This window comes from Salmo trutta, chromosome 21, assembly GCF_901001165.1.
Source record: "Salmo trutta chromosome 21, fSalTru1.1, whole genome shotgun sequence".
Taxonomy (NCBI): Eukaryota; Metazoa; Chordata; class Actinopteri; order Salmoniformes; family Salmonidae; genus Salmo; species Salmo trutta.
Window position 1 is genome coordinate 42,504,728 of NC_042977.1, and position 69,122 is coordinate 42,573,849.

Genomic DNA, 69,122 nt, shown 5'->3' on the forward strand with positions numbered 1-69,122 from the left:
TCCAGCCAACTTGACACAACTGTGGGAAACATTGGAGTCAACATGGGCAGCATCCCAGTGGAACGCTTTCTGACACCTTGTAGGGTCCATGCCTCTACGAATTGAGGCTGTTCTGAGGGTAAAAGGGGGTATAACTCAATATTAGGGAGGTTTTCCTAATGTTTTGTCCATTCACTGTAGATGTCTATATGTCTGGTCCGGCCAAGAGCATAAAGCTTCAGTAAAGCCTAGTAAATGGATCTCACACTTCTCTCGTTAAACCACAGTACGACCCCTGGGAATACCTTAACTAGAGAAGCCTGAGGATGGCCATAATGTAATAATCGCTACGAGCCACACACAGCTGGGACTGACTGGGACTGGAGCAGGCAACCTTCCAACATCCTCTCTGTTCTGATCACAGCTTCTTATTACTCACATAAGTCCAATGGGAGCAACACACACACACACACACACACACACACACACACACACACACACACACACACACACACACACACACACACACACACACACACACACACACACACAGAGAGAACACATTTCCAGTCACTCACCCCCTGCCAGCCACAGTGCTGCCTTGCAAACTCTGATGGTTGCTCTATTTGGTTTTTCCTAGTCAGCTGTGTGGACAGCGAGGTCTGGAAATGATTAAAATAAGATCCCTGGAGGGGACATAGCAGTAGAGGGGAGGGAGGGAGGGAGGGAGGGAGGGAGGGAGGGAGGGACGGACAGAGCATCCCATGGCTAGATTTAGACAGGTTTGGTATGTGGGGGTAGGTTCGTTTATTGTTGTCAAACCTTTTGAACTTGACTTAAAGCATAGCAGATGCTGCTCAGTTATGCCTGAGTAGACAACCGAAACAAACCCATTACAGTCCAGAAACAGCTGTAGAGCAGACTGACAGAAGAAGGCTACTGAAAAGACAGGCGAGAGAAGAGGAGAGAGTGAAGGAAAGACAGGAGAGAGTGAAGGAAGGAAAAGGCAGGAGAGAGGAGAGGAGAGAGTGAAGGAAAGACAGGAGAGAGGAGAGGAGAGAGTGAAGGAAGAGACGGGAGAGAGGAGAGGAGAGAGTGAAGGAAAGACAGGAGAGAGGAGAGGAGAGAGTGAAGGAAGGAAAAGATGGGAGAGAGGAGAGGAGAGAGTGAAGGAAGAGACAGGAGAGAGGAGAGGAGAGAGCGAAGGAAAGACAGGAGAGAGGAGAGGAGAGAGTGAAGGAAGAGACGGGAGAGAGGAGAGGAGAGAGTGAAGGAAAGACAGGAGAGAGGAGAGGAGAGAGTGAAGGAAAGACAGGAGAGAGGAGAGGAGAGAGTGAAGGAAGAGACGGGAGAGAGAAGAGGAGAGAGTGAAGGAAGGAAAGACAGGAGAGAGGAGAGGAGAGAGGAAGGAAGGAAAAGACAGGAGAGAGGAGAGGAGAGAGTGAAGGAAAGACAGGAGAGGAGAGGAGAGAGTGAAGGAAAGACAGGAGAGGAGAGGAGAGGAGAGAGTGAAGGAAAGACAGGAGAGAGGAGAGGAGAGAGTGAAGGAAGGAAAAGACAGGAGAGAGGAGAGGAGAGAGTGAAGGAAGGAAGAGACGGGAGAGAGGAGAGGAGAGAGTGAAGGAAAGACAGGAGAGAGGAGAGGAGAGAGTGAAGGAAAGACAGGAGAGAGAAGAGGAGAGAGTGAAGGAAAGACAGGAGAGAGGAGAGAGTGAAGGAAGGAAAAGACCAGGAGAGAGGAGAGGAGAGAGTGAAGGAAGGAAAGACAGGAGAGAGGAGAGGAGAGAGTGAAGGAAAGACAGGAGAGAGGAGAGGAGAGAGTGAAGGAAAGACAGGAGAGAGGAGAGGAGAGAGTGAAGGAAGAGACGGGAGAGAGGAGAGAGTGAAGGAAAGACAGGAGAGAGGAGAGAGTGAAGGAAAGACAGGAGAGAGGAGAGGAGAGAGTGAAGGAAAGACAGGAGAGAGGAGAGGAGAGAGTGAAGGAAGAGACGGGAGAGAGGAGAGGAGAGAGTGAAGGAAAGACAGGAGAGAGGAGAGGAGAGAGTGAAGGAAAGACAGGAGAGGAGAGGAGAGAGTGAAGGAAAGACAGGAGAGAGGAGAGGAGAGAGTGAAGGAAGGAAAGACAGGAGAGAGGAGAGGAGAGAGTGAAGGAAAGACAGGAGAGGAGAGGAGAGAGTGAAGGAAAGACAGGAGAGAGGAGAGAGGAGAGGAGAGAGTGAAGGAAGGAAAAGACAGGAGAGGAGAGGAGAGAGTGAAGGAAAGACAGGAGAGAGGAGAGGAGAGAGTGAAGGAAGGAAAAGACAGGACATACTGATGCCGTTGTTTTCCCCACAACATCATTGTAGATATATTCAGAGGTTGAATAATAATAATGATATGCAACAGTACATTGAGACACGTACTGTTTGTAGAAACACTCAGCATATCAACAGAAATCCTCAGCATTGCATTGTAAACATTAGAATGGGAATGCTCTCTCTCTCTCTGAAGGATAAACATGCATACCATGTGCCCAGAGGCATCGTGACTGGCCCAGAGGCATTGTAACTGGCCAAGAGGCATTGTAACTAAACAAGAGGCATTGTAACTAAACAAGAGGCATTGTAACTGGCACATTGTAAAGACAGAGTGCGCTCTACCTTGTCTTCATTACAGGAGAGGGGGGGGGGGGTACGGATAAGGTTGCTGAGAGTGTCAGGCGTGTGCGTACTGGTAGCGAAGTCAGGTGCAGGAGAGCAGAGATTTGTGAACAGGCACACACTTTATTGAGGCAAAACGCGCAAAACAGTCACAAGAATTATGTTTAACAATAAACATCTTCGTGAAATACCACGGAAAAAACAAACCAGTCTGGCGCGTCAACAAATAACACGTAACACAAACAATCTGTCACAAAGACATGATGGGGAACAGAGGAATAAATACATGTAGATTGATTGTGGAATGAAAACCAGGTGTGCAGGGAACAAGACAAAACAAATGGATACATGAAAAGGAGCTGCGATGGCTAGAAAGCCGGTGACGTCGAACACCGAACGCTGCCCGAACAAGGAGAGGAGCCGACTTCGATGGAAGTGACAGAGAGAGGTAGAGAGAGATAAAGGGAGAGACAGAGAAAGAGAGAATGAGGTTTGGTATGGTTACATAAAACAGAAGGTTACTTAATAAGGCAAAAACAAAAGTAGGGTAGTTGGTAGGGGTTGATTGGTGGGTGCATAACTTGAACGTCAAGCAACCCAAAGGTTGTGAGTCTTGATCTCAACACAGACAACTTTAGCATTTTAGCTAATTTGCAACTTTTCAACTGCTTGGGTACAGATCTAAATGTATTGGGGGAGGGGTGGTCCAAAATAGGGGAGAGTTGGTTAACTTTTTTGGGGTTGCTTTAGGGAGGGTTGTGTAGGGTTTTATTGGGCACAGGGGTGGATAGACTCCCACAGCTGAACTTGAGGTGAGAAAGTCTGTTTCAGATCTGCCAGAGTTACTCCTATAATCTAACAAAAAAAATGCTTATCTTTATACAAAATATTCAGATCGAAAATTGACGAATTACTCTCCTTCTGCACGTCTATATCTGTATAGCAGACGCAGCAGCAATCTAACATAAAGAAATGCATTTCGGTGTAGTAGCATGCCACCGCATATCTCTATCTCTCTGGGGTTAGGCCTAAACTTCTCTTCCTTTATATAGGCTATATATATATATATATATATATATATATATATATATATATATATATATTTGTTAAAATATGAATCATACAGTGGACACCTAAGCCTATAGGCCTTTGCATGCAATGCCCTGATACATTTAGTGCTCAAATCTCTGACAGCTGAACCGTTATGGCGACTGATATTTATGGGAATTTTCTAAAATCTTCATAAAAACAATATGCCATTTCAGGGTTTCCTTTAGGAAAATTTGGTGCCGGACAATGACAGGGAAGATTTAATTTACCAGACATTTGAGAAATTTTATGGACATCCATATGCATTTAGATCCAACCAGGCACAGCCAGCGCCATCAATAAATGAGGGATTTTGGCCAAATTAGCCACATTTACATGTCCTTAAAAACAGCCTATAACAAATTACAAAAACACTATTCATTGTGTTTCGATGTGTAGCATATGCAAAACTTTATAGCCAGTTAATATTTTTGGGGCTACTTTCCTAAAACAATAATTGTCTGCTGGATGGAAACCTATCTATAGACACCCTTAAGACTCCGGCAACTGCGCTAGTCCAGTGTTACTTTGATTATGCCTGCACATCATGGTTCACCAGCAGCCCCAAGCATCTAAAGAATAAGCTACCAGCCAAACAAGCTTTTAAATTCCCCTCATACTCATATGGAGGTTGAGCCTTTTATTGTTTCTGTAATGTGTCTGTATCTATGTAATAGGAAGCACAATGGAAATAAGTCTCCGACTTTATCCTGCCCACTTTGTAAAATCTTTGTGTATATACTGTATGTATTTTTTGAACTGACAAATAGAATCAATCAATCAATCCAAACTGTGCAGAGGTCAATTGACGAATGGAAAGAGACATCTGTTACAAAACACCAAAATGTTTAATGACATTCAGAGATTGTCAAGCTAAGCCTTCGATTCTGGGTAGGCCTACAAGGGAAGGATGTATATTCTCTTTGTCCACACTGACAGTCTTTTTATTGTAATGTTGAAACCGCAAACCATGATATTGAAGTGACCGAAGTTAGTATGCTTTGTTTATTGGTTGTGTGGTGCATTGGCACAGAAACCTGTTGCTGGAAAATTTGTTGCATATATTTTATCTAAATATAAATATGTGATTAAATATGTCATGTTGAAAAACGGATTTCTCCCTTGCTGATGACCGTCTGCAGCCAGCTGATCGTAGTGTAATGAAACAGGCAGGGAGAGTGAGCTCGTCTGTGGTGGTCGGCGAACCCTCAACCTTCTGATCTGTTGCCCTGCGTGGCATCGACTGTGCCACAAAAATCATGCTGAAGTGGCAAACTCAATATCCACGTTTATAAACACAGGGTCGCTACAGTTATTTGTGGTCGTAAACATTATTTTGAGTTCATTCTATGGATGGGGGAGGGTGTTCAATTTATTTTACAGTACAAGGGGAGGGTCATGTGAAACTATTTTAAACTTTGGGAAGGGGGGTGCATTTTTTTTATGACTCCCCCCCAGTAAATGTTGATCTGTCCCTTACTACTTTTTAGCTACTTTGCAACTCCTTGGCATGTTAGCTAAACCTTCCCTTAACCCTAACCTTAACCCTTTTAGCTAACCCTTCTCCTAAACTTAACCTTAACCTTAACACTAACCTCTAACCCCTAGACTAGCTAACATTAGCCAGCTAGCTAACGTTAACCCCTAGATAGAATTTGTAACATATCATACATTTTGCAAATTCATAACATATTGTACGTTTTGAAAATTCATAACATATCATACGAATTGTAATTCGTAACATATCATACAAAATTGGTGATGGACATCCACAAATTAACACTGTACCATACGAAACGTAACATATCATACTAAATGGAGTGTCGCGGATTTACGTACAGAATAATACGAACAGGCAGACAGACAGACAGGCAGGCAAACCAGGAAGTTAGGAGAGCCTGGAAATGTTTAACATCAAGACGGCAGGCAGGCAGTCCCCGGCAGCCCAGGGAATAGAGCAGGGGATGTGTAAAGTAACCCCTTCCTGCCACAGAGAGGGAAAAAAGAAAAACTAAACACTAAGTATTTCCACCTCAGAGTGCAGAGAGATGGGCTACTCCAGGTGTGACATGGACTGACTACCAAATGGCACCCTATCCCTATATATAGTGCACTACTTTTGACCAGAGCCATATAGTGTGCTATAAAGGGAATAGGGTGCCATTTGTGACGTAACCATGCTGAGGAAAGAAAAACAATGGTATAATGTCTTTAATGTGGTCCAGGCATGGGCTGGTGGCTGCTCTGAGACCTTGAACACACAGCCTGTAATGTGGAACATAGCATGGCTCCCACACCGTCCCGGGTCAGGATTCCCCAAAAATGTGTGGTTGTCATCAAAAAATGCTTACCTTTAGGAAACAAAGAGGTAAGATTATTCCAACATGAAGCACATTTAAAATTACCGTAATACCTACAGTATAATAACCCTTACGAAACGAATGTACTTTTTTCTTTTTCTGATCAGATGAAGATAGCCAGAGAGGCTCTGATGTGAAGTGCCATAATTATTGAGTGGAGTCTTAAATAAAATGAATGCATTATCCAGTGCCATTATTTGATGATGGGATTGTATTAACCTAATGCAGCTGGTGAGGAAAAGAAGCCTGAGCAAAGTCCCCACTTCCGTTTTTCAGGGAGAACGGAAGTTAGGTTGAAAATACTGTATCCCTGAAAAAAATAACATCTGCTTACTGTCAACGCCACTAAGGGTGGGATTGTATTAAAGGAAAGAGGAGACAGGCTATGTCTTCTTTTTCCATCTAGGTTTATATTATAAAGAAATAATTCCAGAAATGACAGTCTTCTCTTGATACTTGAGACACTTAAGACTTTTAAGATACCATGAAGATAGTCAGCATGAACAGGTGCTAGATAGATCAGCAGGTAAAGTCAGCACGACACTTCATAACATTCTGTCTCTTCTCAAATTTGATTTGTAAAACAGCTAGCTAGCTGTACAGTGTTCCTATCTCAAGTTTTCTCTGTCACTAAGTCACTTCTTAACCCTAACACATAAAACGACACTTCTTAACCCTACCCCATAAAACTACACTTCTTAACCCTACCCCATAAAACTACACTTCTTAACCCTAACCCATAAAACGACACTTCTTAACCTTAACACATAAAACGACACTTCTTAACCCTAACCCATAAAACGACACTTCTTAACCTTAACCCATAAAACGACACTTCTTAACCTTAACACATAAAACAACACTTCTTAACCCTAACCCATAACACGACACTTCTTAACCCTAACCCATAAAATGACACTTCTTAACCTTAGCACATAAAACAACACTTCTTAACCCTAACCCATAAAACGACACTTCTTAACCTTAACCCTAACTGATAAAGCTACACTTCTTAACCCTGACCCTAACTGATAAAACTACACTTCTTAACCCTAACTCATAAAACGACACTTCTTAACCCTAACTGATAAAACGACACTTCTTAACCTTAACACATAAAACGACACTTCTTAACCCTAACCCATAAAACGACACTTCTTAACCCTAATCCATAAAATGACACTTCTTAACCCTAACCCATAAAACGACACTTCTTAACCTTAACACATAAAACGACACTTCTTAACCGTAACTCATAAAACTACACTTCTTAACCTGAACCCTAACTGATAAAGCTAGACTTCTTAACCCTGACCCTAACTGATAAAACTACACTTCTTAACCCTAACTCATAAAACGGCACTTCTTAACCCTGACCCTAACTGACAAAGCTACACTTCTTAACCCTACCCCATAAAACTACACTTCTTAACCCTAACTGATAAAACTACACTTCTTAACCCTAATCCATAAAGCTACACTTTATCTGTGTGTCCCAAATGGCAACCCTATTCCCTATATAGTGCACTACTTTTAACCAGGACTCATAGGACTCTGGTCTAAAACAGTGTACTATATGCAGGTTAGTGTTTTTCATCATGAATCTTGTTCTGGAGGCAGCTCTGCAGAGTGGTCACTAGCTGGCACAGCCACAAAGTCATAAAAGCAGATTTTAAACCTAACCTTAACCCTAACCCTAACTTTAACCACACTGCTAACCCTAATGCCTGACCTTAAAGACCAAAAAGCACATTTATGTTCTCATAAATCTTTTACAATATAGCCAATTTTGACATTGCAACTGGCCTATCTAAGGGGAAATCCCTCAGTTCTTCTTCCAGGACAAGACTCACGACATTAAGGTCATGCTGCGTACTATCTGGAGAATAGGCTGCCATTTGGGACGGACTCACAGACACAGTGCTTGTAAGTAATTTAGCAGACACTCTTATCCAGAGCAACTTACAGGAGCAATTCGGGTTAAGTGCCTTGCTCAAGGGCACGTTGACAGATTTTTATTACACAGATGGCTCGGTGTTTCAAACCAGCAAGCTTTCGTTTACTGGCCCAACACTTTTAACCGCAAGACTACCTGTCTCAATCATGCTGTTTCATCTAACACCCTTTGCTTCAATGGAGAATATGTGGGATGTGGTAGTGTGGTGTTGTGGCTGTTCTGAGGGAAGATGAGAAGCCAACCAGGGACTGTCTGCTGTAGAGGATGAATCAGACTATCAGATAGAGAGAGCCCTGCTGTAGTCTCCGAATGAAGAGTGCAAATTAACACGAGGAGTCTGTCTGAGGAGAAGAGAGCAGTGTCCTCATTAGTTCTCTCTCCCGCCTTGCTGTTATACTGTAGGAGGAGGAGACTTTGACTGCGTACCAAATAGCACCCTACGCTCTTAGAAAACATTTGCTATCTAGAACCTTAAAGGCCACATTATATGTCCCCCGTTCACAACTCATTCCATTGACACACTTCCAGAATATGTCTGCGTGCCAAATGACGCAGACATAGGGCTCTGGTCAAAAGTAGTGCACTATATACACTCTTAGAAAAAAAGTGTTCCAAAAGGGTCCTTCAGCTGTCACCATAGGAGAACCCTTTTTTGGTTCCAGGTAGAACACTTCTTGGTTGCAGGTATAACTGTTTTTGGTTCCATGTAGAACCTTTTCTAGAGAGGGTTACTGTATACATGGAATCCAAAAGAGTTCTACCTGGAACCCAAAAGGGTTCTACCTGGAAACTAAAAGGGTTCTCCTATGATGACAGTCGAAGAACCCTTTTGGAGCCCTTTTTTCTAAGCATGTAGATAGTCCACTACTTTTGACCAGAGCCCTGCATGTATGTCTACATGTAGTTCAGCTGAACTCTCCTGAATTTGTCTGAGTGCAAAATGATGGGAGGCATCGTGAACGAGGCAAATATAATGTGGCTTAACGCAAAGGAAGAAGTCCACAAAGCACATGACATTAGATGGGGTTGGATGATAAGCCTATTAGAGTGAGCCAACCATTGTTACAAATAAATATGAGTCATTATGTTCCTGTGTACCTCCGAAGAATCTGTCAGAATACTTAGAATGGTGTCATGCACAAATAGCATATGCATCTTCTCTCTTTGCCTGCTTCCCAAGTGCAGAAGTGTATCTCATTTCTTAAACTTTTTTTTCTCACATCTCCCCTCCTTGTCTCCATTTCTAAGGCTCCTCCCCCCAAAAAATCTAAAGCTCCTCCCCTCTGATCTTCTTCTCCAATGCATTTTGAGGAGGCAAGGAGAGAGGACGCAAGGAATCATGAATATGCAGTTGAGATTGTTCCCAGATGTGACGTTCCAGGGACCACAATTTGTCCACCAGAGTGCAGTGTTGGGACTGGTGCTACCCATCCAGACACAACAATGTTCTGTCCAGCCATAACATCATTGTAAAGTGAGGTGAATAAGGGAGTCTGACAACTTAGTGCCAGTGTAACAATGTCAGTTTACGTAGACATTAGCCAGTAGCCATTAGCCATTAGCCTAGCATCCAAAGTACATTGTGCATAGAACATGTCCCACACACACCCCACTTATAGTTCACTTTAGTTCGGGTGTCACCCCTCTACAACCATCAAGATAGAAAACAGCTAACACCGCTTTATCCTTGTCTTCTCTCTCATAACATCGAGGTCAGTGGTGGAGGCAAAGGTCATGTAAGTATCACTGATTGGACACAGACCATTGATTCGTCCCAAATGGCACCGTATTCCCTATATAGTGCACTACATTTGACCCTCATAAAAAGTAGTCCACTATATAGTAAAAAGGGTTCCATTTGGGAAGCAGCTAATACTCCTCTCTCTGTGACTTCATTTTGACTTTCCATCTATCTTACCTCCCACTCCGTTGGATCTCATTCATCATTTACTATTGGCCAGTCAATCTCAGAGGATTCCAGAGGAGTGGACAACATGCTCTACCTCCGTGCTGTGGCCCCCCACCAACCGGCCATCGGGCTCATAGGGATGAAGAGACTTTCCGCTCTGTGCCGAACACTGCACCGTGCTATCGCTGACTGCAAAATGAATAACTGCGCTATACTGCTTTTGCACTATGTACATCTATATATATATATATATATATATATATATACATACACACATCACGGCAGCATCCCTCCCTCTGCATATATAGATACAGTATATCCACACTGTAAATTGTAAATCCACACTGTAAATTGTATATCTACACTGCAAATTGTATATCCACACTGTAAATTGTATTTTGACACTGTAAATTGTATATCCCCACTGTAAATTCTATATCCCCACTGTAAATTGTAAATCCACACTGTAAATGGTATATCCACACTGTAAATTGCCTTTTGACATCTGGTGTTGTGGGTGTCCTGTAGGGCAGGCAGTGTGCAGCCGCGTTCGGCTGCACGTATCACCCTCTGAAGAGCCTTGCGGTCGGCGGCGGTGGAGTAGCCGTGATCCAGCCTGACAGTATGTTCTCGATGGTGCTCTTGTAGAACACTGTGATGGCCCTCGGGGACAGGTCGAATTTCTTCAGCATCCTGAGGTTGAAGATTCGTTGTCGTGCCTTCTTCACTACGGTGTCCGTGTGGTTAGACCATTTCACCTTCTCAGAGATGTGTATGCAGAGGAATTTTAAGTTATTTACCGTCCACAGCGGCCCCGTTGATGAGAATGGGGGTCGTGTCCAACCTGGTTCCTCCTGAAGTCCACAATCAGCTCTTTCATTTGAGGGCCCTAGAGTTATATGTTTCCTGTATATGATTATATGATTTGTATTGTATACTCTGTGTTGACGTCTTTGTGTAAATTCCTCTGTCTGTACATTTGTCTATTGCTGACCACACCAATTCACTAAGTCAAATTCCAGAGGGATCATTCCAGATCCAAAGTAAAGTTCAACGTTTTTGCAGGTCCGCAGGATGTCGGGAGACTCTGTCAAAACCGGCCACTAGGGGCAAATTAACCACATAAAACAGTGCCCCACACTGGGATAGAACTTACAGTCTACAGAGCCAGAGTTTGAACCTACAATCTACAGAGCCAGAGTTTGAACCTACAATCTTCAGAGCCAGAGTTTGAACCTACAATCTACAGAGCCAGAGTTTGAACCTACAGTCTACAGAGCCAGAGTTTGCAGCTTAAACCATTAGTCCTCAATGATTTAGCAAGCCTAGTAGGAATTAATGCTTATCTGCAACCAAAAAAGTTATAGCTCTAACCCAAACTTTCATCCTTAAAACCTCTTAAGGTGTATAAGGTGCATAAGGTGTGTCATGGTGTATAGGGTGTGTAAGGTTTATACGGTTATTCATGATGTATAAGGTGTATAAGGTTTGTCATGATGTATCAAGTGCATAAGGTGCGAAGGTGTATAAGGTGTGTAAGGTGTATAAGGTGCATAAGGTGTGTCATGGTGTATAAGGTGTGTAAGGTTTATACGGTTATTCATGATGTATAAGGTGTGTAAGGTGTATAAGGTGTGTCATGGTGTATAAGGTGTGTAAGGTTTATACGGTTATTCATGATGTATAAGGTTTATAAGGTGTGTAAGGTTTGTCATGGTGTTTCATGGTGTTGCCAGCAGCATACCACCCTGCATCCCACTTCTAGCTTGCCTCTGAAACTAAGCAGGGTTGGGCGCTGGATGGGATACCAGATGCTGCTGGAAGTGGTGGAGGAGGGCCAGTAGGAGGCCTTCTTCTTGTCTAAAAAAAATATCCCAATGCCCCAGGGCAGTGACTGGGGACAATGCCCTGTTTAGAGTGTCGTCTTTTGGATGGGACGTTAAACGGTTGTCCTGATAAGTGACCGATATCGTAAGAGAAGGGGTGTTAACTTACTTATCGTAAGAGTAGGGGTGTTAACCCCGGTGTCCTGGCTAAATTCCCAATCTGGCCCTCATACCATCATGGCCACCTAATCATCCCTAGCTTCCAATTGGCTCTTTCATCCCCCCTCCTCTCCCCTGTAACTATACCCCAGGCTGTTGCTGTAAATGAGAATGTGTTCTCTGTCAACTTACCTGATAAAATAAGGGTTAAAAAAACAAAGTGTCATGGTGTATAAAGAGTATGCTTTTTCAGATAAGGAATGCGGTAACTGACATGACCTCAATTTCTGACGGAGGATATATACACTGCTCAAAAAAATAAAGGGAACACTTAAACAACACATCCTAGATCTGAATGAAAGAAATAATCTTATTAAATACTTTTTTCTTTACATAGTTGAATGTGCTGACAACAAAATCACACAAAAATAATCAATGGAAATCCAATTTATCAACCCATGGCGGTCTGGATTTGAAGTCACACTCAAAATTAAAGTGGAAAACCACACTACAGGTTGATCCAAATTTGATGTAATGTACTTAAAACAAGTCAAAATGAGGCTCAGTAGTGTGTGTGGCCTCCACGTGCCTGTATGACCTCCCTACAACGCCTGGGCATGCTCCTGATGAGGTGGCGGATGGTCTCCTGACGGATCTCCTCCCAGACCTGGACTAAAGCATCCGCCAACTCCTGGACAGTCTGTGGTGCAACGTGGCGTTGGTGGATGGAGCGAGACATGATGTCCCATATGTGCTCAATTGGATTCAGGTCTGGGGAACGAGTGGGCCAGTCCATAGCATCAATGCCTTCCTTTTGCAGGAACTGCTGACACACTCCAGCCACATGAGGTCTAGCATTGTCTTGCATTAGGAGGAACCCAGGGCCAACCGCACCAGCATATGGTCTCACAAGGGGTCTGAGGATCTCATCTCGGTACCTAATGGCAGTCAGGCTACCTCTGGCGAGCACATGGAGGGCTGTGCGGCCCCCTGTGCAGCCCCCCAAAGAAATTACCCACCGCCAAACCGGTCATGCTGGAGGATGTTGCAGGCAGCAGAACGTTCTCCACGGCATCTCCAGACTCTGTCACGTGCTCAGTGTCAACCTGCTTTCATCTGTGAAGAGTACAGGGCGCCAGTGGCGAATTTGCCAATCTTGGTGTTCTCTGGCAAATGCCAAACGCCCTGCACGGTGTTGGGCTGTAAGCACAACCCCCACCTGTGGACGTCGGGCCCTCATACCACCCTCATGGAGTCTGTTTCTGACCGTTTGAGCAGACACATGCACATTTGTAGCCTGCTGGAGGTCATTTTGCAGGGCTCTGGCAGTGCTTCTCCTGCTCCTCCTTGCACAAAGGCGGAGGTAGCGGTCCTGCTGCTGGGTTGTTGCCCTCCTACGGCCTCCTCCACGTCTCCTGATGTACTGGCCTGTCTCCTGGTAGCGCCTCCATGCTCTGGACACTACGCTGACAGACACAGCAAACCTTGTTGCCACAGCTCGCATTGATGTGCCATCCTGGATGAGCTGCACTACCTGAGCCACTTGTGTGGGTTGTAGACTCCGTCTCATGCTACCACTAGAGTGAAAGCATCGCCAGCATTCAAAAGTGACCAAAACATCAGCCAGGAAACATAGGAACTGAGAAGTGGTCTGTGGTCCCCACCTGCAGAACCACTCCTTTATTGGGGGTGTCTAGCTAATTGCCTATAATTTCCACCTGCTGTCTATTCCATTTGCACAACAGCATGTGAAATTTATTGTCAATCAGTGTTGCTTCCTAAGTGGACAGTTTGATTTCACAGAAGTGTAATTGACTTGGAGTTACATTGTGTTGTTGAAGTGTTCCCTTTATTTTTTTGAGCAGTGTAGTTTTCAAAATGCACAGTGAATGTGTCCCAAATGGCACCCTGTTCGCTATGTAGTGCACTACTTTAGACCAGGGCTATATAGGGTATAGGGTGCCGTTTGGATGGCAGGTAGTGTCATCTCTATGGAAATGACCTTTTTCTCCATACTTTTGATATCTTTTGTATACTTTTTGTATGTCTTTTGTGTCATTTGTATACTGCTGTAACTCAATAGTATAGGGTTAGAGATACTCAGAACAAACACAACGTGGTTGAAATTATGTCTTTAATCACAAACACAGTGACACACACACACACACACACACGCACACACACACACACGCACACACGCACACACGCACACACGCACACACGCACACACACACACACACACACACACACACACACACACACGCACACACGCACACACACACACACACACGTAGACGCAGAGACTGCTGCTGTCACCATCTGATGAATCCCCCTAAGGTGCACTGTCACCTTTCTAAATGGAATCTCTGGCTCTCTGTTAACCCAACCTAATAAAACAAAGGAGGATTTGACCTTCAGATTGCATGGCTCGCTGGACTGCAGCGTTACACACACACACACCTTACACACAAACGCACTCAGTCACACACGTAGTCACACACACACGGAAGCTCTGCACTGATCCGTCAGAGACCAGTGACATCATGTAACTCTCCTAACTACCGTTGAGCAGGGCTGTGTCCCAAATGGCACCCTATTCCCTATATAGTACTTCACCTTTGGAATTCCCTATAGGCCTTGGTCAAAAGTAACGTACTATAAAGGTAATAGGGTGTCATTTGGGACGCAGCCTGGAGCCAGCCTTCATAACGGAGACGGATGAGCAGGTCACGGAAACAATGAGTTAGGTTTAAAACAGAAACAACTCTAGGGTTAAGTTGAGGCATTCATTTCAACTGGTTAAAATCAGTGCCCCCCCCCCCCCCCCCACGGGAAGGTTGAGCTAACGTGCGCTAATGTGACGTTGTAAGTAACAAGAACATTTCCCAGGACATAGACATATTTTATATGGGCAGAAAGCGTCAATTCTTGTTAATCTAACTGCACCGTTCAATTTACAGCAGCTATTAAAGTGAAAAAAGACCATGCTATTGTTTGAGGAGAGTGCACAACAACAAAAAACTTTTTATCACGGAAACTGGTTTGATACATTGACCTCTGAAGGTAAATAATGTACTTACATTCAGTAATCTTGCTCTGATTTGTCATCCAGAGGGTCCCAGAGATAAAATGTAGCATAGTTTTGTTTGATAAAATCCATTTTTATATTTAAATGTAGGCAGTTTGAACCCCTGCTCTGTCTACACGGCTGCCATCTAAATTGTGCCTAGACTCATAAGTGATATAATGGCCTTTCTCTTGCATTTCAAAGATGATGAAGAAAAAAAATATATGGAGAAACATGCTTTTTTCTTTTTATGATCTTTTACCAGATCTAATGTGTTATATTCTCCTACATTATTTTCACATTTCCACAAACTTCAAAGTGTTTCCTTTCAAATGGTATCAAGAATATGCATATCCTTGCTTCAGGTCCTGAGCTACAGGGAGTTAGATTTGGGTGTCATTTTAGGAGAACAGTTAAAAAAAAGGGTCCGATCCTAAAGACGTACAGGATCAGTGTCCCTTCCGCGGGACGGTTGAGCTAACATTCGCTAATGTGATTAGCATGACGTTGTAAGAACATGTCTTATATGGGAAGAAATATTAAATTATTGTTAATCTAACTGCACGGTCCAGTTTACAGTAGCTATTACAGTGAAAGAATACCATTCGATTGTTTGAGGATAGTGCACAGTTATGTACTTGAAAATGTATCAATAAACCAAATTAGGCACATTTGGACAGTCTTGATACAACGTTTTGAACAGCAATGCAATGGTTGATTGGACCAGTCTAAAATTTTAAGCATACACTGCTGCCATCTAGTGGCCAAAATGTAAACTGCGCCTAGAGTCCTATGTCCTTGGCCTTTCTCTTACATTTCAAATATGATTGAACAATTTTTGTTGTTGTTGAAAAAGAAGTTTTTTTTCTTTGTATTATCTTTTACCAGATATAATGTGTTATATTCTACTACATTACTTTCACATTTCCACAAACTTCAAAGTGTTTCCTTTCAAATGGTATCAAGAATATGCATATCCTAGCTTCAGGTCCTGAGCTACAGAATTGGGTATGTCATTTTAGGTGAAAAGTGAAATTAAGAGTATGATCCTTAACACATTACCGTACACCTCATACACCTTAAACACCTTAAATACCTTTTACACATCTTACAAATATACATCATGACACACCTGATACACCATGACACACCTTTTACACCTTACACACCTCATACACCTAATACACCTTATATACCTTAAACACCATGACACACCTGAAACACCTTGCACACCTCATACACACCATATACAGCTTATACACCTTATAAACTTTATACACCATGACACACCCGAAACAGCTTATAGACCTCATACACCAGATACACCACATACACCTCATACACCACATACACCTCATACACCTTATACACCATGAAACAACTTATACACCATCACACAACTTATACACCTTACATACCTCATACACCATGACAAACATTGTACACCTTCTACACCTTATACACTTTACATACCATGATAAAACTTATACACCTGATACACCTTAAACAAAATGACACAACTTACACACCTCGTAATCCTTATACATCATGACACACATTATACACCATGACACACATTATACACCATGACACACCTTACACACATTATACACCATGACACACCTTAGACACCATCACACACCTTATACACCTTATCTAATACACCTTATAAACATTATACACCATGACACACCTTATACACATTATACACCATCACACATTTGACCCACCTTATACACCATATAAACCTTATACACCATGGCACACCTTATACACCATGACACACCTTATACACCATCACACAACTTATACACCTTACACACCTTATACACCATCACACACCTCATACACCTTCTACACCCTATACAAAATGACACACTTCATAAACCTTAACACCTTATACACCATGACACACTTCATACACCTTAACACCTTATACACCATGGCACACCTTATACACCATCACAAATTTGACACACCTTTTACACCTCATACACCTTTAAAACCATGACAAAACTTTTACACCTTATACACCTTCTATACCTTACTCACTTTATTCACATAAAACACTATTTACACCTTATACACCTTATACACCTGAAACACCTTTTACACTTTATACACATAAAACATTATTTACACCTTATACACCTGAAACACCTGAAACACCTGAAACACCTTATACACCTTCTATACCTTACTCACTTTATACACATAAAACATTATTTACACCTTATACACCTGAAACACCTGAAACACCTTATATACTTTATACACATACAACACCATATACACCTTGTACACCTTACACAACTGAAACACCTTATACAACTTGCACACCATATACTCCATCACACACCTTATACACCTTATAAACCTTATATAGTGTATACACCTTATACACCTTACACACCTTATACACCTTATACACCTTACACACCTTATACACATGAAACCCCAAATACACCTTATACACACCATGACACACCTTATACACCATAAACACCATTGACACACCTTATACACCGTATACAGCTTATACACCTCATACACCTTATAGACCACGACACACCTTATACACCTTTATAACATATTATTAGAAACAGAAGCTACAGCATCACAAATGTTGTTTTGTTTTTGTATCATCAGGGGGTGCTGCTGCACCCTCAGCACCCTTACATCCTGTGCCCATGGTATCACATCTAGGTTTATTTGATGGAGGGACGAAAAGCAATCAAAAAACACATTCATCATACAATAACCCCAGAGAGAATTATGCAGGAAGCCTCCTCAGTTTTAACCAGAGAGGATTATGCAGGAAGCCTCAAAGAGCTGCAAGCCAAGGTGGCAGAGAATAGGCCTGCGTGTTGGCTTGTGTGTGTGTGTGTGTGTGTGTGTGTGTGTGTGTGTGTGCGATGTGCATGTGGAGGTTATGGGGGAGATGCGATCAAAGGGCTTCAGACAGAATGAGTTAAATGGAGGTGGAGAGGAGGTACTCCTGTGAAATCAGCTCATTCCACCACTCAGAAACAATGGAAATGAAAGCAGGAGAACAGAGAGAAAGTGCATGTATTCACACGCGCACACACACACACACACACACACCTTCTCTAATGTAGGTTATCAGGCAACAACAGAACTGGAACTGAGGTTTCCACAGAGCTATTGACAAAGAAATGTAGCCTCAAATCAAATCAAATTGTATTGGTCACATACACATGGTTAGCAGATGTTAATCCGAGTGTAGATAAATGCTTGTGCTTCTTGTTCTGACCGTGCAGTAATATCTAACAAGGAATCTAACAATTTCACAACAACTACCTTGTACACACAAGTGTAAAGGAATGATTAAGAATATGTACATATAAATATATGGATGAGCGATGGCCGAACGGCATAGGCAAGATGCAATAGATGGTATAGAGTACAGTATAAACATATGAGATGAGTAATGTAGGGTATGTAAACATTATATAAAGTGGCATTGTTTAAAGTGACTAGTGATACATTTATTACATCCAATTTTTAATTATTAAAGTGGCTAGAGATTGAGTCAGAGTGTTGGCAGCAGCCACTCAATGTTAGTGATGGCTGTTTAACAGTCTGATGGCCTTGAGATAGAAGCTGTTTTTCAGTCTCTCGGTCCCAGCTTTGATGCACCTGTACTGGCCTCACCTTCTGGATGATAGTGGGGTGAACAGGCAGTGGCTCGGGTGGTTGTTGTCCTTGATGATCTTTTTGGCCTTCCTGTGACATCGGTTGGTGTAAGTGTCCTGGAGGGCAGGTAGTTTACCCTCGGTGATGCGTTGTGCAGACCTCACTACCCTCTGGAGAGCCTTACGGTTGGGGGCGGAGCAGTTGCCGTACCAGGCGGTGATACAGCCCGACAGGATGCTCTCGATTGTGCATCTGTAAAAGTTTGTGAGTGTTTTTGGTGACAAGCCAAATTTCTTCAGCCTCCTGAGGTTGAAGAGGCACTGTTGCGCCTTCTTCACCACGCTGTCTGTGTGAGTGGACCATTTCAGTTTGTCTGTGATGTGTACGACGAGGAACTTAAAACTTTCCACCTTCTCCACTTCTGTCCTGTCGATGTGTATAGGGGGCTGCTCCCTCTGCTGTTTCCTGAAGTCCACGATCATCTCCTTTGTTTTGTTGACGTTGAGTTTGAGGTTTCCTGACATCACACTCTGAGGGCCCTCACCTCCTCCCTGTAGGCCGTCTCATCGTTGTTGGTAATCAAGCCTACCACTGTAGTGTCGTCTGCAAACATGATGATTGAGTTGGAGGCGTGCATGGCCACCCAGTCATGGGTGAACAGGGAGTACAGGAGAGGGCTGAGAACGCACCCTTGTGGGGCCCCAGTGTTGAGGATCAGCGGGGTGGGGATGTTGTTTCCTACCCTCACCACCTGGGGGCGGCCCGTCAGAAAGCCCAAGACCCAGTTGCACAGGGCGGGGTCGAGACTCGGGGTCTCGAGCTTAATGACGAGTTTGGAGGGTATTATGGTGTTAAATGCTGAGATGTGATCGATGAACAGCATTCTTACATAGGTATTCCTCTTGTCCAGATGGGTTAGGGCAGTGTGCAGTGTGATTGCGTCGCCTGTGGACCTATTGGGGCGGTAAGCAAATTGGAGTGGGTCTAGGGTGTCAGGTAGGGTTAGGTAGCCTTTGTACAGTATCATGTTAAAAGTGTAAATTCTTGCCTAAAAAAGCCTTTAGAGCATATTCCTCTGCCAAATCTTTCTGATAAATGTAGTAATGTTTTCTGTTTTCATGTTGAAGACACCATTGTCTTGTATCCCATCTTCATACCCCTGTAGACCTGCAGTAGTTGGTGTGTGTGTGTGTGTGTGTGTGTGTGTGTGTGTGTGTGTGTGTGTGTGTGTGTGTGTGTGTGTGTGTGTGTGTGTGTGGAGGTGATGTGGTGGTTGAGGGGCAAAGGGAAAACCTGAAATCGTTCTGCACGGGGATTTTCAAACTTACATTTCACTCAAGAAAAATAGCCAAACAATGCTCTAACTCAATAAGGCTTAGAGTGGATTCATTTGAAATAGGAAAGTACAAGCTATGATCTGACAGGTATTGTCTGGTATTAAGGGAAGGTGAAATGGTATTCAAGTGGCTAGGGCATTATTCATGAACTTTGAGCTGTTCTAACCCCTAAATGTGCTTTAATTAAACAGTCAGTAGCTTCTTAAACACAGCCTTTAGACTTGTCAATCCTTTCACACGTCACAGAAAGTCAAGCAATTATCCCTTCAAAGGTTCTGCTTCCTTTATTATGTCGTCAAGGAGACTGTAATAACCAGGAAATGTGATAAGTCACAGCAAGGGGATTGGCTTGCTGTCGTGAGAGCACATACACCATGAGTTAAAGTATTAAAGTGTCTGAATCGGGTTTTACACAGACACTAATAAATACACTGTAAGAAACATAAAGGCTGTTCAAGGACAATAGGTTTGATCCTAGCTGAACAGGCTAAGGGGTTATGTCGAAAGTGAAGAAATACCACGCAGAAATATCTATTATCCTCTGTGTCACGTCCTGACCAGTAAAAGGGGTTATTTGTCATTATAGTTTGGTCAGGGCGTGGCAGGGGGTGTTTGTTTCGGCGTTTTTAGTTTATGTTCTATGCTATCTATTTCTATGTGTTTATCTATGTCATGTCCTGACCAGTAAAAGAGGTTGTTTGTTATTGTAGTTTGGTCAGGGCGTGGCAGTGTTTGTTTTGTGTTGTCGGGGTTTTTGGGTAGTGTTCTATGTTTTGTATTTCTATGTTCTATTTTACATTTTTTCTATTTCTGTGTCTAGTTTATTGTTTTGACCTTCAATTTGAGGCAGCTGTTCCTCGTTGCCTCTAATTGAAGGTCCTATTTAGTAGGGGTGTTTTCCATGGGGTTTTTGTGGGTAGTTGTTTCCTGTTTAGTGTTTGTTGCACCTGACAGGACTGTTTCTCGTCGATGTTTGTTGTTTTGTTAAGTGTCTACGTTTTCCTTCATTAAAGAAGATGAGTTTACACGTTCCCGCTGCATTTTGGTCCAATCCCTACGACACCCGTGACAGAACTACCCACCACCAACGGACCAAGCAGCGGAGGAAGGAGCGGCAGCAGAGCTGTAAAGAGGACTGGACATGGGAGGACATCCTGGATGGCAAGGGATCCTATACGTGGGAAGAGATCCTGGCCGGAAGGGATCGCCTCCCATGGGAACAGGTGGAGGCAGCCAGGAGAGAGGAGATACTAGTGGGAGAAGGACCATGGAGGAAGGCTGAAGAGGACCGGGGATGCTATGCGGGAACACGGCTGGCAAGGAAGCCTGAGAGGCACTGCCAAGATTTTTTTTTTGGGGGGGGGCACACGGGTAGTTTGGTTGGGCCAAGGGTGAGCCCTAAGCCAACTCCCCGTGCTTATTATGGGGAGCGTGTGGAGAGGAGAGCGCCGGTGTATTCGGAAATGCGCACTCTCGCCCATGCGCACGCACAGTCCGGTACGAGTGATCCCAGCCAATCGCAAGTGCCGTGCTAGAGTGGGCATCCAGCCTGGAAGGAGGATGCCTGCGCAGCGCATCTGGCCACCAGTGCGCCTCCTAGGCCCAGGCTACCCTACGCCTGCTCTATGCACGGCAGCCAGCAGGCCTCTGCACAGCCCAGTTCGCCCTGTGCCAGCACTCCGCTCGTGCAGGGCTACTATTACCATCCAGCCAGGATGGGTTGTGCAGGAGGTGCGCTCCAGACCTCCAGTGCCTACGAATTGGCCCGGTGTATCCAGTTCCTGCTCCTCGCACTAGCCCTGAGGTGCGTGTTTCTGTTCTGGCGCCTCCAAAGCCAGCACCACACACCAGGCCTCCAGTGCATCAGCCCAGTCCAGTACGCCCTGTTCCCGCTCCTCGCACTAGCCTTGGGGTGCGTGTCTCCAGTCTGGTACCTCCAGTACCAGCCCCACGCACCAGGCCTCCAGTGCGTCAGCCCAGGCCAGCTCGTCCTGCTCCTGCTCCTCGCACTAGCCCTGTGGTGCGTGTCCCTAGTCTGGCGCCTTCTAAGCCAGCCCCACGCATCAGGCCTTCAGGGCGCAGTCCCCGTCCAGAGCTTCCGGCGACAGTGCCCCGTCTAGAGATGGCCCACAGTTCGGAGCCTGCAGAGACGGCCCACAGTTTGGAGCCTGCAGAGACGGCCCACAGTCCGGAGCCTGCAGAGACGGCCCACAGTCCGGAGCCTGCAGAGACGGCCCACAGTCCGGAGCCAGCAGAGACGGCCCACAGTCCGGAGCCTGCAGAGACGGCCCACAGTCCGGAGCCTGCAGGACGGCCCACAGTCTGGAGGGGGCCGTCTCTGACGGCCCACAGTCCGGAGCCAGTCCAGAGCCAGCGGCCCACAGTCTGGAGCCAGCAGAGACGGCCCACAGTCCGGAGCCAGCAGAGACGGCCCACAGTCCGGAGCCAGCAGAGACGGCCCACAGTCCGGAGCCAGCAGAGACGGCCATACAGTTCGGAACCGGAGCTCCCAGAGTCGCACTACAGTCCGGAACCGGAGCTCCCAGAGTCGCCCTACAGTCCGGAGCTCCCAGAGTCGCCCTACAGTCCGGAGCTCCCAGAGTCGCCCTACAGTCCGGAGCTCCCAGAGTCGCCCTCCAGTCCGGAGCTCCCAGAGTCGCCCTCCAGTCCGGAGCTCCCAGAGTCGCCCTCCAGTCCGGAGCTCCCAGTCGCCCTCCAGTCCGGAGCTCCCAGAGTCGCCCTCCAGTCCGGAGCTCCCAGAGTCGCCCTCCAGTCCGGAGCTCCCAGAGTCGCCCTCCAGTCCGAGGGCTCCAGCGACGCGCATCAGCCCGAGGTCTCCAGCGACGCACATGAGCCCGAGGTCTTCAGCGATGCGCCATAGCCCAGAGACTTCAGGATGGGTGAAATATAATAAGCATTTAGCGGGGGTGGATAGGTTAGGTTGGGGAGTAAGGCCGGAGCCTGAGCCACCTCCATAGTAGGAGGTTGGGGAGGGGGGGTGTAGCACAAGAATCGTCGGTGACGGTGGCCACCCTCCCTTCCCACCCTTTAGTTAGGAGAATTTTTTTGTTTTGGGGTTTATTTTTTTGTGTTTATTTTTTGGGTGAGGTGCTTCTGGGGTCTGCACCCTTGGGGGGGGGGGGGGGACACTGTCACATCCTGACTAGTAAAAGAGGTTGTTTGTTATTGTGGTTTGGTCAGGGCGTGGCATGACATGGGTGTGTTTGTTTTGTGTTGTCGGGGTTTTTGGGTAGTGTTCTATGTTTGTATTTCAATGTTCTATTTTCTATTTTTTCTATTTCTATGTCTAGTTTATTGTTTTGACCTTCAATTGGAGGCAGCTGTTCCTCGTTGCCTCTAATTGAAGGTCCTATTTAGTAGGAGTGTTTTCCATGGGGTTTTTGTGGGTAGTTGTTTCCTGTTTAGTGTTTGTTGCACCTGACAGGACTGTTTCTTGTCAATGTTTGTTGTTTTGTTAAGTGTTTACATATTTCTTCATTAAAGAAGATGAGTTTACACGTTCCCGCTGCGTTTTGGTCCAATCCCTACGACACCCGTGACAATCTAGTTTTCTATTTCTATGTTGGGTTTTTGGCAATGACCTCCAATTAGAGGCAGCTGGTTGTCGTTGTCTCTAATTGGAGGCCATATTTAGTTGGGTTTGTTTTCACTTGTGTTTTGTGGGTGGTTATTTTCTGTATAGCCTGGGAGCCTTATGGAACTGTTATCGTTTGTTTATTTTGTTTTGAGTGTTCTTTAATAAATTAAGAAGATGAGCACTTTACCCGCTGCACCTTGGTCCAATCCTTACAACACCTATGACAGAACCACCCACCAAAAAAGGACCAAGCAGCGGAAGAAGGAGCAGCAGGAGAGATATTTGGAGTCGTGGACATGGGAGGATATCCTTGATGGTAAGGGTCCATGGAGCCAGGCTGGGGAGTACCAGTGCCTGAAGGAGGAACTGGAGGAAGCGAAGAGGGAACGACGGAGGTACGAGGCATTGTATCCTCCATTTCAGGAGGTGGAGAGGCAGCCCCAAAGATTTTATTTGGGGGGGCATATGGGGAGTTTGGCTAAGTCAGGGGGCAGCCCTGACCTAACTTCCCGGGCGTACAGGAGAGAGCCGTGGATCAAAGCGGAGCCAGTCAAGGAGTCAAGCGAGGAGTTTGACGCGAGATTCCGGAGAATGGTACTGGCGGAAAGGGCACTACGAAGCTGGCGGACAGAGGGGCGAGAAATGCATTACGGGGTAGTGCGCACTCTCTCGCCCATCCGCATGCACAGTCCGGTGCGGTCGATACGGGCTCCGCAGCGTTGCCGGGCTACAGTGACCATCCAGCCAGGACGGGTTGTGCAGGCCATGCGCTCCAGACCTCCAGTGCGCCTTCACAGCCCAGTACGTCCTGTTCCTGCTCCCCGCACTCGCCCTGAGGTGCATGTTACTAGTCTGGCGCCTCCTACGCCAGTCCCACACATCAGGCCTCCAGTGCGCCGGCTCAGCCCTGAGCCTCCAGCGACGCTGCTCAGCCCTGAGCCTCCAGCGACGCTCCTCAGCCCCGAGTCTCCAGCGACGCTCCTCAGCCCCGAGTCTCCAGCGACGCCCCCCAGCCCGGAGTCTCCAGCGACGCCCCCCAGCCCGGAGTCTCCAGCGACGCCGCGCAGCCCGAAGTTTTCTGAATGGGAGCTACACCCAGAGCCAGAGCCACCTCAGTAGTGGGAGGATTGGGAAGGGGGGGGTGTAGCACAGGGACTGTCATTGACGGTGGCCACCCTCCCTTCCCTCCCTTTAAGTTTGGGGTTGTTTTTGTGGAGTTTTGTTTTTGAGGTGCATTCGGGGTCTGCACCTTTGGGGGGGGGGGGGTACGGTCACGTCCTGACCAGTAAAAGGGGTTATTTGTCATTGTAGTTTGGTCAGGGCGTGGCAGGGGGTGTTTGTTTTGTGTGTTTTTGGTTTATGTTCTGTTATCTATTTCTATGTGTTTATCTAGTTTTCTATTTCTATGTTGGATTTTTGGCAATGACCTCCAATTAGAGGCAGCTGGTTGTCGTTGTCTCTAATTGGAGGCCATATTTAGTTGGGTTTGTTTTCACTTGTGTTTTGTGGGTGGTTATTTTCTGTGTAGCCTGTGAGCCTTATGGAACTGTTATCATCGTTTGTTTATTTTGTTTTGAGTGTTCTTTAATAAATTAAGAAGATGAGCACTTTACCCGCTGCGCCTTGGTCCAATCCTTATGACGCCTATGACACTCTGTAACAGAATATTTTTTTCCTGAGTCAATTATTGTTATACTTACAGCAATTTTAAAGGGACAACAAAAGCAGGCTAATGGAATCTCATCAGAATAAACAGCAAGGTAATGGGATCTCATCAAAATAAACAACAGGGGGATGGAATCTCATCAGAATAAACAGCAGGGGGATGGAATCTCATCAGAATAAACAGCAGGGGGATTGAATCTCATCAGAATAAACAGCAGGGGGATGGATGGAATCTCATCAGAATAAACAGCAGGGGGATGGATGGAATCTCATCAGAATAAACAACAGCAGGGGGATGGAATCTCATCAGAATAAATAGCAGGGGGATGGCATCTCATCAGAATAAACAGCGGGGGGATTGAATCTCATCAGAATAAACAGCAGGGGGATGGAATCTCATCAGAATAAACAACAGCAGGGTAATGGCATCTCATCAGAATAAACAGCAGGGGGATTGAATCTCATCAGAATAAACAGCAGGGGGATGGAATCTCATCAGAATAAACAACAGGGGGATGGAATCTCATCAGAATAAACAGCAAGGAGATGGAATCTCATCAGAATAAACAGCAGGGGGATGGAATCTCATCAGAATAAACAACAGGGGGATGGAATCTCATCAGAATAAACAGCAAGGGGATGGAATCTCATCAGAATAAACAGCAGGGGGATGGAATCTCATCAGAATAAACAACAGCAGGGTAATGGCATCTCATCAGAATAAACAGCAGGGGGATGGAATCTCATCAGAATAAACAGCAGGGTAGCACCACTGTGACCAGCCACCTGGATTGCATCTGGACATGGAGATTGTGTCCCAAATGGCACTCTATTCCCTATATAGTGCGCTACTTTCGACCAGAGCTCTATGGGTCAAGTGTGTCTACTACAAAGGGAATAAGGTGCCATTTGGGACACTGACAGAGACTGATGGAGTGTTAGTTTTACATCTTGGGGTAACTATGACCTTTTACAGATATTTATAAATAACATATATATCATCAATAACATATACATTTATAAATAACATATACATTCATAAATAACATACACATTCATAAATAACATATATATTCATAAATAACATATACATTCATAAATACCATGCCCATTCATAAATAACATATATATTCATAAATAACAATACAATGTTTTCATCCAGAAGGTAAGTTAACGAACAGCAACAGCAGGTCTATCCACAGTCAGAGTGATCACCTCGGCATCTGGGGCACACACACACACACACACACACACACACACACACACACACACCAGTCACCACACACACACACACACACACACACCACACTCCCCACACAACACTCACCACACACACACGCCACACAACAGTCACCACACACACAACAGTCACCACACACACACAAGTCACCACACACACACACGCACACGCACGCACACACACACACACACACACACACAGTTGTACCAATCACTGCTGCTCCAGCTAATCAACGTCTCCCATTAAGGCCTTTCTGGCTCCTGCCAAATGTAGTTATCTTTCTTTCCCTCTCTCACTCCATCTTTCTAACCCTCTATCTCCCCTAGCCTCTCAGCTGGTACATTGAGGAGGTGACTGGATCGAAAGAGCTCGCCAGCACTGTGTGTGTGTGTGTGTGTGTGTGTGTGTGTGTGTGTGTGTGTGTGTGTGTGTGTGTGTGTGTGTGTGTGTGTGTGTGTGTGCCGAGTGGGGTGTGTGTGTGCCGAGTGGGGTGTGTGTGTGTGTGTGTGTGTGTGTGTGTGTGTGTGCCGAGTGTTGTGTGTGTGTGCCGAGTGGGGTGTGTGTGTGTGTGTGTGTGTGTGTGTGTGTGTGTGTGTGTGTGTGTGTGTGTGTGTGTGTGTGTGTGTGTGTGTGTGTGTGTGTGTGTGTGTGCCGAGTGGGGTGTGTGGTGTGTGTGTGTGTGTGTGTGTGTGTGCCGAGTGTTGTGTGTGTGTGCCGAGTGTTGTGTGTGTGTGCCGAGTGGGGTGTGTGGTGTGTGTGTGTGTGTGTGGTGTGTGGACACAGGATCATTCATTATGTACCCGATCACTTCATTCCTGCAATAACACATTAGGGCTACTATGGACACCCGGCCGGCAGAGAGAGGAGACGAGCAGTAAGCTGCCTGCCACTGACAGACGGACAGAGAGGGAGATAAACTACAACCGAACAGCCTCTCCTGTCCTGTTGTCCCATGGATGGGCATTATGTTGGAAATAACAACATTTTCTCTCTCTCTCTCTCTCTGTGTGTTGTGGAGTATGGAAGATGTTTGCGTCTGCCACCTAGTGCTCCATAGAGACCTAACAGCTCTGTGTTTGAGGACCGGCGCTGGAGACAGGGAGTGAACATTTAATAATGGAACAGAATACGAACATCACACAAAAGAATAACAGCTTCTGGACAAGGGAAACGTAACCGACAATAATGCTGACACGGGGAACCAACTGAGGAACAGATCGATATAGAGGGGCAACCAACAAACGTGAAGGAGTCCAGGTGAGTCCAGTGAGCGCAGATACGCGTAATGGTGGTGACAGGTGTGCGTAATGAAGGGCAGCCTGGCGCCCACGAGCGCCAGAGAGGGGAAGCGGGAGCAGGCGTGACGCTGTGTCTCCCAGCCAGCCCTGTCAAACAGGCAGACAATTGACAGATACAGGGTTGTACTTATTAGGTCTCAAAGTTTTGAAACATTTTACAACGGAAAAATAAAATGTCTGGTTGACCATCCCTGGTTTCGCTTCAGCCAGTTTTCTTCTGTTTCTTCCCTAATGAATATGATCCTGCTGTCACAGACGCAGACGTCCTGTGATAGAAGGGGCAGGTATGTCAACAATGAGCTCTGATAAGCAGCACGAAGAGAGACAATGGCGTGGAACAGTGGGGTAGATTACCAACTACAGCCAAGGGCCAAACATTACCAGCAAAACCACTGATAGCCCACATAACACACTCAATCTCTCTCTCATGTTGTAATCAGAACTCAGTGTGTTGTAGAGTATGGAAGATGCTCGTGGCTGCCACCTAGTGCTACGTAGAGACCTAACAGCTCTGTGTAGTCCTCAATGAATTGCCATGCCTAAATGATAACACGAAGAGAATGTATTGAATCAGAACAAAATCTGCACCCCAATGTCACCCTATTCCCAATATTGTGCACTACATAGGGAATAGACTACCATTAGGGACACAGACATAGTGAAAAAGCATTTTCAGAATTGTGAGTCTACTAAATCCAATGCTGTCAGTCCTCTGTAGTGGTGTTTCAGTTTGAAGAGTGTGCGGAGTGGGTATGGGAGACTGAAGCACTGTTCTATGGAGGCGTCCCAAATAGGGCTCTGGTCAAAAGTAGTGCACTATATGGGGAATAGGGTGCCATTTGTGATGCAATCACCACATACGTTTTCTCCTGCTACCCAGCATGAGGACTCAGACTTTAAATATTTAATGAGACAATTGGTGGTGAAATGTAAACGAGTGGGGGGAATTACACAGTGTCCCTGTGTAAGTGACCGGATGAAATGCAGTCCCGACTCCTTCTAGACGCTGTGCAATTACCAGTGCATTTATCCACTCACTGATCCACTCTCCCTGGGTCCCAGTCCTGTACAAATTGCTGTGTGCGCGTGTGTGTGTGTGCATGTGTGTGTGTGTGCATGTCTCTGTGTGCATGTCTCTGTGTGCATGTCTGTGTGCATGTGTGCGTTTGTCTGAGCAGTGTATTGCCAGCAGAGACATGCCCTGCAGTAATACTCTCTACTACTCTCACTGTTCATCAAGAAACTCTTGTTTTTTTTGCTATGTCGTGCATTAATGAATACAGCCTTTCTCTCTCCCTCTCCCTTCTTGCTCTCTCTCTCTCCCTTCTTGCTCTCTCTCTCTCCCTTCTTGCTCTCTCTCTCTCTCCCTTCTTGCTCTCTCTCTCTCTCCCTTCTTGCTCTCTCTCTCTCTCCCTTCTTGCTCTCTCTCGCCCTTCTTGCTCTCTCTCTCTCCCTTCTTGCTCTCTCTCTCTCCCTTCTTGCTCTCTCTCTCTCCCTTCTTGCTCTCTCTCTCTCCCTTCTTGCTCTCTCTCTCTCCCTTCTTGCTCTCTCTCTCTCTCCCTTCTTGCTCTCTCTCTCGCCCTTCTTGCTCTCTCTCGCCCTTCTTGCTCTCTCTCGCCCTTGTCGCGCTCTCTCCCTTGTCGCGCTCTCTCCCTTCTTGCGCTCTCCCTCCCTTGTCTCTCTCTCTCCCCCTTCTCTCGCTCTCTCTCCTTTCTTGCGCTCTCTCTCCCTTGTCTCTCTCTCTCCTTTCTTGCGCTCTCCCTCCCTTGTCGCTCTCACTCTCCCTTCTTGTCGCTCTTGCCCTTCTTGCTCTCTCTCTCCCTTGTCTCTCCCTTCTTGCTCTCTCTCTCCCTTGTCTCTCCCTTCTTGCTCGCTCTCTCCCTTCTTGCTCTCTCTTGCCCTTCTTGCTCTCTCTCTCCCTTGTCTCTCCCTTCTTGCTCTCTTGCTCCCTTCTTGCTCTCTCTCCCTTATCTCTCTCTCCCTTGTCTCTCTCTCTCCCTTGTCTCACCTTATCAAGGTGTTCCGTTGACAGTATGTACTATTCTGATGGGTATTTCATTGTTTTTCTAGCTTCAGCCGTGTAGTTACAGACAGTACAACACAGACAGTACAACACAGACAGTACAACACAGACAGTACAACATGAATTCAACACAAAGCTGTCTTTCAGACTGTCCATAAGGACATAATTGATGCAGGCACCTGGATGCCTTTTTGACTGACCTATACCTATGTTTTACTGTCATCGGGCATTCTGGACACGCTCAGGTGCTATAGGTCTACAAGCAGAGTGACATACTATAGGTCAGTTTCCTACAGCCATCAAGCAGAATGGCATACTATAGGTCAGTCTCCTACAGCCATCAAACAGAATGACATACTATAGGCCAGTCTCCTACAGCCATCAAACAGAATGACATACTATAGGTCAGTCTCCTACAGCCATCAAACAGAATGACATACTATAGGTCAGTCTCCTACAGCCATCAAACAGAATGACATACTATAGGTCAGTCTCCTACAGCCATCAAACAGAATGACATACTATAGGTCAGTCTCCTACAGCCATCAAACAGAATGACATACTATAGGTCAGTCTCCTACAGCCATCAAACAGAAGGACATACTATAGGTCAGTCTCCTACAGCCATCAAACAGAATGACATACTATAGGTCAGTCTCCTACAGCCATCAAACAGAGTGACATACTATAGGTCAGTCTCCTACAGCCATCAAACAGAATGACATACTATAGGTGTCTCCTACAGCCATCAAACAGAATGACATGCTATAGGTCAGTCTCCTACAGCCATCAAACAGAGTGACATACTATAGGTCAGTCTCCTACAGCCATCAAACAGAATGACATACTATAGGTCAGTCTCCTACAGCCATCAAACAGAATGACATACTATAGGTCAGTCTCCTACAGCCATCAAACAGAATGACATACTATAGGTCAGTCTCCTACAGCCATCTAACAGAATGACATACTATAGGTCAGTCTCCTACAGCCATCTAACAGAATGACAGCAGCCACAGAGTAAGGGAATAGATTCCCATTGTCTCGCTATCTATCCCCTTTTCCATGGCAGGTTTCATGTTGTGAGGGGAAGCACAGGGAGGGCTCAGTTATGGAACAACCAGCTACTCCAGTTCAGGATGTGAGACTACCAAGAGAGTAGAGGCCTGTCTGATGATAATTATACAGTAAGTCTATAGACCTGTCTGATGATAATTATACAGTAAGTCTATAGACCTGTCTGATGATAATTATACAGTAAGTCTATAGACCTGTCTGATAACAATACAGTGAGTCTATAGACCTGTCTGATGATAATTATACAGTAAGTCTATAGACCTGTCTGATGATAAAAATACAGTAAGTCTATAGACCTGTCTGATGATAACAATACAGTGAGTCTATAGACCTGTCTGATGATAACAATACAGTAAGTCTATAGACCTGTCTGATGATAACAATACAGTGAGTCTATAGACCTGTCTGATGATAATTATACAGTAAGTCTATAGACCTGTCTGATGATAACAATTCAGTAAGTCTATAGACCTGTCTGATGATAACAATTCAGTAAGTCTATAGACCTGTCTGACCCCACATCTCAAGCAGCTGGACCAAATTTGTGTTAATTATGTTTTTAAATTGTTTATTTAACCTTTATTTAACTAGGCAAGTCAGTTACATCTGGGTTAATAACTCCAGTGTTAGTACCTACCATTAAACAGCAGGCCAATAACCTATTCATAAAGCCTTTCTCTCTTCATGAATCATCTTCACTATGGTCTTGAAGGGACAGGAAGGGTCTGTTCAGTGAATTTCACAGAGAGTAGAAAAGTAGTGCCCTACTTTATAAATGGAGTGAAAATGTTACAAAATGTAACGAGTACTTTTGGGTGTCAGGGAAAATGTATGGAGTAAAAAGAACATTATTTTATTTCGGAATGTAGTGAAGTAAAAGTAAAAGTTACAAAAAATATAAATAGTAAAGTACAGATATCCCCCTAAAAATACTTGAGTAAAAATACTTTAAAGTACTACTGAAGTACTTTACACCACTGCAGACAAGCAGCATGAGGCCCTTTTGATTGCATCCCAAATGACACTTTATTCCCTATGGGCCCTGGTCAAAAGTACAGGAATTTATCTGCCTTTTGACAAGCTTCCTCCCACTGTCAACATATTGTGAAGTGGAATCAACATGGGGGGTTACAGGGTCAGGACAGGCAAGGGTCAAAAACCAGGAGGACGAGAAAAGAGAGACTGGGGGAAACCAGGAGCTGAGACACACCGCTGGTAGGCTTAAACAAACAAGACGAACTGGCACAGACAGACAGAATAGGATAAGTGGGGAAGATGGTCGACACCTGGAGGGGGTGGAGACAAGCACAAGGACAGGTGATACAGATCAGGGTGTGACAATCTCTTAACAACATATTGGATTTCTATTTGTAATATATTTTTCAACTATGCTGTGATGTTTCACAAAAGCTCTGAACCTTCTATTCTCATAGTTTCTACAGATTGTAAATTGAAAAAAATATGTTTTTGCTAAAAGTATTGTTATATTATTGATCGATTGATTATGACTTTTCAAATCGCCCATTAGTGCTATCTGCAGGAAAAGCTCAAGGTAAATATTGCAATTCTTATGGACAGATACATACGGACAGTACCAAAACAAATGATCTAATGATTCTGCCTCTTCGCAGCAAAATCTGCAGAGCTGGGAAGGTTGTATCCACCATACAAATAACATTATATTTTGTATAATAATTTAAATGTTTTGAGTCCAGTGACGTTTTGCTTGTCAGTTCATAAACCATGTGCCATGGAATCGGTACGTCAAAAATCTCTTCCCTACTATTTTGCAATCTATATGGCACAGCTGTCAATTTTTAGGTCCTGAAATGAAACTGGGATACTTTTTTACTAATCACAATTTTCTTTGACCAATTATGTCAATTGCAAGCTGATTTGTAAAAATACATTCATAAAGGATTTGCTTGTAAGCTAGCTGAAAATTACATTTAAACCATTAGTTATGAGTGCAGATAATTTGGTTGAATTTGAAGTTATACATTTGAAGTTATTTATGTTGGAGTTTGTTTTATAGGGAACAGGCTGGCTTGACGAGTCCTCCACATAACGTCACACCCTGCAAAAACAAATGTCGGCATGTCTTCGTCGTTCTTCGGAATCTCTGATCAGTTTTATGTAATATCTCGTGTGATGTAACTTTGCATTGGGACTCTTGATGTGTATTTGAATGCAAATCCATATGTTACATGTGGTTCCGTTTATGCTACCTACCCTTCAGGCTTATTGAGAAGTTCAATCAGGATTTATTGTGTCTCCTTCAGTAGTGTGGTCTTCCTACAGTATGTTCTTGTTCAAAGTTGCTGCACGTGCATGAGTTCCAGGAAGTGAATAAGTACCCATACCTGCCAGAGTACTTGAAGGACGTAGTGGTTCCACAGTATATCAGAGAGCAGGAAAGAAAACCTCTACCTCCCCGTCGCTCTGCCTGGGGACTCCATGTACCTATACACGCTGGCTAAGCTATAGACAGACAGTTCATTACACACTGACTAAACTATAGACAGACAGTTCATTACACGCTGACTAAACTATAGACAGACAGTTCATTACACGCTGACTAAACTATAGACAGACAGTTCATTACACGCTGGCTAAACTATAGACAGACACCTCAGTTCAGTTATCTACTCAATTGAAAGAGGGAAAGATTTCAAGTAAGACATATGGACATAACATCTCTCATCCACTAGAGGGCATATTTTCACAATTAATGAGAGCTATTATAAAGAAATCAGGCTCATTTAGGCTACAGCTGCCATCTTGGATCATGTTGCATCAGATATGGAAGGAACATAGCTTTCCAACCTTCAGTGTTAACTGAACCCCTTTAAGGAACATCACTGAAGTTTTGAAATGTCTGTCTAGAAATGTGTGTTTAATGAAGGAGAGAACGAAGCTTCAGACTACTGCCCTTGAAATTAAGAGTCCCATAAAAATGCTGCAAATGTTAGTAAATTTGCTTTTATTGTTTAAAGAATGTATGAAAGAAATGTGTTTTTTCTCTCCATCTAATCGCATGGGGTTGTTAAATGACAGCCAAGTATTTCTTTAAAATCTATCACTAAATCGTTTAATTTCAGAGACAAATAATCATGTTTGTTACAAAACGCAATATTTATTCGCCTCCCTCTCAAAGAAAAAAGCAGCAAAGCTAGGTTTTACACAGTTAAATGTGACAAATAATTACATATTTAATAAAGAACTGTGCAAATAATACATTCGATTAAATCTATATGTATTAAATATATTTTCAAAATGAATCAGTGCAGTGATATGAGATCTGTGTGTGAAGTATTTACAACATTCCATTCCAGCTAAACAATGGATGGATATATAGCGTTTTGCAACAAAACCCATTTAGCATTTTGGAACTAAAGCTCTTTGAATGAACTTTGTAAATTGCATTTACATTTGAATTCATTTATGCTAGTATTTCTCTAGGTATGTTTGTTTTTGTTCTGTTACATATTAACAGTTCCTTCAGAAAGTATTCACACCCCTTGACTTTTCCACATTTTGTTCTGTTACAAAGTGGGAGTAAAATGGTTCAATTGTCATCTTTTGTCAACGATCAACACAAAATACTCTGTAATGTCAAAGTGGAAGAAAAACTCAACACTAGTTTTAATGAATAGAAAATAAAAGATGAATATAACTTGATTAGATAAGTATTCACCACCCTGAGTCAATACACTGTCACAGATATTGCCGTTGTGTTGAAGGGAGGACCAATACGCAGCGCGAATGTGGATACTCATCTTTTTAATAAAACACGAGCAAAGCATCCACAGGAAAAAACAATAAACAATACTCACGACAAGAACAGTGTAGCAGGCTAAACAAAAGCAGTGCTCACAAACAACTAACCACAAAGAAAAACACACACCTGTTTATAGGACTCACAATCAGAGGCAACTAGAAACACCTGCCTCCAATTGAGAGTCCAGCACCGAACCTATACATAGAAAACCTACCTAGAACCTACACACAACACAAACCCTCTGCCACATCCTGACCAAAACTAATACAATTACTCCCTCTGCTGGTCAGGACGTGACATACACATTAGAATTACCTTTGGCAACAACTACAGCTGTGAGTCTTTCTGGGTAAGTCTCTAAGAGCTTTGCACACCTGGATTGTACAATAATTGCCCATTATTCTTTTTAAAATTCTTCAATCTCTGTCAAGTTGGTTGTTGATCATTGCTAGACAGTACTTTTCAGGTCTTGCCGAAGATTTTCAAGTAGAAGCAAATGTTTACTCCTGAACTTATTTAGGCCATAATAAAGGGGTTGAACACTTATTGACTGAAAACATTTCAGCTTTTCATGTTTAGTTAATTTAGCAAACATTTCTAAAAACATAATTCACTTTGACATTATGGGATGTTGTGTGTAGATCAGTGTCACTAAATCTCAATTTCATCCACTATAAATTCAGACTGTAACAAACAAATGTGGAAAAAGTCAAGGGGTTGTCATTTCAGAAGGCGCTGTAACAACATGCAAAACACGTAACAACATGCAAAACACGTAACAACATGCAAAATACGTAACAACATGCAAAATACGTAACAACATGCAAAATACGTAACAACATGCAAAACACATGTGACATTGGTACATTTAGCAAGATACCACTGACATAATCTCACATTATTCCCACATTAAAATAGGCTTATTTTAATATTTTTTTAAACTTGTATTTAACTAGTCAAGTCAGTTAAGAACAAATTCTTATTTACAATGATGGCCTACCCCGGCCAAACCCTAACCCGGACGACGCTTGGTCAATTGTGAGCTGCCCTATGGGACTCCCAATCACGGCCGTTTGTGATACAGCCTGGATTCGAACCAGGGTCTGTAGTGACGCCTCTAGCACTGAGATGCAGTGCCTTAGACCACTGCGCCACTAGATTGATAAGAGCAATGTCATTTGTCATTTTTTCTTAATCAACATGTAATTTTGGACCAACAAAGAAAAAGAGATTGGTAGTGGTGTTGGTGCAATCTGTTAGATGACGTTCTACAGCTAACAGGCTGACTACACTGCTCGCATCGCATGCGTGAGCATTGCAAAATAAATGTAGAAATCTATATTATTCAATTATGGCACCCTCACTGCTCGCGTGCGCCAATGAGTGTCTGCGTTGCCAAGAGCTAAAATAGAAGTCAGTTCTATTTCTGACGCAGATTGCGCTGCAAGTCTTGCCTCTCCCATCTCCTCATTGGTTTATAGAAGCAGGTACCCACGTGCCATCTCCTCATTGGTTATACCCACATGGGTGACTGAAAGACAAAATAGGTCGGTGGCGGTAATGCGCGTAATTTATGAAAGTTGCCAATCGCAATATAAAGTCAAGAGAAGAAAAAGCCAGGAAGGAGGAGAATGTTTTATGTGTGGATTAATTGGTGGAGTAGAGGACCTTGTGCATTTCAGGTAAAATAACAACTCAATCTTTATATCCCAGGACAAATTAGCTAGCAACAGCAAGCTAGCTAAATAGGACACATTAGCTAGCAAGTGCAAGCTAGCTAGCTAAATTGCCATAAATGTTTAATGCTTTTAGACCTGTCCCCAAATGAATATAATTGTTCAGAGTTTGTTTTGATATTTTAACCTGCGTGTCGTGATCACATTTGGTGTGGGGGGACAAAATACATTTATGCACAATGGCGCACGATGGCGCACGATGGCAGCCAGTTTGGGTTCCGTGTAAGTATTATGCTTTAAAAGAAGATATGTCAGTTATCCTCTGAGATGACCCGTATGGTCACCACAATTGTAGTTAGATCTTTGATAGATGGTTTGTAACCTGTGTTTTGATTAATCTATTATGGAAAATATTCAACTGTCTTATTGTAACGTCTGCTTCCAACTCACACCCTCAAACACATAGATCCCCTGAACGTAGCTCACTCTCCAGATCCCAATCACCTGAACACACATGTATGTCATTATCACACACTATTTAGTTCAGTTCTTTGCACCTCATCACGCCTATTGGATTTCCTGTTATCAACCTATTGCCTGATCTCCTGGATGACGCTACTAGCCTTTTTGGACCCCCTGTGTATGACCCTCTGCCTGCCCCTGGACCCAGCTACCTGCCTCCTCCTGTGGTCCTTTACTAATAAACACTTGCTGCGCCCTGCCCTTGAAACCAGCTGTCTGTCTCCCATCGTGTTCATTAAGCTTATATTCATATTACCATTTCATTGCAGCCATTTGAATGTGTTTCATCTCTTTATTTTGTTGTTGTCTTTGGAAAGTAGACAATTATATTAGTAGGCTACATATAACTACCAGTGAATGTATTGCATATACAGTAGTATTGGCTAGAGAACATAATAATAAACACTGTCTACTGTAACACTTGTCTCTCTGTCTTATAAGAAATTGACTGATCAATGTTTACCAACCCCAATATGGTTTTACACCATTACAAAATGTTGTGAACTTAACTTTATTATCAAATGAGGCAGACGGTCCTTTTATTTTCACTTTATGGACAGGTTTTCATTGTGTCTAATCAGTCTGTCTGTGACTGAAATCTCCTAACCCCTTTTCCACAACTTTACTGAACAAGTTAAACAGGAATGTTGCCTGTAAAGGTAGACCACTCCCTGCCTGTCAATAATTCACTTGCACACAAAACACTACATTCATAAAGATCAGAAAACTACATGACTTTGTTTATGAGGGGTGATTAGCCTACTAGAAATGTACATGTTTAAAAATGTGTTTGATGTACAATAGTTACACACTAACACATTTTATTGTGATGTATTTGAATTGTAATCAGATTGTAACATGTTAAAATGCATCCCACTCCATCTTTGCTTTCACAAACACATGGAAAAGCGAGCTTGGAGTACATTTTAGAGCATGTTTAGTTTTTAGTATAGTTTTTCTTTAATTACTACAGTTAAAATGAATTGGAAACAGGTTCGGACATGATAGAATTGCAAACGGAATGTGTGATTCTTCCGATATGGTAAAGTAAAATAAGCCCAACCTTTAAGGTGTGCCTCCTGTAGAGAACTGGGACAAAAGAAACTGGACTGACATTGAGCATTTGTGGGCCACAGAGAGTCGAAGAAAAACAGACATTTCAACCTGAAGTAAGTGAACTAGTTTTAATATCTTGTTGAAAAGAAGAAGGAAAATAAGTGCTGCTATGATACAGTAGATCTTTGTAAATAGAGGGTGCTCTTTGGTTAATTGGTCATCTAAAAAACATGCTTCATATAATTAAAATGCTTTTGTTGTTACAGCATGTTAAATGGAACAAACATTTAAAAACTGCTTGCATGGATTTTTTTCTCCATTGAACATTCCATACCAATGATGTCACGTCCTGACCATAGAAAGCTTTTATTTTCTATGGTAGAGTAGGTCAGGGCGTGACAGGGTTTTTTTCTAGTTGTTATTTTCTATGTGGGGTTCTAGTTTAGTTTTTCTATGTTTAGGTGATTGGTGTGATTCCCAATTAGAGGCAGCTGGTAATCGTTGTCTCTAATTGGGGATCATACCTAAGTAGCTTGTGTTTCACTGGGGGGTTATGGGATATTGTTTATGTATAGTTGTATTATAGTCACGGTTCGTCTATTCTTCATTTGTTTTGTATTTGAATTACGTTTCACTTTATAATAAATTATGTGGAACGCTACTCACGCTGCGCCTTGGTCCGATAATTTTTCTAACGAACGTGACAAATGAAGGCATTTTAATTTTATTAAAAGTACCTTGGTCCTCCTTTTGTATTTCTTAACTGTCAAATACTCCTATACTCCAAATACACGTTTTATTTAATATACGGGACAGGGCCACAGTGTCTCCTGACACCTCCTGTCTCAGCCTCCAGTATTTATGCTAGAATAGTTTGTGTCGAGGGGCTAGGGTCAGTCTGTTATATCTGGAGTATTTCTCCTGTCTTATCTGGGGTTCTGTGTGAATTTAAGTATGCTCTCTCTAATTCTTTCTTTCTTTCTCTCTCTCGGAGGACCTGAGCCCTAGGACCATGCCCCATGACTACCTAGCCTGATGACTCCTTGCTGTCCCCAATCCACCTGGTTGTGCTGCTACTCCTGTTTCAACTGTTCTGCCTGTGGCTATGGAACCCTGACCTGTTCACCGGACGTGCTACCTGTCCCAGACCTGCTGTTTTCAACTGTCTAGAGACAGCAAGAGCGGTAGAGATACTCTGAATGATCGGCTATGAAAAGCCAACTGACATTTACTCCTGAGGTGCTGACCTGTTGCACCCTCGACAACCACTGTGATTGTTATTATTTGACCCTGTTGGTCATCTATGAACATTTGAACATCTTGGCCATGTTCTGTTGTAATCTCCACCCGCACAGCCAGAAGAGGACTGGCTACCCCTCATAGCCTGGTTCCTCTCTAGGTTTCTTCTTAGGTTCTGGCCTTTCTAGGGAGTTTTTCCTAGCCACCATGCTTCTACACCTGCATTGCTTGTTGTTTGGGGGTTTAGGCTGGGTTTGTACAGCACTTTGTGACATCAGCTGATGTAAAGAGGGCTTTATAAATACATTTGATTTGATCTATTGATGGGCATACATGCATGGGTATACATGGGCATAGAATTGCATATCCTTAATGATTGTTTCCCTAGTAGACAACCAGTGACGAGACAGATGACTTAGTGTTGAGGTGTGACCTTTCCTGAGAGCATAATGGAGTCGTCTGAACACAGTAAGTTAGACTTGGATATGGTGAGACTATACTGAACTATACTAATATACTACTATAGCTCCAGTCAATCCTGAGGTTATATGTAGTTTATAACGCAATTTTGGGAAGAGAGCTTTAAGATTCCCTGCAAACAATAATGAGTCGTTAGGATGTCCCGGGGATATCACAAAAGGGTCTCCTAAAGTCGTCAGGACGTTGTGTCATGGTACCCTAGAAGATTTGTCTAGTTCCCGGTTGGTCCCGGGGACGTCCCCGAGAATGTTTTTAGGATGTTCTTGGGACGTTGTGTCATGGTCCCTTGGAGATTTTGTCTAGTTCCCAGATTGTTCCGGGGACGTCCATGGAAATGTTTTTAAAGCTTTTTTGGGATGTTGTGTCATGGTCCTCCAGAGGTTATCTCTTGTTTCAGTTTGGTCCCTGGGACGTCCAAGGAAGTTTTTAGGACGTTCTTGTGACGTTGTGTCATGGACCTTGGAGGTTTTGTCTAGTTCCCGGTTTGTCCCGGGGATGTTTTTTTGGACTTTTTTGGATTGTTGTGTCATGGTCCACTGGAGATTTTGTCTAGTTCCCCGTTTGTCCCTGGGACGTCCTCTGGGAAGATTTTAGGACATTTTTGGAATGTTGTGTCATGGTTGGGACATTGTGTCATGGTCACCTGGACCCAAGAAGGTCCTGAAACCAGGAATTACACAAAGATCCCAGAGAGAATGTTCCCTTGGGACAATCACGTGATGACTTAAGGACTAGTAAAATGAAAGTCCTGAGAACATCGTAAATAGGTCCTGACATAGTCCTCAGTGACGTCCTGGGTCCATCTAAACCTTGGTTCATTACCAGAAGCTGCCCCCACCAGCAGGAGGGCCAGCACAACCTTGGGGGTTTGGCCCTGCCAGCAGGCTAAGTCCAACCCCGATCCACAACTACCACCCACGCCAAAACCCTCAAATACCAAACTCTACCAACGACTAGCAGCAAAACTCGTGTAGTCTGCTGTTTATTATACCGTACCACTTGATTGTGTTTATTGTGTCTCCTGACTGTGACATGTCAAAGTAGTAGCCTACAGTACCATCTTGTGGTCAGCTATTGAACTGAGCAGAATTCTGACGCTGCAGTCTTCCCTAATAGTTTTTTTTTTGCAATTCACAGAACATGCATGTAACCTACTCATGTAACCAAGATGATAATCAACCAAAATGACATGTGCCATTTATAACCTTTTTAGCAGGCAGTTCGACCCGGTGGTTATTTTAAACCAATTTCAAATGAAATTAAACATATACATTTTATTTGGCATATTTTATCGTCTCAACCAATGCCATTTAGTAAAATGGTCATATTGTTTTCATTATCGGACTCCCATATTTTTCAAATCTAGGAAGTGAACATGAGCAAAACCGAACCTCATTTACCCCCCAAAATGCAACCAATTGTGTATAAAATGGGAAATTGCAAGTTTGTAAAATGTTGTTGACCTCAAAAATGAATGATTAAACAACTAATATGTTGTTTTACAATTTTAGGAACTCTTGAAAAATATGCTCTACCAGGCAGTCGAGTTGCCCATTAAAGGAATCCTATTAGGTCAAAGCTAGTGATAATGGACTATGGAGAAATGTGGTTCTGAGATTTTTTTGTCTGTGCAAATACAAAAATAATTTCAAATCCATATAATTAGTTACTGCCAGCCTGTTATCTTCAATGTGTTTCACAATATCATTCAGTACATGTAATTGTACTCGTATTCTAAGCATATAAACTGCAAATGCATTAATTTACATGCATTTCAATATTCACATTTTGACACACAAATGTATCACATTTTATATCCATCCTCATGTAGCCTATCTTCCATTAAAGGTACAGTAAATGAAGAAGACAAAGTCATTTTTTTTATTAAAAACGTCTACGCTAATTCCAATCCAAAGTTTGTATACTCTAATTGGGCAACTCAACCGGCTGGTTGAGATGCATCGTGTTTGAGATGCTTCCAATGCATTCTCTATCAAAGTTTAAGTAATGCTAACAAATATTAATTTACTGAGACTAAATACACATATTTTGCAGAAAGAAAAAAAATCCAGATCTCTTTTTTCTTCTTGCTGTGGCAGTTAAAGGGTGAATAATCTGTATATTCTTGATAATAATGAAGTTTAACCTGTGCCCTCCATAGATGCTGAGTTGGTGGATGAACACAGGTCCCAGCTCATTCAGAGGGTCACCACGGTGATGCCTATAGCTGATAAGCTGCTCGCTGAAGGCATGATACATGAAGAGATGTACTCTAACATCAGTGCTGCCAGAACTGATGAGGACAAAATGAGGGAGCTCTTTAAAGCCCTCCACTCTGGAGGAAACAAAGTGAAATCTGCCTTTCTCTCCATGCTGAGGGAGAATGAACCTAATCTGGTCCAGGACTTGGGTGAGTGAAGATGTACACAGACATGTAATCTTGAGAGCTAAGTTGTACAGTAAAGGTGAAACAGTGCCCTGCCCAAACTGACTGTTGTGTATTTGAAAATTGACTGTTGTGTGTTAACATTTTCAATGGATTATTAGGATGTAGTCAGAGTCTGCCATAACAATGTCTTGTGTGAAAACTTGTACTGTAATAAGACTTTAATGTGTGGTATTTGTTCATCATTTGTATCATTTATATAGAATTCCACATCAAACAAGGAGATCAACAAGGTAAGCCATGTCTTTTTCACCTTTTTAAATGTTAAAATGAATATGATTAAATTAATATGATTTAAACATTGTTTTCAATAGAAAAAATGAATTGACTTTCTGTTATTGTATCAACATGTAGAGAACAAAAGCACAACAAGCCTAAAGTACAAGGAATTCATCAGAGGTGAATATGCCACAGTGCAGGAGTACAACTCTCTCCCTGGAGAACATGTGAAGTTAGATGATCGCTACACTGAGCCCCTGATCATCCAGAAACACCGTCTGCAGAGAGAGAGAGAGGAGGAGATCCGCTCCAGAGGACAGAACTTTTATCTACTCATGGACCAGAGGGACAGCGAGACCTACAAGAGTACTAAAGTGGAGAGGCTGTTTGATCCAGATGAGCACGGAGACATTCAGAGAACAGTGATACTGCAGGGCCACTCTGGAACTGGCAAGTCATTTACCACTCAGAAGATCATGTCTGACTGGGCATTTGGAAGACTTTACAAAGACCGATTTGACTTTGTTTTTCACCTGAGGTGCAAAGAACTGAACCAGGCCTCTGAAAATAAAAGTCTGATGGATCTGCTGAACTACAATCAGAGTTCATCATCAATGATGAAGCAGGTCCTCTGCCAGTCTCCTGAGAGGGTTCTCTTCCTGGTAGACGGCTTTGATGAGCTCAAATTCTCACTTGATGTACCTAAAGACTCCCTTTCCAGGGACCCATGGACACATTGCTCCCCCGAAGTGACACTGAGTGGCCTGATACAGAAACAGATCTTACCCGAGTCATTCCTGCTTGTCACCACCAGGTCCACAGCGTTGGACAAACTGAATAGAGTGGTCAAAAATCCAGTGAGATGCGCTGAGATATTGGGCTTTTCTAAAGAGGGGGTGGAGGAATACTTCCAGAGATTCTTCAAGAAGGAGCAACACTCACAGCAAGCCTATGACTCTGTGAGAAAAAATGAAACACTTTTCACCGCATGTTTCATTCCAGTCATCTGCTGGATCATTTGCACAGTTTATAGGGAGCAGTTTTATGAAGGCACAGAGATGATACAATCACTGGAGACCACCACCTCCATCTTTGTTGAATTTGTTGCCACGCTGTTGAAGCACCACTGTCAGGATTTGGGTCAGTCAGATCTTACCATCCTCCAACGACTAGGCAAGCTGGCAGAAAAGGGGACGGAAGAGCAGCAAGTCTTATTTGACCATGATAGTGTCTCACAGACAGTGTCAGATCCTTCCAAAGTCCCCTTCTTGTGTAAGTTTCTCCAAAAGAAGAGAGTAAGTCAGACCACTATGTACAGCTTCATGCACCTCAGCTTCCAGGAGTTTTTCACAGCCCTCTCATACATGTTACTGGGTGATGAGGAAGCTCAGGGGAAAGTTAGAGAGCTACTTTCTAAGGTTCGAAGTGGACCGTTACATTGTCACCTCCTACCCACTGTTCAATTTCTCTTTGGCATCGCAAACAAGGAAGTTGCAAAACGACTGGAGGAAAAATCTATCTCTTGTTCTCAAGGAATCTGGACCCAGCTCAAACATTTTATTCTGGAAGTCATTGAAAAAGGAAAGGAGGACCAAATTGTTAGACGTACAATGCAGCTTTTCACATTTCATTGTCTATATGAGCTCCATGCAGATGATTTTGTTAAAGAAGCCATGAAAACATACACAGACATTAATATGTCAGGAAGTCCCCTGAAGAAAACAGACTGTTGGGTGTTGATGTATTGTCTTCAGCATTGCAAGTCCATCGAATGTCTTGAACTGAGTGGGTGCAATTTAACTGCAGAGAACATGAAAATCCTTCTGCCAGCGTTGCAGAAATGTAAAGCTCTTGTGTGAGTATTGTTGCTTGTCCCTTTAATGTAGATAGCCTATTTTTACCAATGTTTTTGATTTTGAATAAATAATGTAGACTGAATTATGCTCAGTTTCTCCTGCAACATCATCACTGGAGCCAAGGGAGATCATTTCCATTATGGATATTTAAATAAAAAGCCATTACAACCCGGGGATTATCATCTGATAACTCACCACCTAAGGGATGTTCTTCGGCCGAGGGCAAAGTCAAAATCTATGGCATCTAGCTAGCTAGCACAGGTTCAATGATGATGAGACAAGAACTTCAATAAATCATTATTTAATAAATAATTTATAAATAGGCAAAATCCAGCCGATTGCCAAGTGAATAATATAGTAACGGAAGATTGCTAGGCAAACGTTACTTCTCCTTAGCTTTAGTTGGCTCTCTAGCTAGCTAGCTAGCATACACACGATCGCATCAAGCAGCTGAAATGACAACAAACTATGTGCATTTTCATTTGTTTCACCTTCGTTTCAGTATTGCCATTTATTTGGATTTATCCATTAAAATGATTCAGATAAATGAATTCACCTGGCTCCGAGAAGCTGTCAGTCTCATATGTATTGCACGGTGGAGGTAAAGAATAAATGCAACATGTTGGTCAGGCACACAGCGAGGCTTATGTTATTAACCCCAGCTGTACCAAACCAAATACTAGGCAACAAGCATGTGGAAATGATGTCTAGAAACTTTTTCTGGGGGAGATTAAGTTTATGAATGCCTGTCTGGGCTACGGGAAAGTGGATACACATTGATACTTGAAATGGAATTGGAGTTATATATATTTTTTTTACAATGTTAACTCTTGAATGAATTATTTCTGTAATTTTTGTCACTTAATTGTATTTGGGACTTGTTTTTCTTAATTGTTTTTGTAGGTTGCAGGTGGACGGCCTAGCCAATGACGATTTAGATGATCTGTTGACAGCACTGGGAGAGGGAAAGAGTTTGGAGCTGGAGTAAGAATCACATGATCTTTACTGTAATATCATACCTTATTCACCATAAACAGTTTTTCAGTTTAATTTACTGCATCTCTGCATCAACATCAAGAACGTCAGCTCAATTCATACCAATTATATGAATGATAATTTCTCTAACATCAGTCTACTACTTTGAAACAACATTATTCAAACCCCACTTGTCTGTTATTAGTGCTGGTTCACACAAACCTTCAACAAAGAACATCCTTCATTAAGTTTGATAACCAGATTCACATATTTGTTGGATAAAGAAATATTGCATTTAGAAGGAATGTTTCTGTTACTCTGGATGTTTTTAGAAGGAACGTTTCTGTTACTCTCTGGATGTTTTTAGAAGGAATGTTTCTGTTACTCTCTGGATGTTTTTAGAAGGAATGTTTCTGTTACTCTCTGGATGTTTTTAGAAGGAACGTTTCTGTTACTCTCTGGATGTTTTTAGAAGGAATGTTTCTGTTACTCTCTGGATGTTTTTAGAAGGAATGTTTCTGTTACTCTCTGGATGTTTTTAGAAGGAATGTTTCTCTTACTCTCTGGATGTTTTTAGAGGGACTGTTTATGTTGCTCTCTTTTAAAAGGGTGTTTTCTGTGCCTAACTCCAATTTGTCCATATTTTTCAGTCTGCGTAAGAACAACTTCTCTGATGAGAAAGTGCAGGACTTGCTTGTTGCTCTCGCCAAACACAAAACCAGAAAAGTTCAAATTGGAGTGAAGTCCATCACCAGCAATACAACAGACAAATTAATGTTCCTCATCAGTAAGGTACATGGAGTCTTGGATCTGATAAAGTAAGCCTAAACTTTTATTTTAGCTCCCAATCAACTGATTAAATATCATACAAAATTTAACTGAATTGATTGTCTTTGAAAACAGCAGGCAGCAGAATGCCTCAAGCTACTGTTCAAAAGTTTGGGGTCACTTAGAAATGTCCTTGTTTTTGAAAGAAAAGCACATTTTTTGTCCATTAAAATAACATCAAATTGATCAGAAATACAGTGTAGACATTGTTAATGTTGTAAATTACTATTGTAGCTGGAAACGGCAGATTTGTTATGGAATATCTACATAGGCGTACAGAGGCCCATTATCAGCAACCATCACTCCTGTGTTCCAATGGCACGTTGTGTTAGCTAATCCAAGTTGACCATTTTACAAGGCTAATTGATCATTAGAAAACCTTTTTGCAATCATGTTAGCACAGCTGAAAACGGTTGTTCTGATTAAAGAAGCAAAAAAACTGGCCTTTAGACTAGATGAGTATCTGGAGCATCAGCATTTGTGGGTTCGACTACAGGCTCAGAATGGCTCAAAACAAAGAACTTTCTTCTGAAACTCCGTCAGTCTATTCTTGTTCTGAGAAATGAAGGCTATTCCATGCGAGAAATTACCCAGAAACTGAAGATCTGTTGACAATATAGCCCACCCCTGAATGAGTATGTACTGTATAATGCAATATTTTCTTTCCTGTTGAGCTTTTCCTATAGGGCATTATAACACTTTGCTTCATAAGACATTATACAGCCTTGATCATAATGCTATGTGAACGTGGTCATTCTTATGAAAGCATCTGTAAACCTATGGAAAAACTTGCACTTGCACTTACCTACTCTGACATGTGATATGTGGTTGTCGCAACTAGTGTGAATGTACTAGCCGTCAGTGGCTCTGGATAAGGGCTTCTGCTAAATGACTAACATGTCATGGAAATGTAGTCCTACTGTAGATGTTTGTAAGCAGTTATTAGCAACTACTGTATGTCATGCATCACAATGCTTTATGCATTGATCATAAGGCATTATAAATGTGCTTAATGCATTATGAGGATATTCATGGAGATTATTTATGGGAAGTGTTACCAAAATGTAACAATATTTCATTTCCACAATAATACTGTATATTAAATCCTCAAGAATATGACTTACCACTGTTTCCTCAGGCTTCATTGTTGTGGGAATGTTACATTGAGTGGCCAGCTACAGAAAGATGGTGTGAGGTGAGTATATTTTAATATTCATTGTATTTTGGTTTTCAGTTGAAATGAATGTAGAAATGTGTATTTGATTGAATTTGACTAACAGTTGTAAAGATGACTTCTGAAAAGTTCATAATTGAATAACTGCCTCGAGTGGATGAAGAGGTTTTGTTTGTGAAAATCATTTTCTGTTATATATCTGGTGTTTAGAGTACGCGTAATTAAATTATTCATGCAATAATTTAAAAAATCTCTTGTTTGTGAAGAGCTCCCCAAATTGTTCTTTGGTTAAAAGTGGCAGAGATGAAAATGCTCTGTGACTCCATCAGAACATCTGGCTACAGTTTGACTGGAGTGAAGTAAGTATAATTTCACATCTCTAATACCGCAAATCACACATTTTACAGCGGATATCTTAATTTATTGTACGTGTTATGGAGATGATTCGTTGAAGCACACTCAAGTGATGAGTAACCCTTTCTGAGACCTGAAGACTTCCCATGCTAATGCCTAGGTTTAAACTCAGTGAGCTAACACATTTTGATCCTATAGCTGTAGTTTAGAAATATTATTGTACTTGTTGCACTCTAGTTTATCTTTGACATCACTAAGTAGGTAATATTATATCACAAATTAACTACAGTTTATCTTCCTCATACAAGGTTTGGAGTAGTACAGTGAAAGACGTTTTCTTTCTCCTGATGACAGGTTGAGAGTGTGGCGTGCGGCTGACGAGGATAATCAACACGCATTCATCTACCCTACAGACAAGTGTAGGTTAACGTAAGGGAGACTAATAAATTATACTTTCTAAATATTCCTTATTTTGAAAATCTCAAATTGAACCCTGAAACTCTCACTGGTGAATGTTTTAATGTTTAATTGCATTTCATATAATTTATGTGACTTGCTGCCATATAGTGATTAACTTTGCTCAACATACTGTAGCCAGACAGTGAATTCATTGGTATACATTCATGTGTACAGGTTACACATAGACAGGCCTCTCAGATGCGGCATAGAGCGTGAAGGTCTACAGACAGCACTCTGCAGCATTGAATTGTTCCTAAACGGCGATGATGTATTTGACTGGAGACGCATCCTTCACTTACTTCAAACTCTGAAGGATAGGTAAAGACTACTGTCTTCAATTTAAATCTCAACACGACATGCACATGCGCAGCACGCACGCACACACACACACACAGTTATAGAGAAGCACACTGGACAGCTGACAATGAGCCTTTTATAGGTCATTTACACTTGAGCCAACATCTGCAGTGTTTATTATGAATGCGGTCTCTGCCAATAGTAGCGAAATTGCTTTGAAAACGATGCTGTTTAGTGCTCTGCTCTATAACATGCCTCGGATTGAATCCCGGCCCATACTATTACATATCTGCACACCAACAAAAATATGTCAAAAGATTGAATTGGTGTCTGTGTCTATGTTTGTGTCATATGAATGACCTCTACCAGGCCAGAGTGGGATGAGCATGCTGATGAACTGATCTCGCTGCTACACTCTCAAACCTCTCTGGAGGGAATAGATCTGTTGGTGAGCAGCTTGACAGAAAGGTGTGCTGCCAGTGTAGTAAGTCTCAGCCAGGCCTGTTCCAACCTGAAGGACATAATGTGAGTCCAACCTACTATACTATCAGTGTCTGTGTTCATATGTTTCAGTGTTACTGTTCCACTCATGACTCCTCTATTCTCTTTCTCTCAGCCTTCAAGTAAACGGTTTCTTATTGGACGAAGGAATACAATGCTTACGTGAATCAAAGAGGCACCCAGATTGCCAGTTACTTCTCTTGGGGTATGCATGTACTTACTGTATATTATATTTTATACCATGGCATTGATGAATACTTGTTTCTGATTGGCTTGAAGGGCATTCTAGGGCGTGCATTATTTAAGTGATATTGCCCAAGAAGCCGGTGTTTGGAGGATATATTGGCACGGGTGTTGTTTTGTTGAGGGCCGGCAAACTGCAATATATATCCTTCAAACACCGGATTCTCGGGCATTATCACTTTTTTACCACGGGTTACCAAATAATAATTTACATATTTTCATTAAAAACATTATTTTGATAAATTCATTCATACTATTTCATCATTCCACAAGATTTAGTCCTGAGTCAAATCTAGGGTTGCTACCCAAGCCGCCTGGTCGTTGGTTCGGTTACCAGAGACACAACCCAGTCGTTAAGTCTTTTTGTTCTGTATCTATGGACGCGACCCAGTCGTTAAGTCTTTTTGTTCTGTATCTATGGACACAACCTAGTCGTTCATTCTAAATGTTCCATTGCCATACTGGCTGGCAACGTTATTATCCCTTGCTTGCTAGCTAGCCAGCTACAGCTAACTTAGTCACGTCGAACAGTGCAGCCAGAATAACAGCAAATTAGCTGCATTTCAGTTTGTTTGAGTAGTTTTCTAGTGACATTTATTTTATATACATCCCTAACAATGAGCTAATGATATGTGATTTCGCCTGGCATAGAACATGTGCTTTCTTGTCAGGACACTGTTGTTCAGAGGAGCTAGCCAACAACACAGCTAACACAATCACTTCAAACTGAAGCTGGAAAGACAGCAAACTAGCTGCATATAATTTTTATAGTGGAGATCAAGTTTATAATTTCCCTGTCTGGGTTGATGAGACAGTGGATTGCGCAGTCAGATGGAACAGAGTAAATAGGCATTTTAAAGGTATAGATTGAATGCGGATTTGACCAATCAGCATTCAGTATTAGACACACCCATTGGATAATTCCCTGTAATGCACGGTAGAATTCAATGGCTATAGTTCATTCTTACATGATCTATGTTTGAGCTGCTTTTGAAATCAAAAGTCGAATTGGGAACATTATTGGCATTGTTGAATTTGGGCGTGGGCCCCACCCCATCCCAAAGCACTCACAGGCGGCCCAGTCATCGCGCTGCAATCAAAGCGGGAGATGTTCACCCCTCTGCTTCCAGACTGCAAATTAATCCGGCATGCGGGATCTCGTCCTGGCTTACATTAAAAAAATAAAAATTAACCTGAATTAGTTACCATAATTTTCTCACATTGCCATTGACAGTTTTTTCTATTGTCTCTTATTGGTCCATTTAGATTGTTAATGTAGATTGTATACAAAAAAATGTAAAAAATGTTATGGTTAAAAATGTTTATGTTTTACTGTGACTTGTTGTAGGCTCCTGAGTGGACCGTAAGGTTAAAAACCAAATTAAGAAAACTAAACTAAAAAAATAAAAAAATAAGTATCTCTGCCAGAGTGTCTCTTTTGCCGGTCCCAAGCCCCGATAAAGGAGGAGGGTTGGAATTGTGACATAAAAAAAACAAGAATCGACAGAAGCAAGTTCATTTGTAGTTCTAAACATATTTAGGGTGTTTTTTACTCACCTTTTGTCTCTCCCACTACGTTATTCCTTTCTCCTACAGCGTCCATCACAATTACATGCACATGGCTAATTAGGCAAATTAGGTGATGACGTCATTTAGCAACTTCTAGCGACTTTTAGGACAGCCAATAGCTACTTTCCTTACTGAGAAGTTGGCAACACTGCGTGGAAGGTCAGTCCACTTCGCTAGCGCGTCGTGTAACACACCTTCCACATCGTTCCTTATTTTCCATAGAACGCATAGCCCCTCGTTGATTATCTCTTACATATCAGTTATCTGAGGCTAAAATAAACCAATTAATCAACTGAAGTTAATAATACGGTGTGCCACTAGATCTCTTCAGGTGTTAATCACCCCTTACCTCTGCAGGAGGAGATGCAGGAAGCTTGCTGACCAGTGCTCTGAGGAGAAGGACAAGAGGCTCAGTTGTAATGACAACGTTTTACTCGCTCTACATGGAGAATCATTCATAGAGATTGTGTTAAGGCATGGGAAGGAAAGCGGTATTGATGACACATGGAATGGGAACGAAATCAATATTGATGACATGTGGAATGGGAACAAACTCGAAATTAATAACACGTGGAATGTGAATGGTAATGATATTGATGGCACTTGGAATGGGAACGAAAACGATAGTGATGGCACTTGGAATGGGAACGAAAACGATAGTGATGGCACTTGGAATGGGAACGAAAGCGATAGTGATGGCACTTGGAATGGGAACGAAAGCGATAGGCCTAGAGATGATATAAAGTGTAAAGGCTGTTGTGTTGTTGGATAGTGACCATGATGAAGACAACAGAGATGGTATAAGAAATATAATAAGACGACAAAGACAACAGAGATGGTGAGAAACACAGCATACAAGAGGACAAAGACAACAGAGATGGTGAGAAACACAGCATACAAGAGGACAAAGACAACAGAGATGGTGAGAAACACAGCATACAAGAGGACAAAGACAACAGAGATGGTTAGAAACATAGCATACAAGAGGACAAAGACAACAGAGATGGTGAGAAACACAGCATACAAGAGGACAAAGACAACAGAGATGGTGAGAAACACAGCATACAAGAGGACAAAGACAACAGAGATGGTGAGAAACACAGCATACAAGAGGACAAAGACAACAGAGATGGTGAGAAACACAGCATACAAGTGAACAAAGACAACAGAGATGGTGAGAAACATAGCATACAAGAGGACAAAGACAACAGAGATGGTGAGAAACACAGCATACAAGAGAACAAAGACAACAGAGATGGTGAGAAACACAGCATACAAGAGGACAAAGACAACAGAGATGGTGAGAAACACAGCATACAAGAGGACAAAGACAACAGAGATGGTGAGAAACACAGCATACAAGAGGACAAAGACAACAGAGATGGTGAGAAACACAGCATACAAGAGAACAAAGACAACAGAGATGGTGAGAAACACAGCATACAAGAGAACAAAGACAACAGAGATGGTGAGAAACATAGCATACAAGAGGACAAAGACAACAGAGATGGTGAGAAACACAGCATACAAGAGGACAAAGACAACAGAGATGGTGAGAAACACAGCATACAAGAGGACAAAGACAACAGAGATGGTGAGAAACACAGCATACAAGAGAACAAAGACAACAGAGATGGTGAGAAACATAGCATACAAGAGAACAAAGACAACAGAGATGGTGAGAAACATAGCATACAAGAGGACAAAGACAACAGAGATGGTGAGAAACACAGCATACAAGAGAACAAAGACAACAGAGATGGTGAGAAACATAGCATACAAGAGAACAAAGACAACAGAGATGGTGAGAAACACAGCATACAAGAGAACAAAGACAACAGAGATGGTGAGAAACACAGCATACAAGAGGACAAAGACAACAGAGATGGTGAGAAACACAGCATACAAGAGGACAAAGACAACAGAGATGGTGAGAAACACAGCATACAAGAGAACAAAGACAACAGAGATGGTGAGAAACATAGCATACAAGAGAACAAAGACAACAGAGATGGTGAGAAACACAGCATACAAGAGGACAAAGACAACAGAGATGGTGAGAAACACAGCATACAAGAGGACAAAGACAACAGAGATGGTGAGAAACACAGCATACAAGAGAACAAAGACAACAGAGATGGTGAGAAACATAGCATACAAGAGAACAAAGACAACAGAGATGGTGAGAAACACAGCATACAAGAGGAAAAAGACAACAGAGATGGTGAGAAACACAGCATACAAGAGAACAAAGACAACAGAGATGGTGAGAAACACAGCATACAAGAGGACAAAGACAACAGAGATGGTGAGAAACACTTCATACAAGAGACTGAGGACAAAGACAACAGAGATGGTGAGAAACACAGCATACAAGAGGACAAAGACAACAGAGATGGTTAGAAACACAGCATACAAGAGACTGAGGACAAAGACAACAGAGATGGTGAGAAACACAGCATACAAGAGACTGAGGACAAAGACAACAGAGATGGTGAGAAACACAGCATACAAGAGACTGAGGACAAAGACAAGAGTGAAGATACATACCTTTGATCCTGATACCACTTAGATTTGGACTGATACCAACTATACATACTGGAAATGTTTTTGGGGAGGTAATTTCAAAATGTAACTTTAGACTTTAGAAAGACTACAAGATTAAGCCAAATGAACTGAAGTATCTTACCTGCATTGGAGTCTTTATGGGAATGGTTCACACCATTAACAATGTAATATGCTGTATTGTTAAATATTATATGTACATTTCTGTGTATCTCTGTATATATGCACCACTATACAGTGGGGGAAAAAAGTATTTGATCCCCTGCTGATTTTGTACGTTTGCCCACTGATAAAGAAAGGATCAGTCTATAATTTTAATGGTAGGTTTATTTGAACAGTGAGAGACAGAATAACAACAAAAATATCCAGAAAAACGCATGTCAAAAATTTTATAAATTGATTTGCATTTTAATGAGGGAAATAAGTATTTGACCCCCTCTCAATCAGAAAGATATCTGGCTCCCAAGTGTCTTTTATAAAGGTAACGAGCTGAGATTAGGAGCACACTCTTAAAGGGAGTGCTCCTAACCGCAGCTTGTTACCTGTAAAAAAAGACACCTGTCCACAGAAGCAATCAGTCAATCAGATTCCAAACTCTCCACCATGGCCAAGACCAAAAAGCTCTCCAAGGATGTCAGGGACAAGATTGTAGACCTACACAAGGCTGGAATGGGCTAGAAGACCATCGCCAAGCAGCTTGGTGAGAAGGTGACAACAGTTGGTGCGATTATTTGCAAATGGAAGAAACACAAAAGAACTGTCAATATCCCTCGGCCTGGGGCTCCATGCAAGATCTCATCTCGTGGGGTTGCAATGATCATGAGAACGGTGAGGAATCAGCCCAGAACTACACGGGAGGATCTTGTCAATGATCTCAAGGCAGCTGGAACCATAGTCACCAAGAAAGCAATTGGTAACACACTACGCCGTGAAGGACTGAAATCCTGCAGCGCCCGCAAGGTCCCCCTGCTCAAGAATACATATACATGCCCATCTGAAGTTTGCCAATGAACATCTGAATAATTCAGAGTACAACTGGTGAAAGTGTTGTGGTCAGATGAGACCAAAATGGAGCTCTTTGGCATCAACTCAACTCGCCGTGTTTGGAGGAGGAGGAATGCTGCCTATGACCCCAAGAACACCATCTCCACCGTCAAACATGGAGGTGGAAACATTATGCTTTGGGGGTGTTTTTCTGCTAAGGGGACAGGACAACTTCACCGCATCAAAGGGACGATGGACTGGGCCATGTACCGTCAAATCTTGGGTGAGAACATCCCTCAGCCAGGGCATTGAAAATGGGTCGTGGATGGGTATTCCAGCATGACAATGACCCAAAACACACGGCCAAGGCAACAAAGGAGTGGCTCAAGAAGAAGCACATTAAGGTCCTGGAGTGGCCTAGCCAGTCTCCAGACCTTAATCCCATAGAAAATCTGTGGAGGGAGCTGAAGGTTCGAGTTGCCAAACGTCAGCCTCGAAACCTTAATGACTTGGAGAAGATCTGCAAAGAGGAGTGGGACAAAATCCCTCCTGAGATGTGTGCAAACCCGGTGGCCAACTACAAGAAACGTCTGACCTCTGTGATTGCCAACAAGGGTTTTGCCACCAAGTACTAAGTCATGTTTTGCAGAGGGGTCAAATACTTATTTCCCTCATTAAAATCCAAATCATTTTATAACATTTTTGACATGCGTTTCTCTGGATTGTTTTGTTGTTATTCTGTTTCTCACTGTTCAAATAAACCTACCATTAAAATTATAGACTGATAATTTCTTTGTAAGTGGGCAAACGTACAAAATCAGCAGGGGATCAAATACTTTTTTCCCCCACTGTACATGTCAATTTGAACTTTGCCACTGCAGTACTTCCTTCATTGTAATATATTTTACCCCCATTCATTTATTACCACCATAGTTATGTTTATTCTTGATATTATAATTTTTTCATTAAATACTTTATTACATGTAATTGTTCATACTATAGATGTTGTATATACGGTTTGTGTAAATTCTTATTTCTACATTCTGTCTGTTTATTGAAAGGCATTGTCAGCATCATTTCACTAGGTCAAATCCCTGGTACATGTACTGTAAATGTACTTGGTGAATAAAGGTGTGAGTTTAAGTGCAGGAGACAAGCAGCATTTCTCTGAACCTCTCATATTCCCTGGGTTTCCGCTCATAGAGCATGGAGCTTCCAGTGCTAGGACAGTGGGTTTGATTCCCATGACCACCCGGAAGTTAAATGTATGCGTGACTGTAAATTGCTTTGGATAAAAGTGTCTGCTAAATGGCACGTAGTGTTATTATTAAATGTAGGCCACAGGAGATGAGTCAATTCTCTCTTCTCCTCCTTTGGGCTCCTGAGTTGTGCAGTGGTCTAAGACACTGCATCTCAGTGCAAGAGTGCAGTTTGAATCCAAGGTGCGTCACATCTGGCCGTGATAGGGCGGCGCACAATTAGCCCAGTGTCGTCCGAGGTAGGCTGTCATTGTAAATAAGAATTTGTTCTTAACTGACTTGCCTAGTTAATTCTTTTTTATTTTATTTGGTCTTTATGTTGGTTACGCCCCTGGTAGCATCACACCATTCCAATGCTATAGTCTTGTGAATCTGTCATGAATATTTTGTGGATGAAAATACTTCGTTAGCTAACACATCTGAATTACCCATTAGGCCCGCAAGTATAGCTATGGAGAGTTAATCAAGCTTCCTACGGGTGCAATTTCAGACACATATGCAATCATTAATGACTTACAGAACCCATCTTTGTTGCCTTTAAAGACTCTATGGGAATCTGTGCTACACAGGATACCATCTTCCTCTTTTAGCACTAGATACAGCCTCATCCAATTCAAGGTGGTTCAGTGTATCCACTAGTCCGGGGCCAAACTTGGAAGAATATTCTCAGATTTTGATCCTACTTGTGTTTGATGTAAAACGGAATCAGCAACACTGTTTCATATGTTTTGGGACTGTCATAAACTGTCAGGTTGGAAATAACATTTAAATGTTTCTCTGATATGGCACTGTCATAGAGCCGTCTCCCCTTACAGCCATTTTTGGAGTACTACCCATAGGCAACCATCTTTATACCACTCTTTTAGCTAGATAGCTAGTAATCCAGAACTGGAAGATGGTGGTTCCCCAATCTTATAAATAAGACATTACATTGAGTACACGTGGGAACTCCATACTGTTTTATGAAACTTAGGCTCCATATCGGTCTTACTTTGAACAGTCCACCTTCTGATGGCATTCTTATTAAAACAAAATAAATATGCATTTGACTTCCCTCTTGTCATGCTTCCACCTGTCACCAGAGGGCGCCAGAGACCATCCTGGAGACATTAATGACATTCAGGTGTGTCCTATTACTCATTATGAATTATGAATTGTTAACCGTGTGCGTTTGTTTTCTGAGAGACTTTTTGTGATCCTTCGGCTACCGTTTCTCAGTAAAGTATTATGTTCATCCATAAACACTGATTCCTCATCTGGTCTCTTCTCTGCACCTGGGTCCAACCTCACCACATTACACCTCTGACTTACTAGTTGGAGGGGTGTTTTTTTTTTTTTTGGTGGGGGTAGGCCTTGAGATTGGTGATGTGTGTCCATCAATGCTTGAAGAATGTAACTTATGTATGCCTTATGCCTCTTCCCCCGTCAGACCCTAAAAAGTATGCTTATTTTGCTCCCTTTTTTTAAAACACCATTGTAAACTTACATTTTGGTCCACTTGATGGTAAGTCTTTGCGGTCATGACTGTCTGTGAGTGGTTGCATTTCTCCACCCCCACCCCCCAGCTGATTACAGGAACAGTGACAGGGTGTTCATTATGTTCTTGTTTGAACTACAGAATGCCCTTTAACCTTTGTACCCTTCTACCCTGTGTGTATTTAACCTGTCTAAAGTAAGGTATCTTTATACTTAAAGAAAAAATAATTGAGTATATTATTTATATTGTTTACATTGTGTTGTCTAATTGTGTGTGATTTGTGTGTAAAACTGAATAAACAGAGTAAAAAAAGAGTTGCAAATGTATTGAATGAACGAATAATTAACCAATAAACTTTGTTTATTTACGTTAAATTAACATACATTTTTTGAGAAGATAAATAACCTACTGATTTCAAAACAACAGGTACTACATGAGGTGAGTATCAAACATTGTCGAAGATGCCCTTGTCTGGCTTTACAAGCTATAGCCTGCAGTCAACTCAAAATATGGTGTAATGCTCTTTTGAGATAGCCAACATTTTCTGTATTATGAGACTAAATGATACGACAGGCCAAATGTATTATTTCTGTGATGTTGTCCTACATTAAATGTATTTATTAGACAAGGTGGAGTGGCAATTGAACTGCTCAGACATGAGACGTATGTGGCAGGGACTCCAGACAATCACGGATTACGAAAACAGACACCGATGCCTCGCTCTGGACGATCTAAACACCTTCTTTGCCCGCTTCGAGAAAAAAACATCGAGCCACGGACGTTCATGAGGACTGTGTTCTCTCGACGTGAGAAAATCATTTTAAGCATGTTAACCCTCGCAAGGCTGCCGGCTCAGATGGCATCCTTAGCCGTGACCTCAGAGCATGTGCAGACCAGCTGGCTGGAGAATTTATGGACATATTCAATCTCTCCCTATCCCAGCCTGTTGCCCCACTTGCTTCAAGATGTCTACCATTGTTCCTGTACCCAAGAAAGCAAAAGGTAACTGAACTAAATGACTATCACCCCATAGCACTCTTCTGTCATCATGAAGTGATTTGAGAGGCTAGTTAAAGAAAAGCTCCACCCAAATACCATCTTTTCCCTTACAAAAAAATCTGGCAGTTTTGAAAGTGTTTTTTGAATGCAGTAAAAGACTGCATTGTACTGCAGTTAAAAAAAATATATTTCGGACGCAGTGTTTACAGCATTACTGCAGTTATACTGCACTCTAACTACAGTTATACTGTAGTGTCCTGCAGTTATACTGCACTCTGACAGCAATATATTTTTTAAAGTGTTTGTATTTGTTTCATTAGTCCATTGTTGATATAGTCCAACAATGTTTTGCATGTCAGCAATCAAGTTATCAAGATATGTAACTTTCAAAATACATAAATCTGGCCAGTATGATGCATATGACGCGTATTAGCTAGCTAGAACACGGTGTTGCCCTTGCCTCCCGCCTGCTGTGTACCAGAATCCTCCTTACGACTAGCTGGTTAAGCTAGCACACAGTGTCCTTCGCTCCCGCCTGCCGAACACCTGCCCTCGCCGTCGTTAACAGAACTGTGGGAAAACAGTGCCAGATAAGCGGGGGCGAAGGACACTGTCTACCATTGTATGGCTAGCTATCTACCATTGTCGCCCCCGCCCCGTCTTGTGTGGGGTTTATTGGCAGCTGGAATCAAACGTTATTGTGCATTAATGCCACGTACTGGAGCGCCCCTTTCTTCTGCCTGTCCTAGCTTAAACATTAATCAATATAAGTATAAAGAGGGGTTCCTGCAGATGCAGGAATTCCCACATGCAGGAATGCCCCAAATTGCTGGCTGCAATTGCACCCTTCTCTGTAAGAATGCTGTTCATCGACTACAGCTCGGCCTTCAACACCACAGCGCCCTCCAAGCTCATTACTAAGCTCAGGGCCCTGGATCTTAACCCCTCTTTGTGCAACTGGGTCATGGACTTCCTGACGGGCCGACCACACGTGGTGAAGTAGGCAACAACACCTCCGCCACGCTTATCCTCAACACGGGCCAACACAGGGATACATTCTTAGCCCCCTCCTGTACTCCCTGTTCACCCATGACTGCTGTCCATGCAGGGGCGAAAATCTGATATCAACTTTGGAGGGGACAATTACATGAAATTTTCTCAAGAGCAATTCCTGAGGGGGACACCAAAAGTAGTGCTGTAACACATAGCCTACATTGTAATATGGTAAATGTATATTGAGGAACCAAAGAAATAAGGTGTTTGCCGTACTCCTAACTACCGGTACCCAAAACTACACAACTAATCACAACAGCAATACCATTGCCTTTAACAAATCTTAGTTCAGTCACCAGTTTAAGTTGAGAGTTGGGGGTATCCATGGCATTTTCCAATTATGTTCCTATTTTACAAGTAAAAAAAATTGAGAACCTTTCATAATGTTGCCAAACAAAGACTCAACAAACTTACCTGAGACTCCCTGTCTCTGCCAGTCTGTCCCTGCATATCTGTCCCCAACTCTGCTGTCTGTGTGCCATCTGTTGCCTGCTCTGCCTAATGACATCACTGTGAAACATTTCCATTAGAATTTAATTTCCTTCTTATGAACATTTTATCAACTAGTCTTTGAGATATTAGGCTACTAGGGTTCTTACTTTGCGTTTTGGTGTACTGAAAAATACTCTGATGTCCGTCTTTTATTTTTCTGCCATTTTTCTGCCTGGCTGGCTGGCTACACACATACACACACACACAGTGTGTAGGTTATTTACAGTAGGAGATGGGCTTCTATCATCTAATCTTTTATCATTCTATTTGGGCTTCGATCTGAAAGGTAGCTAGCAAATGTGAAACGGATTAAAATGACAAGAGTTGACAGCTGTATGAGTTCACCATTTACACAACATATGCTGCAACCTTTTGTAATTTTAATAGTTTGTTTCATATTGGCTGGCTTTCAACAATAGCTGAATTTGCAAAGCAAGCGAGCACCAATTCCGTTTCAGTGGTGTTTGCTATAATCTTTGCTACCCGGGTTAAATAAAATAAATAAATAAAAGTTCCCTGGCGACAATTTAGCTTTTGCAACGAGACCATTAAATATATTTAAGACAATGGTAGAAGAGAGTGTAGTTCTGTTCAGTTTGGACTTCAGTTTATCGCTAACCTTATCACAGGGACTTTGAAGCACTAACTTACATCATCTGCATGCTGATCTTCGAATAAATTGACGATAGCAAAGATTCCATCTTTGACGAGGCCACATAAATGGAATAGGTACTAGCTAGCTTAATAGTTAATATTTGCGCGCTAGCTCTGCATATTCAGCTAGTGTGTGTGCGCGATTGACTGGATTAACCTCACGTCAGTTACGTTCATTGAGTGCCTTTCAGACAGTAGACACGACCCCTCTGTTACCTTGCCAACTAAGGAACTGGCAGTGGATCAAACCATTGTGAGGCAAAGGGTGGGGGGGTCGCAATCTTTTGAAACTTAAAAACGTGCTATTAAGTGTCTATAATCAGCACAATTGCTTTCATTGCGTATTATTAATATTATTTAAATTACATAGTTATGTTTCAGTGATATATTGGGGGGGACAAATCATATTTTTCCCAGGATGGGGGGGTCGTGTCCCCCCGTCCCCCCCGGGATTTCCGCCCCTGTGTCCATGCACGTATCCAACTCAATCAGAAAGTTTGCTGATGACACAACAGTGGTAGGCCTGATTACCAACAACGAGACAAGATACATGGGGGAGGTGAGAGCACTTGCGAGGAGAGGTACCAGGAAAATAACCTCTCCCTCAACGTCAACAAAAGGAAGGAGCTGAATGCAGATTGTGGACTAAAGGAGAAAGTAGAGAGAACACGCCCCCATCCACATCGACGGGGCTGCAGTGGAGAGGTTCAAAAGATGAATGTCCCTCGGCATGCAAATCACTGACAACCTGAAATGGGCCCTTCACACAAACAGCATGGTGCAATGGTGCCTCTTCAACCTCAGGAGCCTGAAGAAATTAGGCTTTGCCCCTAAGACCTGTATGAACTTGGTGGTAGCTGGCTACCACCCAATACTCTACCCTGAACCTTAGTCACTGTTCTAGCTGGCTACCACCCGGTACTCTACCCTGAACCTTAGTCACTGTTCTTGATGGTTACCACCCAGTACTCTACCCTGCACCTTAGTCACTGTTCTAGCTGGCTACCACCCGATACTCTACCCTGAACCTTAGTCACTGTTCTAGCTGGTTACCACCCGGTACTCTACCCTGAACCTTAGTCACTGTTCTAGCTGGTTACCACCCGGTACTCTACCCTGAACCTTAGTCACTGTTCTAGCTGGTTACCACCCGATACTCTACCCTGAACCTTAGTCACTGTTCTAGCTGGCTACTACCCGATACTCTACCCTGAACCTTAGTCACTGTTCTAGCTGGCTACCACCCGATACTCTACCCTGAACCTTAGTCACTGTTCTAGCTGGCTACCACCTGGTACTCTACCCTGCACATTAGAGACTGCTGCCCTATGTACATAGATTCATTGAATGGTCACTTAAATACTGTTTACATACTGCTTGGATGCTCTCTGGATACTCTCTGGATGTTTTTAGAGGGAATGTTCATGTTACTCTCTGGATGTTTTTAGAGGGACTGTTTATGTTGCTCTCTTTTAAAAGGGTGTTTTCTGTGCCTAACTCCAATTAGTCCATATTTTTCAGTCTGCGTAAAAACAACTTCTCTGATGAGAAAGTACAGGACTTGCTTGTTGCTTTCGCCAAACACAAACCCAGAAAAGTTGAATTTGGAGTGAAGTCCATCACCAGCAATACAGCAGACAAATGAATGTTTCTCATCAGTAAGTCACATGGAGTCTTGGGAAGCATAGGGTAAGTCGAAGAACGTTAATTAATTTAAATGATATATCAAATCAAATTGTATTAGTCACATGCACCGAATACAACAGGTGTAGACGTTACAGTGAAATGCTTACTTACGAGCCCCTAACCTACAGTGCAGTTTAAAAAATACGGATAAGAATAAGAGATAAAAGTAACAAGTAATTAAAGAGGAGCAGTAAAAAAGAACAATATATACCGGGGGGGGGGGGGGCAGTACAAAGTAGTATGTACATGAGTTAATTAAAGTGACTATGCATAGATGACAACAGAGAGTGGCAGTGGTGGGGAGGGGGGGATGCAAATAGTTTGGGTAGCCATTTGATTAGATGTTCAGGAGTCTTATGGCTTGGGGTAGAAGCTGTTTAGAAGCCTCTTGGACCTAGAATTAGTGCTCCGGTATGGCTTGCAGTGCGGTAGCAAAGAGAACAGTCTATGACTGGAGTCTTTGACAATGTTTAGGGCCTTTCTCTGACACCGCCTGGTATAGAGGTCCTGGATGGCAGGAAGCTTGGCTCCAGTGATGTACTGGGCTGTTTGCACTACTCTCTGTAGTTCCTTGCGGTTGGAGTCCGAGCAGTTGCCATACCAGGCAGTTATGCAACCAGTCAGGATGCTCTCGATGGTGCAGCTGTAGAACCTTTTGAGGATCTGAACACCCATGCCAAATCTTTTCAGTCTCCTGAGGGGGAATAGGTTTTGTCGTGCCTGGTCCCAACTGTCATGGTGTGCTTGGACCATGTTAGTTTGGACCATGTTAGTTTGTTGGTGATGTGGACACTAAGGAACTTGAACCTCTCAACCTGCTCCACTGCGGCCCCATCAATGAGAATGGGGGCATGCTCGGTCCTCTTTTCCCTGTAGTCCACAATCATCTCCTTTGTCTTGATCACGTTGAGGGAGAGGTTGTTGTCCTGGCACCACACAGCCAGGTTGCTGACCTCCTCCCTGTAGGCTGTCTCATTGTTGTTGGTGATCAGGCCTACCACTGTTGTGTCATCGGCAAATTGACTGATGGTGTTGGACTCGTGCCTGGCCGTGCAGTCACAAGTGAACAGGGAGAACAGGAGGGGGCTGAGCACGCACCCCTGAGGGGCCCCTGTGTTGAGGATCAGCGTGGCGGATGTGTTGTTACCTATCCTTACCACCTGGGGGCGGCCCGTCAGGTAGTCCAGGATCCAGTTGCAGAGGGAGGTGTTTAGTCACAGGGTCCTTAGCTTATTGATGAGCTTTGAGGGCACTATGGTGTTGAACGCTGAGCTGTAGTCAATGAACAGCATTCTCACATAGGTGTTCCTTTTGTCCAGGTGGGAAAGAGCAGTGTGGAGTGAAATAGAGACTGCATCATCTGTAGATCTGTTGGGGCGGTATGCAAATTGGAGTGGGTCTAGGGTTTCTGGGATGATGGTGTTGATGGTGTTGATGTGAGCCATGACCAGCCTTTCAAAGCACTTCATGGCTACAGACGTGAGTGCTACATGTCGGTAGTCATTTAGGCAGGTTACCTTAGTGTTCTTGGGCACAGGCACTATGGTGGTCTGCTTAAAACATGTTGGTATTACAGACTCGGACAGGGAGAGGTTGAAAATGTCAGTGAAGACACTTGCTAGTTGGTCAGCGCATGCTCGCAGTACACGTCCTGGTAATCTGTTTGGCCCTGCGGCCTTGTGAATGTTGACCTGTCTAAAGGTCTTACTCACATCGGCTGCGGAGAGCATGATCACACAGTCTTCCTGTACAGCTGGTGCTCTCATGCATGTTTCAGTGTCATTTGCTTCAAAGCGAGCATAGAAGTAGTTTAGCTCGTCTGGGCGGCTCGTGTCACTGGGCAGCTCTCGGCTGTGCTTCCCTTTGTAGTCTGTAATGGTTTGCAGGCCCCACCACATCCGACGAGCATCAGAGCCAGTGAGGTGCGACTCGATCTTGGTCCGGTATTGACTCTTTGCATGTTTGATGGTTCGTCGGAGGGCATAGCAGGATTTCTTATAAGCTTCCGGGTTAGGTCCCGTTCCTTTAAAGCTTCAGCTCTAGCCTTTAGCTCAGTGCGGATGTTGCCTGTAATCCATGGCTTCTGGTTGGGGTATGTACATACGGTCACTGTGGGGACGACGTCATCAATGCACTTATTGATGAAGCCAATGACACATGTGGTGTACCCCTCAATGCCATTGTTGGAATCCCGGAACATATTCCAGTCTGTGCTAGCAAAACAGTCCTGTTGCTTAGCATCTGCTTCATCTGACCACTTTTTTATTGATCTAGCCACTGGTGCTTCCTGCTTTAATTTTTGCTTGTAAGCAGGAATCAGGAGGATAGAATTATATTCAGATTTGCCAAATGGAGGGCGAGGGAGAGCTTTGTATGCATTTCTGTGTGTGGAGTATAGGTGGTCCAGAGTTATTTTCCCTCTGGTTGTACATTTAACATGTTGATAGAAATGAGGTAAAACTGATTTAAGTTTTCCTGCATTAAAGTCCCCAGCTACTAGGAGCGCCGCCTCTGGGTGAGCGTTTTCTTGTTTGCTTATGGCGGAATACAGCTCATTCAATACTATCTATGTGCCAGCCTCTGACTATGGTGGTATGTAAACAGCTACAAAGAATGTAGATGTAAACTCTCTCGGTAGGTAATGCGGTCTGCAGCTTATCATGAGAAACTCTACCTCAGGCGAGCAGTAGCTCCAGACTTCCTTAGATATAGTGCTCAGCTGTTGTTTACAAAAATACATAGACCACCGCCCCTTGTCTTACCAGACGCCGCTGTTCTATCCTGCCGATACATCGTATAACCAGCCAGCTGTGTGTTGATATTGTCGTCATTCAGCCATGACTCCATGAAGCATAAGATGTTACAGTTTTGTCCCGTTGGCAGTTTAATATACCCAATAACTCATCCTTTTTATTGTCCAAAGACTGCATGTTTGCGAGCAGAATTGAGGGGAGTGGGGGTTTATTCAATTGCCTCTTACTCCTCAGAAGGCAGCCCGCTCTCCGGCTCTCTTTCTCCACCTCCTCTTCATGCAGATCACTGCGGGGCCTGTTCCCGAGGGAGCCGTATATCCTCCGCCTCGGGCTCGTCAGAGTCGTGAAAAAAGAAAAAGGATTCTGCTAGTCCGTGGTGAGTAATCGCAGTCCTGATGTCAAGAAGTTATTGTCGGTCATAAGAGACGGTAGCGGCAACATTATGAACAAAAATAAGTTACAAACAACGCAGATAAACAAACAAAAACACAATCGGTTGGGGGCACTTAAAACGTCTGCCTTCTGGTCCAGCGCCATTTTATTTATATATTGTATGATATATTATCAGTTGACTGGGAGTTACATTAAACTGGAAAAGACTGCATCTGAGCAGGTAGTATACTGGTTTATAAAACTAAGTGTTAACCAGTTTAGGATAGGGGCAGTATTTTCACGGCCGGATAAAAAACGTACCCGATTTAATCTGGTTATTACTCCTGCCCAGAAACAAGAATATGCATATAATTATTTGATTTGGATAGAAAACACCCTAAAGTTTCTAAAACTGTTTGAATGGTGTCTGTGAGTATAACAGAACTCATATGGCAGGCCAAAACCTGAGAAGATTCCATACAGGAAGTGCCCTCTCTGACCATTTCTTGGCCTTCTATAGCCTCTTTATCAAAAATAGAGGATCTCTGCTGTAACTTGACATTTTCTAAGGCTCCCATAGGCTCTCAGAAGGTGCCAGAACGGGGAATGATGACTCTGCAGTCCCTGGGCGAAAAACAGTAGGGCTTTTGGAAAGTGGTCGTTCTGAGAACAATGACATGGGAGCGCGCGTGCATGTGAAGACTCCATTTTCTATTTTCAGTGTTTGAACGAAAACAAGGTCTCCCGGTCAGAATATTATCGCTATTTCACGAGAAAAATCGCATAAAAATTGATTTTAAACAGCGTTTGACATGCTTCGAAGTACGGTAATGGAATATTTTGAATTTTTTTGTCACGATACGTACCGGCGCGTCACCCTTCGGATAGTGTCTTGAATGCAAGAACAAAACGCAGCTATTTGGATATAACTATGGATTATTTGGAACCAAAACAACATTGGGTGTTGAAGTAGAAGTCCTGGGAGTGCATTCTGACGAACAGCAAAGGTAATCCAATTTTTCTTATAGTAAATCTGAGTTTGGTGAGTGCCAAACTTGGTGGGTGTCAAAATAGCTAGCCATGATGGCCGGGCTATCTACTCAGAATATTGCAAAATGTGCTTTCACCGAAAAGCTATTTTAAAATCGGACACCGCGATTGCATAAAGGAGTTCTGTATCTATAATTCTTAAAATAATTGTTATGTTTTTTGTGAACGTTTATCGTGAGTAATTTAGTAAATTCACCGGAAGTTTTCTGTGGGTATGCTAGTTCTGAACGTCACATGCTAATGTAAAAAGCTGGTTTTTGATATAAATATGAACTTGATTGAACAAAACATGCATGTATTGTATAACATAATGTCCTAGGAGGGTCATCTGATGAAGATCATCAAAGGTTAGTGTTGCATTTAGCTGTGGTTTGGGTTTTTGTGACATTATATGCTAGCTTGAAAAATGGGTGTGCGATTATTTCTGGCTGGGTACTCTCCTGACATAATCTAATGTTTTGCTTTCATTGTAAAGCCTTTTTGAAATCGGACAATGTGGTTAGATAAAGGAGAGTCTTGTCTTTAAAATGGTGTAAAATAGTCATATGTTTGAAAAATTGAAGTTTTTGGATTTCTGAGGTGTTTGTAATTCGCGCCACGCTCTATCATTGGATATTGGCGAGGCATTCCGCTAGCGGCACATCTAGATGTAAGAGGTTTTAAAGTGCCCGATATGAAATGGTAATTGAGAAATCAAGAGGGGTTCCACCGTCATGTTTGGTGTGCAAGACAGAATAACGTGCATTTCTTTTTATTTATTTAACCTTTATTTAACCTTTATTTAACTAGGCAAGTCAGTTAAGAACAAATTCTTATTTACAATGACTGCCTACCAAAAGGCAAAAAGCCTGCTGTGGGGACGGGTGCCTGGGATAAAATTTATTTTATAAATACAACATAAATATAGGACAAAACACACATCACAACAAGAGAGACAACACAACACTACATAAAGAGAGACCTAAGACAACAACGTGGCAAGGCAGCAACACATGAAAACACAGCATGGTAGCAACACAACTCTGTGCATTCCAGGAAGCACAGGGGAATTATAATTTACCCCTTGATGAGCAAATATTCCCTATTGAGGGTTTCCTATAGGGCATTATCTCTTTGCTTCATAAGACATTATACTGATCATAATGCTCAAGGAATGTGGTCATTCTTACAAAAGCAGATGTAAACCAATGGAAAAACATGCGTTTGCACTTGACTTAGAAGTTTCACTTACTCTGACATGTGATTTGTGGTTGTCGCAACTAGTGTGAATGTACTAGCTGTCAGTGGCTCTGGATAAGGGCTTCTGCTAAATGACTAACATGTCATGGAAATGTAGTCCTACTGTAGATGTTTGTAAGCAGTTATTAGCAACTACTGTATGTCATGCATCACAATGCTTTATGCATTGATCATAAGGCGTTATAAATGTGCTTAATGCATTATGAGGATATTCATGGAGATTATTTATGGGAAGTGTTACCAAAATGTAACAATATTTCATTTCCACAACAATACTGTATATTAAATCCTCAAGAATATGACTTACTACTGTTTCCTCAGGCTTCATTGTTGTGGGAATGTTGCTTTGAGTGGCCAGCTACAAGAAGATGGAGTAAGGTGAGTATCTTTTAATATCAGTTGAAAGTAATCTCGGTTAACAGAGAACTAAAATCTTGCGTAATTTGGTCAGATGCTTGATAGGTTAGAAATGTGTATTTGAATTATGTTGCATGTGTGAGATGAAATAAGATGAACAGGTAAAGATGTTTTTCGATGAGGTTAGAGTTATATTATTTTATCAGTGGATGAAGAAATGTTTTTGCTTGTGAAAGTCATTTTAGTCTTAAGGTTGATTATTTATTGTTGATTAAGTTATTCAGATAATCATTTAATAAAATCCCTCGTCTCTGAAGAACTCCCCAAACGGAACTTGGGTTAAAAGTGTCAGATCTACGAATGATCTGTGACTCCATGCGAGCATCTGGCTACAGTTTGATGTAGAGTAAGTATCATTTCACATCTCTAATACCATGAATCACACATTAAACGGTGGATATCTGAATTTATTGTACATGTAATGAAGGTGGTTTAGTGAAGCACACTCAAGTGACGTGTAACCTTGTCTGAGTCCTGACTACTTGCTTTGTCTCCCCATGCTGATGCCTAGGCTTTAGCTCACCGTGCTAACCCAGTCTTGTGATGCACGGGAGACCCGGCTTCGAACCTGTATAAAGATACACAGCTGTGATTTACCAATACTCTTTAGCCTACTTGTTGCACTCAAGTTTAACTAAAGAAGTGCTCGTGTATCACAAATAAATGACCGTTTATCTTCCTCCTATGAGGTGTTGAGTAATGTGTAGAAGCAGGGCGTAGCGGTTGAGAGCGTTGGGCCAGCAATCGAAAGATCGCTGGTTTGAATCCGCGATCTGACTAGGTGAAAAATCGAATTGCTCCTATACAGTTGCTCTGGAAACGAGTGTCTGCTAAATAACAAAGTAAATAAGTATCTATTTGTTCCTGATGACAGGATGACTGTGTACGGTGGGGTTAACCTATCAGACACTGACGTGGATGACCTGCTTGCAATCATCCTCCCTTTAGACATGTCAAGGTAAGGGAGTCTTAGAAAGCCATACTTCCTAATTTAGAAAATCTCAACACCTAACATTGAACCTTTCACTGATGAATTGCATTAAAGATCATTTAAAAACCCCTTGATATGTGACTTGCTGCCATATAGTGATAACTTTGCTCAACATACTGTAGCCAGACAGTGAATAATCATACATTAGTATACAATCATGTGTACAGGATTAAAATAATGTACCTTGGATTTCAGGTTCAATATAATACACAGCTATTTACATGATTTGGATAATTGGATTGAAACTCCACAGTACCAGACAGCAGTCAAAGCCTTTTACTTAACCCCATCTGGCAAACTTGAATTTGACTTGAGAAGACTCTTTCAGCTATTTCCCACTCAACAGTAAGGACTACTGGCTTCAATAAAATATCCACAGTACATTCATGTATTGTACAGTCTGCAAACAAATACAAACATACTGTATGCCAAATATTTTCTTTATCATGATTTGATTAGTGTCTGTGTTTGTGTATTTCTGTCATATGAATGACCATGCCGATGAACTGATCTCGCTGCTACACTCTCAAACCTCTCTGGAGGGAATAGATCTGTTGGTGAGCAGCTTGACAGAAA

General features: G+C 42.7%; 2 protein-coding genes and 2 long non-coding RNA genes across 10 annotated transcripts in view; all 4 read left to right on the top strand.

The window, feature by feature from the left end:
• Nucleotides 1-37,459: 37,459 nt before the first annotated feature.
• On the top strand, nt 37,460-38,064 carry LOC115156423 (uncharacterized). Its single transcript, XR_003868241.1, has 2 exons — nt 37,460-37,609; nt 37,930-38,064. It is a non-coding gene; the product is annotated as an uncharacterized LOC115156423 (long non-coding RNA).
• A 1,016-nt stretch (nt 38,065-39,080) lies between these two features.
• LOC115157481 (NACHT, LRR and PYD domains-containing protein 3) lies at nt 39,081-51,800 on the top strand. 7 transcript variants are annotated; one of them, XM_029705763.1, is made up of 14 exons: nt 39,081-39,099; nt 39,546-39,622; nt 41,796-42,044; nt 42,284-42,313; nt 42,435-44,154; nt 45,059-45,139; nt 45,781-45,948; nt 47,097-47,153; nt 47,399-47,491; nt 47,841-47,915; nt 48,120-48,263; nt 48,612-48,767; nt 48,859-48,948; nt 50,913-51,497. In XM_029705763.1, exons 2-14 carry the CDS (start codon nt 39,604-39,606, stop codon nt 51,325-51,327), a joined length of 3,297 nt encoding a protein of 1,098 aa, XP_029561623.1. In that variant the 5' UTR covers nt 39,081-39,099; nt 39,546-39,603; the 3' UTR covers nt 51,328-51,497. The 7 variants fall into 7 exon arrangements, with proteins under 7 accessions (XP_029561623.1, XP_029561619.1, XP_029561620.1 ...); XM_029705759.1 differs by lacking the exon at nt 39,081-39,099 and adding an exon at nt 39,117-39,154; XM_029705760.1 differs by lacking the exon at nt 39,081-39,099 and adding an exon at nt 39,167-39,185.
• Nucleotides 51,391-53,321, top strand: LOC115156473 (uncharacterized protein DDB_G0290685-like). The gene is made up of 3 exons (XM_029703893.1): nt 51,391-51,435; nt 51,525-52,911; nt 53,050-53,321. The coding sequence occupies exons 1-3, from the start codon at nt 51,391-51,393 to the stop codon at nt 53,109-53,111; spliced, it is 1,494 nt and encodes a 497-aa protein (XP_029559753.1). The 3' UTR covers nt 53,112-53,321.
• A 15,731-nt stretch (nt 53,322-69,052) lies between these two features.
• The window catches only part of LOC115156424 (uncharacterized), a 276-nt gene continuing 206 nt past the window's right edge, over nt 69,053-69,122 (top strand). The window contains exon 1 of the long non-coding RNA XR_003868242.1: nt 69,053-69,122. This exon is cut by the window's right edge and continues 58 nt beyond it. This is a non-coding gene — a long non-coding RNA (uncharacterized LOC115156424).

Bases quoted from the DNA above. Each gene is read 5' to 3' on its own strand.
- LOC115157481 (XM_029705763.1), top strand. The intron at 44,155-45,058 runs GTGAGTATTGTT...TTGTTTTTGTAG, and splicing joins CAGAAATGTAAAGCTCTTGT to GTTGCAGGTGGACGGCCTAG. The intron at 48,768-48,858 runs GTGAGTCCAACC...TCTTTCTCTCAG, and splicing joins TCCAACCTGAAGGACATAAT to CCTTCAAGTAAACGGTTTCT.
- LOC115156473 (XM_029703893.1), top strand. From the start codon at position 51,391: ATGGTGAGAAACACAGCATACAAGAGGACAAAGACAACAGAGATG. The intron at 51,436-51,524 runs GTGAGAAACACA...AGAGATGGTTAG, and splicing joins GGACAAAGACAACAGAGATG to AAACATAGCATACAAGAGGA. The intron at 52,912-53,049 runs GTGAGAAACACA...ACAACAGAGATG, and splicing joins GGACAAAGACAACAGAGATG to GTGAGAAACACAGCATACAA.